At 44.7% G+C, this 72,089-nt stretch overlaps 3 protein-coding genes across 7 annotated transcripts in view; 2 read left to right on the top strand and 1 right to left on the bottom strand.

Annotated features, from left to right (window-relative positions):
• Nucleotides 1–252, bottom strand: part of pmvk (phosphomevalonate kinase) — a 1,964-nt gene extending 1,712 nt beyond the window's left edge. The window contains exon 1 of one of the 2 annotated variants that reach the window (XM_085292994.1): nucleotides 1–252. This exon is cut by the window's left edge and continues 130 nt beyond it. The gene's annotated coding sequence lies outside the window, so the exon portion shown is untranslated. The other variant, XM_085292995.1, reaches the window with a different exon arrangement.
• A 328-nt stretch (nucleotides 253–580) lies between these two features.
• decr1 (2,4-dienoyl CoA reductase 1, mitochondrial) lies at nucleotides 581–13,411 on the top strand. The gene is made up of 10 exons (XM_085292988.1): nucleotides 581–699; nucleotides 11,036–11,235; nucleotides 11,658–11,715; nucleotides 11,794–11,880; nucleotides 11,978–12,125; nucleotides 12,298–12,397; nucleotides 12,510–12,582; nucleotides 12,673–12,816; nucleotides 12,956–13,018; nucleotides 13,119–13,411. The coding sequence occupies exons 1-10, from the start codon at nucleotides 634–636 to the stop codon at nucleotides 13,176–13,178; spliced, it is 999 nt and encodes a 332-aa protein (XP_085149114.1). The 5' UTR covers nucleotides 581–633; the 3' UTR covers nucleotides 13,179–13,411.
• A 13,876-nt stretch (nucleotides 13,412–27,287) lies between these two features.
• On the top strand, nucleotides 27,288–57,981 carry ankrd34a (ankyrin repeat domain 34A). 4 transcript variants are annotated; one of them, XR_014894501.1, is made up of 3 exons: nucleotides 27,288–27,443; nucleotides 42,733–52,083; nucleotides 55,409–57,981. XR_014894501.1 is itself a non-coding variant. In XM_085292984.1 (2 exons), exon 2 carries the CDS (start codon nucleotides 42,817–42,819, stop codon nucleotides 44,413–44,415), a length of 1,599 nt encoding a protein of 532 aa, XP_085149110.1. In that variant the 5' UTR covers nucleotides 27,288–27,443; nucleotides 42,733–42,816; the 3' UTR covers nucleotides 44,416–57,981. The 4 variants fall into 4 exon arrangements, 2 of the variants coding, with proteins under 2 accessions (XP_085149110.1, XP_085149111.1); XR_014894500.1 differs by having other exon boundaries at nucleotides 52,526–57,981; XM_085292984.1 differs by having other exon boundaries at nucleotides 42,733–57,981.
• Nucleotides 57,982–72,089: the final 14,108 nt, after the last annotated feature.

Below are 72,089 nucleotides of genomic sequence, written 5' to 3'. Positions count from 1 at the left end.
CGATCAGCTTCTGTTTATCAGTTCAGATTTCCGGTCGGACCATGACGGACCGGAGCCGTAACTGGCCCAGTAGACGGGAAGGAACAAAACCAAAGTCCTCCGCGAGCGCAGGTCATCAGTCACCGAAGCTTCATCAGATCAATTATCAATACCAAACCGACTGGCCATCGATCTGCGACGCGTCAAGCTGTTTGTGGACAAAACGGAGCTCGGTTTGTGTAACGCAATAGCGATATTACGGTAACACATGATCGTCGTCAAATGTGGACTGAACCACTGTGCAAGAAGGAGGGGGCGTCGTCACTGCTAACGTAAAGAAAGAAAGAGCGAGGCTAAAAAAACAAACTTTGAAAATTGAAATTTAAAAAACAGATTAGAGGTGATTTTAGCTTAAAACTAGAAACTTTATTATTTTAAAACAAAACAAAACCAGGCGATCAATAATAGTCGTCGTCGTCATCAAGAACCAAATCTAATACAACCTTTAACTCAGAAATGGACAAATTCTTATCCAGGTCAGTCCCGAGTGATTCCCGAGCATTAACCGGACTGGGAGCTTTTCCGTTTTGACGTTCCTGCCGCTCCTGCTTTACTTAGTACGACCCATTATGACGCCTTCGTGAGCCGACGAAGATGGCGGCGCGTGTCGTGGGGAGAACAGGGAGGCTCGCGGCAGTCGTAAGGAGCTCCGCTGTGCGCGTGAGGGAAACTTTAATTATGCAGCATTTTGTTGATGCCCTCACTCGGGCGTCTGTGACGTCAGAAAGCGGACTGTTTGAGCGATGATAGAGTAAATACGTTTTTTAGGGTGTTGACCTCTCACCCAGCTATCGCATGTCCACCTGAGGCGCGTGCCTCAGCGCACAGGCAGCTGAGTGGTTGATTAGAAGTTCCCATGAATTCAGCCAGATGTGAGCAGATGTTTCCTGAGCTGTCCTGGCTGATTTCATCCTCTGCACTGACAGTACACTGTATATGTCAGGATATTAGATTATAAGGCAATGTGTATTTTATAGGGCTGAACGATTATGGAAAATAATCTAATTGCGATTTTTTTTGCCCCAATATTGCGATTGCGATGCGATATGCGATTATTTTTTAAGGTCTTTGTCTTCTGTATTATTAAACAAAGACAAGCAATACATCATATAGTATGGCCAATACTATATTACATTAATTTTAAACTGTTCTTTCCTGGAAGACAGACCTCTGTTATGATGACATGAGGTGATGCATGAATTGATGACTGACATTTTTATTTAACTTCTTCAATCACAACAGTATATTTGAACATACACAATAGTTTATTTTTAGCTTACAAACATCTGAGCATAAAGTGCTGACAAGGAACCCTGGTGTAAACATTAAAATGAAAGTCAGTACAATGTGCAGATTGCAGAAATATACATAAACAAAATCAGTGGCTTTACCACACTCAGTTTTTCGACATCTGTGAACTACCGGTACTAGACAGTCATTAAATTAAAAAATAATATTAAATAAATAAAACTAATAAATAAAAAATACACACATCTTACTGATCTCTGCAGTCAGTAACATTACACATAAAGTGCAAACATAATAGCAATTGTATAAACACACACACAAACACGCCTTTAAATTAAAACTGGCTGAACATCTTGATTATCTGCAGTAAGTAACAGCAACACAGCACAAACTAAAGTGCACAATGAGTATGGCTCAGCTAGCCATAATCATCCTAGCTCACAGGTTTTTTGCTAGGAAGACCAGCATATCTACTTTTGCTGGCTTTAAGGATGAGCGAGTGCAGGTCACTATATTCCCTCCAGTGCTGAACAGACGCTCTGAGGGGGCACTTGTGGCTGGCACACACAGATATTTGCGGGCCATCTTGCACAGTCGTGGAAAGTGAATGTTGTGCACCTTCCACCAGGCTAAGGGATCATCCTCTCCGTCAATGACAGGGGTCAACAGGTAACTATTCAACTCTGCCTCCACGACATCTTCAAGTGGCAGAGGCAAAGCTGAAGAGGCCGCACTGGTCCTCAGACGGTCGGGTAGGCCGGATGTAAACGGCCGTGAAATTGGACGGTCTAGCCTTCTGATTAGCGTCACCGCTGTCTCGGTGGAGTTTAATAAACTCGGCCGTCTGCTTCTTGCTATCTAAAATATAACCAGACACTGGCGTAAATTCTCGACTGTCTCATACTTCTGTTTAATAAGTTTTCTGTTTGACGTTTAGTCAGCTGTGTGAAAACCAAGGAGGAACCCACCCGGGGGATTAATAAAGTTTTATTTTATCTAATCTAATAACTTTAATCTCAGCCAAACCGATTTACTCACGAACAAACAAAACACTGAAAAAAGCCCAACAATAACATTTTTAGGTTGTCTAAGTGACTTATTTATATTACGTTTAACCCGAGCAGCGAAACTCCGCGGTGATCTGAACATGATGTGCCGGGAGTTGTGCCGTTCTCGGCCGCATCAGTAACCCTCGAGCTCCCGGCTAGCTGTCGAGCTGGTGGGTAACAGACGCCTCCGAAAACGTCGAAGCACTTTTGCAAATATGCGATATCTTGATAAACCGAGCAGATATTTGATGTTTACACAACTAGTTTCTCGCCTGAAAATATGTTAAAAGTTTATTTTGTGACCCAGAAAGATTAATAAGAGTAATTTTAAAACTTAGTAGCGGCCGCCATTGTTGGAAACTGGAGTTTGGCTGGGCCGCGCTATGAATTCTGGGATATGGTGGGCCACGAAGGACACACCCGACCCATCCTTCAAATTCGGGGAAAAGGAGGACGCATTTGTCGGCTACATTCGGAGGAGTCTACGAATTTGGACAGCCTTCGGCGCGTCGCTGTGACGTAATCGGTCTACAAATGCGGCCTCAGGAGGATGCAGCCCATGAATTTGGACACGACCATAGTATAATCGCAGCCTTTGCGGTTAGAAAATTGCACTTGATCATGTCGCGATATTATCGCAAATGCGATATATCGTTCAGCCCTAGTATTTTATATTTCTCACTAATTTCCCCCTATCTCAGGTACTGTGCTGAAGTGCGGGGGAATACATATGCGAGTAATATAAAACCTGTATACTTGTTACAGAAGAAAGTGGTACGAATGGTTCATAATGTTAAATATAGAGAACATACAAATAATCTGTTTATAAAATCGAATTTGTTGAAATTATAAGATTTAGTGAAATTACAAACATTATTAATCATGTTCAAGGCAAAAAATAATACATTACCTCTGAAGTTACAAAGTTTATTTGTATTGTGTTCAGGAAGTGGGGATTGTAGAAGGAAATTTTATTTGAGGCATCAGTTTGCTAGGACCTCACAAAGGCAAATGTGTCTGACGGTTAGCGGTATAAGAACATGGAATTCTCTTCATGATAATCTTAAGAGTTGTACAAATATACACCGTTTTAAAATGTGTTACACGCTTAAAACGATAACTGGGCTAAATGTGGAAGGAACAGTTCTTCTGTGCCATCAAGTAGAATCAGAATCAGAGAGACTTTATTTATCCCCAAGGGGGCAATTAACATACAACAGAGCAGCATGACGTTGAAGATAAGGACAGGGCATAAACAGGTAATAAGAGTGAGATAATAAATACACAGAATATACAGTATATACACAATTTTACAGTTTTAAAATTAAAGTGACTGAAAGGTCAGTAAATAACTGTAAGTGACTATAAGTGAATGAATTGTCGGTAGTATAAGAAGAGTTTATGTTTCTGGTGTGGGGAATGGTCTTATCAGCTGGAGTTAGTCCTGCAGGAAATGCAGCGGAGGCACCGCCCGGAGGGGAGCCACTGAAATGCGGGGTGAAGAATGTGAGAGGGGTCATTGATGATTTTGGCTGCCTGTCTAAGGACCTGTTGGCTGAAAACCGGTGCAAGAGTAGTATTTTTGTAGTATTTTATATTAGTAGAATTGTATATTGTTGATTATATTCATTTGTTGTTTTGTTTTGCATTGTTAAATATAGATAAATGTTAGAGTGCGCCCACTTGTAAGATTGATTGGAGTTCAGATAGGGGGCAGGTGCTTATAACAATTTATTCCTCTTCCTGCTCCTTTTCACCTATGGGTGCGGTGCTATATTAATATGAATGAGGACTTGTGTGAAGGAAATCAAATACTGCTGAACCATGTGTGAAACAAATAAAATTTAAAAAAAAAAAAAAAAATGAAATGAAAATGCATTAGTTGTGCCGCTTCTTAATGATGGTATCTTAGCTAACAACCCCAACTACCAGGTTCAACTTGTAATTGGCTAAAAATAACTTAACCTACCGGTGAGAGGGACGTTGCTAGCTGGCAGTTGTTGTTTTTTTTTTGTTTTTTTTTGTTTGTTTTTTTTGTGTGTCCCGTTTGGATCTTTAGCCATCAGAATTGTTGTCTTAAGGCCAAGAAAGATGCCAAGCGGATTTATTTTACCAAGTGGATCATCATGGCCTTGCCATATTGGTCCATTTGATTGACCTTTATTATAATTATGAATTTATTTTATTTTTGGTTGCTACAAACGGGACAGACATGACTGGGGGATAGGACAGGGAGAAAGAATGAAAGAAAGAGAGGGAGAGAAAGAAAACCAAAGGGGAGAAGAGACGGTGAGAAGGGGGGGAAGAAAGAAAAAAAATGCCTGGATCACCTGTATGGAGGAAAAAAAACAGAAGAGAAAGCAAACAACAAAGAGCAACATAATAAAAAAACAGCACCATCACAATAAACTAGCTAGCAGTAGATATCAGTAGATACTAAACATTAAACGATATTGTGCAGCACGCAAGATAAACAGCGCACAATGTGCTTTGAGGCAGCAGCCAAGAAAGCTGTAGTCCGCGTCTGTGAACACCCAGGTGTACACCTGTGTGGATCAGCATGCTTGTATTCCAAAGGTTTCTCCATGTAACGATCTGCTAGGAAGTGTGGGGAGCCATAGCCCCGTCCCCCAGGGCATGAAGCAGGTATGGAGGAGCTCCAGGCCCCAGACATCCAGAGGCCCCAGAGTACGAGGACCCGAGGAGGACCACCAAAGGGGGGGAACCGTGCCACCCTCCTGGGAAGAGCTGAGTATAGCCCCAAAGGAGAGGTCACCCAGCAGCTACGGAGCAGAGGCCAGAGGGGGTTGCAGTGGCGTGCCCGCGGGCTCTGCCGGCAGCCAGCTGTGCCAGAGAGGACCAGGCCTCAGGCTGTACCCCACCCCCCGGAAGGGGCCCAGCCGGGCCACAGGCGCCAGGCCCCGCCAATCGGCCACCAGGAGTGAGCCGGTACATACATGAGCCCCCAGCCCCAGACACCAAGAACCACCAACACACCAACGTCTAAGGGCATCAGCAACTGGCAGGGAGTGTGGTGAGCGGAGATAGGCCTCCGTACCTCGGAGAGCTTGAGATGTTCCCAGAGAGGTGAAGTCTAAGACCCAAGCTGACATATAGACACAGACGAACAGGCACACGCAGACATAAAACGTGCATTCCCACCCCCATATACACAACCAAATACTCGGCACTCACCCAACGTGTAGACAGACACAAATAGACACTGCACAAACAGTCGCACTCCCCAAACATACTCTATATCCCAGGTCCAGGTACCCCCGCCCCCAGAGGGGCAAGCCGCACCTAGACCCAGGAGATGTAACCCTTCTCTCTGGGGTGGAGGCAAGCGGACCACCTCCTTATCTGCAGTAGCAGGGAGGCCCCGCATCCCAGACCCCAATCTGACGGCCAGCACCTCCCCCCTGCTCCCCAGCCCTGACGGCTGATAGAACCGGGGTGAGTGAAGAAGCTTCTGATAGGTTAGTAGAGTCCATGTGAGTAAATTGGTGGCACACCTGTGGATGCATATAAGGCAAAACACAGAGCCTGCAGGGCTCGCAAAATCGCTAGCCCGATGACTGAATGTAGTGTAAAGCGCTTTGGGGTCCTTAGGGACTGAGGAAAGCGCTATACAAATGCAGGCCATTTAGTCAAATGGTTGTTTGCCAAAACTCATCAGAACATGTATCCAGTACTTAGTGTTTCCTTTTTAGATGCCATTTGTTTCTTTTCGAATTCATATTTATTAAGTTTTGCAGGCTTGTTTGCTCAACAAGGCTAAATAATTATATAAACGTTTCTGAATCTAAATAGTGGACTTTGGTATAATTAAACAATAAGTGTAGTGCAGGTCTATGATGATTTTTAGTGCTACTATTGTCTAGTTTTGATTCTGGTTCTGTTTTGGTTAAGTCCTAAGTAGTCCTGATTTTGAACTGTTGTAGTCCTGTTTTAATTCCAGATCAGTTCTGGGTCTGGTTGAATTGGGGTTTAGTCCTCGTGTCTTGATACAGCCCTGACTGTGTTCTCAATCAATCAGTATCAAAATACTTTATTGATCCCTGGGGGAAATTATTTTTCGTTACAGTGCTCCATTATAAACAAACATTAACAAAGACAGACAACACACTAACTAAGAATAGCACAATATATACAGGCATATATATATATACATAAAAGTCACTTATTAATAAATAGCTGAAAAAGAACATGTGCAAGAAGGGTGTAGCTGTTGCAGTAACCAGTGTGTTAGGTGGATGCGTTGTACAGTAATCTCAGTCTCTCACTGAACGAGCTCCTGTGACTGACCAGCATGTCATGGAGTGGGTGGGAGGTGTTATCCAACATTGTCTTTATCTTGGACAGCATCCGCCTCTCCGACACCACCTTGAGGGAGTCCAGCTCCATCCCCACAACATTACTGGCCTTACGGATCAGTTTATCCAGTCTGTTGGCATCTGCTGCCCTCAGCCTGCTCCCCCAGCATGCAACAGCATAGAGGATCGCACTGGCCACAACAGACTCATAGAAAATCCTCAGCATTTTCTGGCAGATGTTGAAGGACCTCAGTCGCCTCAAAAAATAGAGACGACTCTGGCCCTTCCTGTAAAGTGCTGTGGTGTTTTTAGCCCAGTCCAGTTTATTGTCAATGTGTACTCCAAGGTATTTATAGTCCTCCACAATGTCAACACTGAACCCCTGGATTGAAACAGGGGTCAAGTGTTTCCTGGTCTTCCTGAAGTCCACGATCAGTTCCTTGGTCTTTGCCACGTTGAGCTGCAGATGATTCTGCTCACACCACGTGACAAAGGAGTCGACCACAGCCCGGTACTCTGTCTCATCATCCCTGCTGATGCATCCAACCACCAGGAGGAAGCTGGAGTTTCCACTCCAGCTTCCTCCTGTAATTGTCCTTAGCCTTTCTGATCTTGTCCTTTAGTAACACCTGGACCTTCCTCACCTCCTCTTTGTTGCCCCCTCTGAAAGCCCTCTTCTTGTTGTTGAGGAGGGCTTTGATGTCCTTAGTCACCCACGGCTTGTTATTTGGGTAACAATGAACAGTCTGAGCTGGAACAATGGAGTCGGTGCAGAAAGTTATGTAGTCTGTGATACACTCAGTAAGCCCATTGATGTCCTCGGCGTGAGGCTCACAGGGTGTTTCCCAGTCGGTCACCTCGAAACAGCCCTGTAGTTCTGCTAAGGCCTCCTCTGACCACCTCCTAACAGTCCTGGTGGTCACAGGTTCCCGCCTCAAAATTGGCACATAGCGGGGGGTGAGGTGAATCAGGTTATGATCTGACCTACCAAGTGGGGGGAGGGAGGAGGAGCTGTATGCATCCTTGACGTTAGCATACAGTAGGTCTAAAATTTTCTCTCCCCTGGTGGGACAGTCCACATATTGTTTGAATGTTGGTGTATTGTCCAGTGATACATGGTTGAAGTCACCCGAGATCACAATAAAGGCACTCGGGTGCTGAGTCTGTAACCGAGCTATGGCAGAGTGGATAGTGTCACATGCAGCTGTGGGGTTAGCAGAGGGGGGAACATAGACAGCCACCAAGATGACGTGAGAGAATTCCCTGGGTAAATAATACGGCCTGAGTCCAACAGCACACAGTTCAGTGTCCGGGCAACAAATCCTTTCTTTGATTGTTATGTTGGCAGGGTTACACCACCGGTTGTTAACTAAAACAGCAAGCCCACCTCCTTTACGCTTACCGCTAGCGATGCTGTCCCTGTCCGCCCGAACAGTGTGGAAGCCTTCCACGGAAGCATTCTCATCGGGAATGTCCTGGTGCAGCCATGATTCGGTGAAACACATCAGGCTACACTCTCGGTATTCCCTCTGACTCCGTACCAGTGCTGAGAGCTCGTCGATTTTATTCGATAACGATCGCACATTTCCCATCACGATAGACGGCAGACACGGTTTATACCTCCTCCTCGCTTCGAGCCTCTGCTGTCTCACCGTCTCTTTCTTCTCTTCTGTCCTTGACCTCTGCATCCCCGATGTGTTTTCCTCCAAATTTCAGCTGGTACTTCTGCGGGCCTGGCCAGCGAGCCGGCCGGCATCAGGGCGATCAGCTGATCTCTGGAGTAAACAGTCCGTGCGTGTAGGAGATGTGCCGCGGTCCCGTTCCATGATAAAAGTAACAGTTCCACGGCCACCAGAAGAACAAAAACTCTCTCAATCCACATGATTGAGTAAAAGATAATAAACGGATGAAAATACAAGTCAGAAAAAAAGAATACGTAAGAAAACAGAGCTAAACTAAGAGAAAAAGCAGGAGCGACTGTAACAGGCTGCACGCTGGTTGGCGCATGCGCACTAAAAGACTGTCTTGCTGCTTAATTAAAAAACTAGTTTAAGGTGCCCTTCATATGTGATATATATTTTTTTCCTATGTGAAGTCATTCTTTTTAGAACAAAACACAGCCTAATAAATCTTTCAGTCATTTCTAACCCCCCCCCCCCCCAGTCTCAAAAATCGAGAGTGTACCTTATGTATGAATTCTGGTTGTGCTTACTGACCTCGAACCGATTTTGGCTGCAGAAATCTGTTAAAAATGTTTTAGTGTAACTTTGGTAAGCAGCACTGCTTGATGGATCGTCAGAGCATTACAGCTGCCGTAGTGAGGAGCTTCGCGGAGTAATCTGCGTCCAAAACTCCGTCGCCTTCAGGTCCCAAAGTCAAAGACACAGAGTTAAAAACGGTCTAAATTCTTTCATCTTTAATTAAATCATCAGCGTTGCTGCTTTACCAGGTGTAACAATTAAGTTTTACATCCAGGCATCCATGAAAACAGAATTCATTAAATTTCACAGAGTTAGAAGTTAACAGGAAGTTAGCTCGCTAGCTTCCACCTAAACATTTCATACCATGTTCTGACTGAGATTTTTGAAACTAATTCAAACGTACAGCTCTGCTGTCACTTCTAACATAAAGACAGAAAACTAAACAGCAGTGGCGTTTGCAGGGTTACTGAAGTTGGACTACCTGCTATATAATGTTGTGCTACGTGATTGCTAGCGACACAGCTATGTTAGCATAACATTAGCACAGTGAAGCTGGAGGATGAAGCCAACTTTTTTCCCACTCGATAAAAGTTAACGTGAGGGATTCTGGTGGTCAGGGACAAATGCAGTCGCATAGCAGGATGCTATACACGGGCCAAACTTCAGTCAGGAGAACAACTGAGATTATTCATCCACAATGCGAGGTTAGTTATTAATATACTGCAACAACATGGGAACAGAGCAGCTGCGAGAGAATTCAACATTAATGAATCGATGTTACGGAAGTGGAGGAAGTGCAGTTTTTGGCTTTCCCCATATTTCAAAAGTGCTTCATCTCTTTGCTATGACTGTCGCCCGCCATAATTTCCAGATGATAATGGTTGCAGCCGTTGCGATGCTTTCGACCAAAACAGGCGCAGCTTGATGACATCATCAACATGCGCTATCACGATAGAGCGATATAGTCAAAATCTCTATCGTTGGCCAAATTTATATCGTTTCTATCGTATATTGTTTATATCGCCCACCCCTTGCTCCAATCCCTCCATATTGTGGCCAGTCACATGCGAGGATCTAAGATAATATACAGAGAGGGTGAGAGATGCGACAGTCAAGTGGAGCGTGCGTCTGTCCTCTCAGTAAATGAGTGAGACAGTAGACAGCGGTGAGGAGGGCTATGCGAGTGCAAAAACACATAAATATGCCCGACACCCGTAAACGAAGCAGCATCTGGCTGCAGTTTAAAGACTTTTTTTTTGTCTTGGTCTTGTCTTTGTCTCAGTTTAGGTGGTCTTGACTACAAGTCTACTCTGTATTAACAAACATGCCATATTGGCCCAGTTTATTTTTCTTATCATTGTTGTGAGGAGACCATAAATAGCATTTGGATTTTCTGTTGTACAGTTCATTTGATGTTATGGATAAAAACCTTTGATCCTTTTTTTGTTTCAAAATAGCTGATAACTATTCGCTGATAGCTGCCAACATCTGCGAACAAATATAATTCTATAAAGTGGTTCTATATAGTGTGTAACTGTTCATATAAAGCGTTATTACATTTATTGCTAATGCAGTCATATGGCACATTGACTTCTGAGGAAATTTTAGATGGCACTCATCATCAGAAAGGTTGCCGACCCCTGCACTATACAACCATCATCAGCTAAAATTCATATGAATCTCTGCTACACTTGATGTAACTGTGTTCTTTACTTTAAACCATCGCAGTGCAGCAAACTAACCTGTTTATCCTGCTCTAACCTGCAGAGGATTTTAAATAACAGTTAGTCCGCCTCAGATTGATTTACAGCAGGTTTCACAATATGAAACAGCCGCACAACTACTGTAACCTGCACATTTTCACTTTATTCTCCAAACGATTATTAACAGGTTTTTCTTAACGTGGCCCTGATACTCCGTAGAGCAATGAGACTGATCAGTTTCATCAGAGTAAATAAGCATGCGATTGGTGGTGGTTAGATGAACTTCCTGTCAGGAGATTAATGAGATCAATAAGCCCCGACTCAGTTACACACTTATTTACTAGAAGGACTCACCTGTCAGGTACATTTTGAGAGTTCAAATTGGAAGAGTCTATCAATAAAGAGGCTAACTGATGCTCAATGTAATCAATCACTACTTTTACCGGATTGATGAAGTGATTAATCGTATGTGTTTGCAGCTCCAGTCGAGGCTCCACGGGTCAACAGGTCTCCGCTCCGGGTCGCAGGCCAACTTTTTTCCGCCCCTTGAAGACGCCATGCTGCCCTCGGGAAGCTTCAATAACCGTATGGCCTTAATCACAGGAGGAGGGACAGGGCTGGGGCGCGCCATGACTGCCACCCTGTCGCAGCTGGGAGCGCAGTGCATCATTGCCAGCAGGTTAGAGGTCACATGACCATAATCTGTTTTAAATCTGATCGTCAGCGCAGGAACTGTCGATTTCATCACGATGTTTGCAGAGATCCTACAGAACCAGCTGGTGAAGGTGAAGAGAGGCCCATTAAAACCGCACCGTTAACTTTAACCTCTCCTCTCTCATTATTAAGAATCGTCACACTGAGGTTTACCTCAGTTATTTTTGATAGCAGGGAAAACCTGTTTTCATACATTAGACCAGAACTCTAGAGAGCCTCTGAGTTCTCCTCTTCAGTAACCTGACTTTATAGATGAGTCGGTGCCTTTTTCATCAGAGCAACATTCGGATCTTCCTCCATCTCCTCTTTAAACCAAGCAGCCACCAGAACTCAAAACCAGCCGCGAGCACTGTCTGAACCCTGATTCCATCTTGGTTTGTGCTTCAGGAAGCTGGACGTCCTGCAGCGGACAGCTGAGGAGATCAGCAGCCAAACTGGAAACAAGGTCAGAACCAGAATCTGGATCCAGTACAGACTCTGTGTAATCTGTCCTGGTCCAAACGAGTTGTCTCTTTGTCCTCAGGTGCATGCGGTGCAGTGTGATGTCAGCGATCCTCAGGCCGTCTCTCAATGTGTTGATCAGATTGAGGCTCTGACTGGACTTCCTGATGTAAGCACACACACACCAAACACTCACCTCTTTCTGGATCTCTGAGGCCCCTCATTGGCTGACCCGTACCCCAAACCTTCCATCCTGATTGGTGCAGGTAATAATCAACAATGCTGCAGGAAACTTTGTCTGTCCGTCAGAACGTCTGTCGCCAAACGCCTGGAAGACCATCACCGACATCGTCCTGAACGGGACAGCGTTTGTCACCTTGGAGCTCGGAAAGAGGCTGATCCAGAACCAGAAAGGTAGAGAAACCTTTTGCTGTCCAGCTGTTGATTGGCTCTTTAGGCATAGAGTGCCACCTTTTTTGGCATTCGAGACTTCTCTCCGAGAATCTGTTCAGATGTCTTTCACTGTCTCGCTCTGATCATGTGTATCAGGTATGTTGCGGTCTGGTTTTTATTGTTGTTTGTTTAGGAGCATCCTTCCTTGCCATCACCACCATATATGCTGAGTCTGGTTCTGGTTTTGTGGTCCCGAGTGCTTCAGCAAAGGCCGGAGTTGAGGCGCTCTACAAGTAGGTTAAATTCCATTTTGATTTCGGAGGTCACTCTGTAAGGTTAGATGACCTTGAACGTCTCACAGCATCACCTGTGGTTAGCATTATTAGTGTTGTGGCTGTGTCTCAGGTCTCTGGCAGCAGAATGGGGGCGCTATGGCCACAGATTCAACATCATCCAGCCTGGACCAATCAGAACAAAGGTGCCACCCACGTGACTGTAGCGGCTGGTGTTTGTTATCTTCAGTTTGTTGTTGTTGTTTAGGTTTTTTGGCTTGTTTGGGGGGTTTCAGGGGGCCTTCAGCCGTTTGGACCCAACTGGAGCCTTCGAGAAGATGATCGACCGCATCCCAACGGGCCGACTCGGCACACCAGCTGAGATCGCAAACCTGGCGGCTTATGTGAGCAGCAACTATGCCTCCTGGATGTCTGGAGCTGTGAGTTTAAAATGACCTGGGGTCAAAGGTCAAACAGTTGTAGGGTTGGATGGTTCATGAGGTGTATTTGCGAGGCGCCACTAATTGGTCAGATTGAACTTCCTGCTGAATGTAACAGGAACTGCATGTTTGTTTTCAGGTGATTCGGTTTGATGGAGGAGAGTATGTGTCACTCGCAGGAGAGTTTAATGAACTGCGCAGTGTGAGTGTCGCATTGTGTCCCTCTGCCAATTTCACACCTGAATATTCAGTGGCTCCACCTATTTACTGTATTAACATTTGTTCAACTCTTTGTGTCTCAGGTGACTCCCGATCAGTGGAAGCTACTGGAGGCGATGATCAGAAAGACCAAAGGATCCTGAAAGCACAGTGACACTCATCATAAGACCACCACAGTCATTCAAATCACTCTCTGCAGTGACGATGTAATTATAAACCTGACAGGAGTTCAGATAAGTGAATGAATGATCAATCAGCTGATCTTCAATAGCCAACCTGTTAGCTTACAGCTGGGGTGAGGCTGTCACATGACTGTTTGCACATACTCAGTGTAAATGCTTTGGACAGTTTGATAATAAAAAAGGTCATCTTCTGAGGTCTGAGTTTCTTTTTTGTTTTTGCGTTTTTACTTTTAACAGTTTTTATTCATGATCAGGAAAAGCAAAAACACATAACAAAGCAGACAAGAGAAAAAACCCCAAAGGAAATCACATGCATTAAAGTCATATACCTGTGCAAATACGCATATCGGGGAAAAACAGAAAAGAAAAGAAAACAGAAAGAAGAGAGAAACAAACAAGAAAGAAACAAAAAAAGACTTCCTATTTACCTGAGGACATCTTAAAAGCAGCCACCCCCCCTCAACAGTTGGGACAGATCATTTGGCAAATAAATAAGCAAAGGGGACCAAACATTGAGAAACAGATCCTCATGTCCTCCTAAAACAGCAGCGGTTCTTTCATGAGGAACAACTTTAAATAATTCCCTGTGCCACAAAGAGGGAGGTTTATCCTTAACCCAGTTAATGAGAATACATTTCCTAGCTTTAGCACCAATAGTTTATCACATAGTTTGCGCTGCAAGTGATTTAATGTTAATTCTTTTGAGGGTAGGCTGAGGAGAAAATATCCGGGGTCCCTTTGGAGCCGATTCTTAAAGATATTACTTAGTTCTTGAGATATGGAGCTCCAAAATCTTTTGATTAATTTGCATTCCCAAAAGTAATAAAAAAAGTGCCAGTTTCTTTTTGACATGTACTACAGAAGGGGGAAATATGAGGTGTGATCTTATGCAAGACATTAGCTATAGCTATGAGCTATGTATAGGCAGTGTAGGATTTTGTATTGGGTTTCTCGCAAACGGTTGCAAGTAAAAGTGGATCTACCTATGTTAATACCGATGTTAAAGACTGTGGAATTTTGGAATTTTTAACAAAATTACAAACCTTGAGAAACCCCAAAAAATGGTCTCTAGGAATATTAAAATTTGACTACAGTTGCTCAAAGTTCATCAGTGTGTTGTTTTGAAACAAGTCGCCAATTACCCTTAATTAATTCATTTTTGTGCTGCTCATCGAACATATACTGCGAGACATTCCTGGAACAAATTCTTTGTTTCTCAGTAAAGGAGTCAAGAATGAAGTGCAGTCTTCTCTACCCAATCTTTTACGCATTTCCCTCCAAACCCTTATTGTATTATAAATAATTGGGTTATTATTAATCTCCGTTTGTAATTTTTTTTTGTCACAGACAACTAAGAGGTTCAAGTGCTAATGCAAAGAGGAGTGGGGACGGGGGACAACCTTGCCTCGTGCCGCTCTGCAGTGGAAATGCTGATTGTACACCATTAGTTATGACACAAGCTTTTGGAAGTTTGTAAATAGTTTTAATCCATCCAATAAAACCCTCGACCTAAGCCAAATCTTTTTAATACATTAAATAAGTATGTCCACTCGATTCTGTCAAATGCCTTTTCGGCATCTAAGGATATAACATATTATAATTTGTCTGATTCGAGTATTGTATAATATTTAATTGTCGTCTAATTGTAGATGAGAAACGATTTTGGATAAAGCCTGTTTGATCAGGGTTTATAAGAAGTGGGAGAATGCCCTCAAGCCTCCTTACTAATAGCTTGGATAGTAATTTAGCATCGACATTGATGAGGCTGATCAGCCTGTATGATGAGGTTTAATTTACACTGATGTCACATGTTAGGGGTTTTCTCCTCACACTAGAGTTTTCCTGATGGAGTGTTCATAGAGTTTAGAAGAACACGCTTCAATTTCACAGCACGTCCTGATGCTTCACACAAACCAACAGAAGCACTGAAAGAGACCAAGAGTCATGGGTCTCTTCATTATCCCCAAGAGGCAATCAGCAGGGACCACAAAGACCAGGACAGACCAGAACACCACTGTAAACCAGGAAAGTTGGGGAATGGCTACGATCACAGCATTGTAAGATGGTGATAGACATACCCTTAGGCCCCCTCCTCGATTCAGAGATGGTCTTTCCCTTTTCACGCAAATGGCCTCCTTGACTCTGCCCTCAAACCAGCGTTCCTCCCTGTCCAGGATGTTACATCCTCATCCTTGAAAGAGTGTCCACTGGCCTGTAGGTGTAAACAGACGGCAGAGTCCTGGCCTGACGAGGTGGCTCTTCTGTGCTGTAGCCAGAGGTTGTTTGGTTCCCCCGATGTATAAATCCTGCCAATCCTCCTGCACTTAACAGCGTACACTATGTTACTTTGTTTGTGTCGGGGGACCCAATCCTTGGGGTGGACCAATTTTTAGCGCAGCGTTTTAGGGTTTAAAAGCCACAGAGACCTGGTGTTTAGAAAAAATGCGTCTCAGCTGCTCCGATACTCCTGACACGTACGGGATCCCTACAGGTTTTCACTTAGTCAGCGGTTGTGTCATGGTCTGGGTGGGTACCAGTGTTTCTCCCTCCGAGCTGGCATTTCCACCCCTGGGAGGAGCCGCTGTGTTCTGCTTATTGCTCGCACCTGTGGGTAATTAAGCCGGGGACTCATAAGGCCAGCGCACACGACCTCTCTTCGCCAGATTCTCAGCTAACCCTAGTTAGCGCAGGCCACCGCTGTGATTTTGTACACAACTTGCAAACTACCTTATCTCATTCTGTATCTCTCTTTCACAGCCATGCACCAAGTTGCCAGACACGAATCTCCACTCAAGAACACCCATCCTGACATCATCTATAATTGACTGAGACAGGACTCTTCCAGACACTAAACCAAGGCACAATGTACATTTCAATTCCTTTAACTTTAAATATGTTTATATTGTCTATCCTGTAAAATAGTCAGATGTCTATTCATATTAATGTACAGAATTCACCTGCTTGCTGCTACTACTGCACATTAACCCAGTGTATATACTACATATATATATATATATATACATATATATATATATATATATATATATATATATATACATATATATATATACATATATATATATATATATATATATATATATTCCAGTATCCAGTATCAGGAGTATGGATACTGGAATGCCTAGAATTGTACAAGATCAATGGGACCCTAAGAGCCTTCATCAGGAACTCAATGGGGATGTGGCGTACAACACTAGAGGCCAACTCCAAGCCCATAGCACAAGTCACCATCAAGTGCGGGATCTACCAAGGAGATGCTCTGTCCCCACTGCTGTTCTGCATAGGCCTGAACCCCCTCAGTGAGATCATTAACAAGACTGGCTACGGATACCGACTACGGAACGGAGCAGTTGTCAGCCACCTCCTGTACATGGATGACATCAAGCTGTATGCCAAGAGTGAACGAGACATCGATTCACTGATCCACACTACCAGGCTATACAGCAATGACATTGGAATGTCGTTCGGACTGGAGAAGTGTAGTCGGATGGTAACAAAGAGAGGGAAGGTAGTCAGAACTGAGGGGATTGAACTACCAGAAGGCAACATTGCAGACATAGAGGACAGTTACAAGTACCTGGGGATCCCGCAGGCAAATGGGAACCATGAAGAGGCCGCTAGAAAAGCTGCAACCACCAAGTACCTGCAGAGGGTCAGGCAAGTCCTGAGGAGTCAGCTGAATGGTAAGAACAAGATCCGGGCCATCAACACGTATGCCCTGCCCGTGATCAGGTACCCTGCTGGGGTAATAGGCTGGCCAAAGGAGGAGATAGAAGCCACTGACATAAAGACAAGAAAGCTCCTTACCATGCATGGAGGGTTTCACCCCAAGTCCAGCACCCTGAGGCTGTACGCTAAGCGGAAGGAAGGGGGCCAGGGACTGGTGAGTGTCAGCACCACAGTCCAGGATGAGACAACGAACATCCAAGAATACATTGGGAAGATGGCCCCAACTGACCGAGTGCTCAGTGAATACCTCAGGCAGCAGAAACCCAAGAAAGAGGAGGGAGACGAGGAACCATCATGGAAGGACAGGCCCCTGCACGGTATGTACCACCGGCAGATAGAGGAGGTGGCTGATATCCAGAAATCCTACCAGTGGCTGGACAAAGCTGGACTGAAAGACAGCACAGAGGCACTAATCATGGCAGCACAAGAACAAGCTCTGAGTACAAGATCCATAGAGGCTGGGGTCTATCACACCAGGCAAGACCCCAGGTGCAGGCTGTGTAAAGATGCCCCAGAGACAATCCAGCACATAACAGCAGGGTGCAAGATGCTAGCAGGCAAGGCATACATGGAACGCCATAACCAAGTGGCCGGCATAGTGTACAGGAACATCTGTGCCGAGTATAACCTGGAAGTCCCGAGGTCAAAATGGGAGACGCCCCCAAGGGTGGTGGAGAATGACCGAGCTAAGATCCTGTGGGACTTCCAGATACAGACGGACAAAATGGTGGTGGCTAACCAACCGGACATAGTGGTGGTAGACAAACAGAAGAAGACGGCCGTAGTGATCGATGTAGCGGTTCCGAATGACAGCAATATCAGGAAGAAGGAACACGAGAAGCTGGAGAAATACCAAGGGCTCAGAGAAGAGCTCGAGAGGATGTGGAGGGTGAAGGTAACGGTGGTCCCCGTGGTAATCGGAGCACTAGGTGCGGTGACTCCCAAGCTAGGCGAGTGGCTCCAGCAGATCCCGGGAACAACATCGGAGATCTCTGTCCAGAAGAGCGCAGTCCTGGGAACAGCTAAGATACTGCAGGACGCTCAAGCTCCCAGGCCTCTGGTAGAGGACCCGAGCTTGAAGGATAAACCGCCCACAGGGGCGTGCTGGGTGTTTTTTTTTATATGTTCTTCCTCTACACCCCTCCCCCCCCCCAATTTTTGCACATGTCGAGGAGCGTGTCAGGCTACATTTCACTGTATGTTATACTTGTATAACTATGCATGTGACAAATGAAGAACCTTGAACCTTGAACCATCCAGACGCTGGACGTCCTGACAGTCTCATGGGTTTCTCGCCCTATGCACCTGCCTACCTCCATGCCTCAACGCCAGGGATTTTGGATTTCAGACCACTCACCCGGACCACTCACCCCTCCACGCCACTACTGACCATCCGCGGCAAGTAAGCAGTGCGACACAAAGGATAGATTGCTTACTTAGCTCAGGCTGCATAAACCCCTTAGGTTTAGGTGTTGCATCTAGTACTTGTTAAACTCACATTTCAGTTTCCTGATTGTGTACACTTGTTGAGAAAACAAACGTTGTCACTGAAACTTTCTACGTGCTGTTCTGCGCCCAGCATTTGCATCCTTTCTCTTTCGAGGCGGCCTTGGCCATGACAGTTTGTCCTTCTCTCCTGGATCGGCTGGAGCTTTCTTTAGGAGCCTTCCCAGCTTTGACAAAAGTCCAGCTGGGATAACCACATTTACTCAGGGCCTTCTTGATGTTCTTCTGCCTCCCTGGCCGCTGTGTCTGTGGGGATGGTGTCCGCTCTGTGCTGTAGCATCCTGATGACGCCCAGTTTATGCTACAGTGGATGATGAGAGTCAAACCTTAAATACTGATCTGTATATGTAGGTTTACGGTACACGTCAGCTTTTAGATGTCCCCCATTACTGATGGAAATCTCATTCTAAGAAGGCTAACCTGCCACTTTTCATATCCTCCCTGGTGAATTTGATGTGTCGGTCCACCAAGTTAATATGATCCGTGAATTGTGGTACGTCCTGAGTCAGTAATCAATAGTCCTTCATCAATTGGTCTGGGAAGGTTCTCAGTCATCCAGGTCCTCGTAGTCTAAGGAGCTTGGAAAGAAAAGCGTCTGGACTTCTTTGAGTTGCTTGAAGACGTTTCACCTCTCATCCGAGAAGCTTCTTCAGTTCTAGGATCAAATGGTGGAGAGTCCCAGATTTAAACCCGGTGGGAGTTTCCCCCCAAAGAGGGACGAAGGACCCCCTGATGATCCTCTAATCACATGACCCAAGGTGTGAAACTGGGTGTGGGTCCCAATCAGCCAGAGTTTCGGGTGAGTTCATTGTGAAACCTGGCCCACCCTATCATGTGATTTCCTGAGGTCAGATGGCCCAGGATGTGAGTGGGCGTTAAGGCGTCTGGGGAGGATCTCAAAACTGGATTATAGATGGCAGAGAGTTGGTGTCGTAAACCCCGCCTCTGTTCAAAGATGGTCGCTCACAGTGGACATAAATGGCTTCTGTGATGGCCAGTGGGTTGGCCTTGTGTTTTGCTTTTTCTGTTACCTGTTTCTTGCAGGTAGGTGAAGCTGACCAATTATAGATGCAGCAGACCTGAGAAGGCCAGTCCCAGTGTATATAAAGACACCTAGACTGAACCAGCGGAGTCTCTCGCTTGCTCTGGCTCTGGCTCGCTCTGTCTGGCATCCATCTTGTTCATTTGGAAGTTTCAGTTATGGCTGTTATGTCCTTTAAATTGTGTTTAAGTTGCTTTACCTTATTTTCATTAAATATGTCTTACAGTCTTTAAAAACCTGTGTGTGGTCTCCCTCTTGATTGTCACTTCCTATGAGCCGGGTTGTGACACTTCTTTCACTCCTCTTTCAAACCATCTGTCCTCTCTGTCCAAAATGTGAACATTGGCATCCTCGAGAGAGTGACCTTTGACCTTTAGATGCAGATGGACTGCTGAGTCTTGTCCTGTGGAGGTGGCTCTTCTGTGTTGTGCCATGCGCTTGTGAAGTGGCTGTTTGGTCTCTCTGATGTAGAGGTCTGGGCATTCCTCGCTGCACTGTACAGCATACACCACATTGTTAAGTTTGTGTTTTGGAGTTTTGTCTTTCGGGTGAACCAGTTTCTGTCTGAGCGTGTTGCTGGTTCTGAAATACACTGGGATGTTGTGCTTGGAGAAAACTCTCCTGAGTTTCTCTGATACACCGGCTACATAGGGGATGACAATGTTGTTGCGTCTAGGGATGGGTATTGATAAGATTTTCACGATTCGATTCCATTTTCGATTCTGTTTATCGATTCTTTTTAAAAAGGAGAACACTAAGGTCGATTAGCTCAGAACTTTGTTTTATATCTTCTCTTTGAACAAGATAGAAATTTAGGAGTAACATGGCCTTACAAACCCAGCAGTGAGATCTTAAGAGATCCAGCCTGCGGCTCTTCAATGGGGTGTCACAGGGTCCCCGGGAAAAAACATTGTAAATGTAAAATAATAAAATAAATATTCTTCTGTAGCAATAATAAAGTATAACATAAATTATTCTGTAGCAATTACACAACAGTAATGTCCCTGCCTACAATTAAACACATTCACTTACTGAAAATCATCTGCTGTGGCAAATGGGTGCAAGCCTTTGACCACAAACTGAGTCTCTGCTCGGTGACGTTCGTCTATCCTGCCTGAAAGGAGACGCTACCGGTAGACTGCAGCGAGAACTGCCAGCATCTGAGCCAGACTCTGTCTGTCTCATCATGGTCACTAAATGCACAGTAATGGCAGGTTTGTAATAAGGCAGATCGCGCTAACATAATATGTTAGTTGATTATTTACCTGCCGCATTAACGGGAGAGGACGTGCAAACGTTACCGCTGCTGCTGGGTTGAGATTCACGAGTCCAGAATTAAAAACACGACATTCATGTAAGGTCATCGCGTGTTTTTTGCATATTCGTAGTGTTTCCTCCCTTAAATGAAATATCTACTTTGCAAGTATTGCAAGTTGCCCTGTTGTCATCCGTTCTCGTAAAGTGTAACCGAGCGTTTGAGCCGCTGTGTTTCCTGCCAGGTAAATGACGCTCTGCAACGTGGTGACGTCATTCGGGGCGACTGGAATCGATAAGGGAATCGTTTGCAAAAATGGCAAACAATTCCAAGGAACTGAAACAGTGGGAACCGGTTCTCAACAAGAACCGGTTTTCCATACCCATCCCTAGTTGCGTCTGTCCTTCTTATCCTCCCTCGCTGGTGTCTGGTCTTCTTTTCTGTGCCTCTTTGCTGACTTTAAGAACGCCCATTTAGGATAGCCGCAGGTTTTGAGTGCTTCCTTTACATGTGTGTGTTCCTTCTTTTCCCCTTCAGGCTTAGAGGGAACATGTTCTGCCCGGTGGTGTAGGGTCCTGATTACTCCAAGTTTGTGTTCCAGAGGGTGATGGGAGTCAAAGAGGAGGTACTGGTCCGTGTGTGTGGGCTTCCGGTAAACTTCGATGTTGAGGTTGCCGTTCTCTTCAATGTGCACAGCGCAGTCCAGGAAAGGCAAACAGTCGTCCTTTGTGTCTTCCCTGGTGAACTTGATGTTTTTATCCACAGCGTTAATGTGCGCAGTGAAGGAATCCACTTCTTGTGTCTTGATTTTGACCCAGGTGTCGTCCACATATCTGTACCAGTGGCTGGGTACTCTTCCTTTGAAAGAGCCAAGAGCCTTCCTTTCCACTTCCTCCATGTAAAGGTTGGCTACAATAGGTGACACGGGGGAGCCCATGGCACAGCCATGTTTTTGTCTGTAAAAGCCTTCATTGTAGTTAAAATATGTAGTGGTGAGGCAGAGGTCTAACAGTGTGCAGGTCTGATCGGGTGTGACATTGGTCCTGTCCTCCAAGGAGCTGTCTTCTTGTCGTTTTCTGACAGTCTCCACGGCCTCCGTGGTGGGTTTGCAAGTGAAGAGAGAGACTATATCAAAGGACACCATGGTTTCATCTGGATCAAGGGTAAGTTTCTGGATCTTGTCGGTGAAGTCGGTGGAGTTCTTGATGTGATGTGGGGTGTTCCTGGACTGCGCTGTGCACATTGAACAGAACGGCAAACTCAACATCGAAGTTTACCGGAAGCCCACACACACGGACCAGTACCTCCTCTTTGACTCCCATCACCCTCTGGAACACAAACTTGGAGTAATCAGGACCCTACACCACCGGGCAGAACATGTTCCCTCTAAGCCTGAAGGGAAAAAGAAGGAACACACACATGTGTTTTGTTTTTTTTTTTTTTTGTTTTGTTTTTTTTTTTGGCCTGTCCCGTTTCGCTCTTTTGCATCAGAATTGTTGTCTAAAGGCAAAGAAAGATGCCCAACGGATTTACTTTACCAAACTGACCATCCCAGCCTTGCCGTAATGGTCCATTTGATTCACCTTTTATTGTTTATTTTATTTTCACTTAATGAATACGGGACAGAGTTGACTGGGGAAAAGAAGGGGAGAAAGAAAGAGGGAAAGAGAAACAGCTGAGAAGAGGGACGGGGGAGAAGGGCAAAAGACAAAAACCAACAGAACGGGCAGAGAAAAAAAAATGCATATATCAATCACCTGGATCACCTGCTGAGAAAGAAAAAAGAAAGCAAGCAGAAGAGAACAAGAGTAATAGAATAAACAACATCACAATGATATATGGGAATATGACAGTAAATACTAAATATTAAACATTATTGTGCAGCACATAAGATCAACAGAACACAGTGTGCTTTGAGGTAGGAGCCAAAAAGGGTGTAGTTTGTGGGTGTGATCACCCGTGTGTACACCTGTGAGCATGGACGCGCTTGTTTTTTGTTTTTTAAAAGGTTCCTCCATGTAATAATCTGCTAGAGGGTGTGGGGGGGCCACAGCCCCGTCCTCCAGGGCGTGAAGCAGGTATGGAGGAGATCAAAACTCCAGACATCCAGAGGCCCCCAGAACACAAGAGACCAAGGAAGACCAACAGAGGGGCAGCCGCGCCACTGTCCCAGAAAGAGCTGAGGAGAGTCCCAGATGAGGGCTCACTCAGCAGCCGTGGAGCAGAAGCCAGGGGGAGTTGCAGTGACGCGCCCGTGAGCTCCGCCGGCAGCCAGCCGTGCCTGAGTGACCGAGCCCCAGGCCGAGAGGCCGGGGGCACCCCACCTCCGAAGTGGCCCGAGCGAGCCCCAGGCTCCAGGCCCCAATAAGCGGCCGCCAAGGAGTGAGCCGGTGTGTACCTGGACGCCCATCCCCGGACACAAAGAACCACCAACGCACCGATGTCTGAGGGGGTCCACCACTGGCAGGGGAAGTGGTGGTAGGGGGAGATAGGCCTCCAAACCTTGGAGGGCCTGAGATGTCCCCAGAGAGGTGGCGCCTGACACCCAACCTGACATATAGACACAGACATACAGGCACACACAGATACAAACATCCATTCCCACCCTCATGCTCTCATATGCACTTACTCCACACTCAACCAACGTGGAGACAGACATAAAGAGACGTTGTACACACGATCACACTCCCCAAGCGTACTCTACGAACCGGGTCTAGGTGCCCCCGCCCCTGGAGGGGGGAACTGCACCCAGACCCAGGTGGTGTTTCCCTTTTCCCTGCGGTGGGGGGAGGCAGACCGCCCCGACTCCGCAGCAGCAGGAAGGCCCCACACTCCAGACCGCAGTCGGACGGCCAACTCCTCCTACTAGCCCCCCCGCTCCAGCAGGTCGCAGAGAACAGGGGTGAGAGAAGACTCCAAACCTCCCTCCACCCGCTCATTGTAGTGTTGATGCATGTGTGTTCTAAGGTGCATTTAAAACCCAGGAGGGCATGGAGCTACCTGCCAGAGAGCAGCAGGTAAGCGCATGGTCCCTCCTGCTAGCCCTCAATGTCTACGTGTATTTAAAATTGAGAGGTGGGCAACGACGCCAGGGGTGAGGTGTACACCCTGATGGTACTTTGGACTCCGTGTATCGTGCCCACCCCCAAGATCCTATATGTATGTGTAATGAGAGTGTGAGTAATGTGAATGTCTAAGTTGTGGGATAAAATTGAGGCAGAGGCAGCCAGAAGGGGACAGGGGGGGGGTAGCCTCCTCTGCACCCTGGTGACATACCCCTACTCCAAGGCCCTGCATGTGTGGGTGGTTGTGGTGGAGCGGGAAGAGGGAGGCAGCTGGAGATGGGGAGGGAAGGAAGGGAGGGGCAAGTGACCCCTCCCTGGGGCCAGCTCCCCCGCTGACCCCAGTAGGTACCCCCATACTCCGCGACCCGCCAGGGAAAGGGGGCCCAGGCCCATCCAGACCGGGCCCAGTGCAGCAGCGCCGCCCGGCCCCACAGAGCCTGGGACAGTCCACCCAACCCCACCACAGAGAAAACTGCACCCACCCCACCATCCACTCATCTTCCAGACTACATAAGACAATAAACACCCAGGCTGAGATCTTCCTCCACCTCTCCTGTATCTCCCCCTCCTGCAGAGGGAGCTCCTGAGGAGAGGAAAGCTCCTGCAAGATGTGACAATCTCCCCCACCAGTTGAAGAGCCCCCCAGGTGGCTCGACGCACCGGCGGCACCCTGCTCCAGGGCTGGGCCCCCATGCACCCACCCGCCCACAACCCCGGCAACACACCAACCAGGACCCAAGCCCCCGAGGCCCGGTCCGGGTCCCAGCCCAGAGACGGAGCGCCCCCAGAACCTCACGCCCATCCCGGACCCACCCAGGGGCAGCCAGGCTACCAGGTCAGTAACCCACGTCCGTCAGCACAGACCCTCCCCTAGCCCCGCTGCACGCAGCCGCGAGGAAACAGTCACCGGAGAGCCAACAGAGCCCCTAACCGGACATGACCGCTACCCCGGAACACACACATGTAAAGGAAGCACTCAAAACGTGCGGCTATCCTAAATGGGCGTTCTTAAAGTCAGCAAAAAGGCACAGAAAAGAAAACCAGACACCAGCGAGGGAGGATAAGAAGGACAGACGCAACAACATTGTCATCCCCTATGTAGCCGGTGTATCAGAGAAACTCAGGAGAGTTTTCTCCAAGCATGACATCCCGGTGCATTTCAGACCCAGCAACACGCTCAGAGAGAAACTGGTTCACCCGAAAGACAAAACGCCAAAACACAGACTTAACTCATTCACTGCCAGCCATTGGCAGTGAATGAGTTAAACCCATTGACTCATTCACTGCCATTGACGGCTATAGACGTCAATGGCAGTGAATGAGTTAACAATGTGGTGTATGCTGTACAGTGCAGCGAGGAATGCTCAGACCTCTACATTGGAAAGACCAAACAGCCACTTCACCAGCGCATGGCACAACACAGAAGAGCCACCTCCACAGGACAAGACTCAGCAGTCCATCTGCATCTTAAGGTCAAAGGTCACTCTTTGAGGATGCCAATGTTCACATTTTGGACAGAGAGGACAGATGGTTTGAAAGAGGAGTGAAAGAAGCTTCTATGTCCACTGTGAGCGACCATCTTTGAACAGAGGCGGGGTTTACGACACCAACTCTCTGCCATCTATAATCCAGTTTTGAGATCCTCCCCAGACGCCTTAACGCCCACTCACATCCTGGACCATCTGACCTCAGGAAATCACATGATAGAGTGGGGCCAGGTTTCACAATGAACTCACCCGAAACTCTGGCTGATTGGGACCCACACCCAGTTTTACACCTTGGCTCAGATGATTAGAGGATCATCAGGGGGTCCTTTTGTCCCTCTGTGGGGGGAAACTCCCACTAGGTTTATATCTGGGACTCTCCACCATTTGACCTTAGAACTGAAGAAGCTTCTCGGATGAGAGGAGAAACGTCTTCAAGCAACTCAAAGAAGTCCAGACGCTTTTCTTTCCAAGCTCCTTAGGCCTTCATCAATTGGCTTTGTTCAATGGTCATAACAATTCGCATATTAATGATCAAGGAACTGAGCTCCCACGCCATTGTTCATTCAGTGGTGCTGGTTTCAGTCATTGTGCAAATGTCCTGTTTATATGGTTGGGGAAACCTGCAGTCAGCTGAGACTGAAGAAGTCACCTGGATGAGTGACAAAACATTTCTCCCAATGAAAACGTCCAGATGAACAGAATCAACCTTTTGGGATTTCCTTACCTGGATGATTGAGCATGCATCAAGACACTGCACAGATTCATTTTCTAACATGCCTTTATTTGATTATTCATTCCCCAAATGCCATATATTTACTCGAGGATTTAAACTGAGCAGCACCTGTCATTATAAACAGGTGAAGCTTGGCTGATGCCGTGATGTCAGTGGAGATGGGAAAATTCTCACAGTGATCATGGATTTGGATACCTCTGTCGTAACCAAGATGCTGTGATGGACCTGGAGGAAACATTTGACACCCTGCAACAGAACTGGTCTGTGACAAACCTGCAATGTTCAGCTGCTCACACCGGAGCAGACACCTGTCCCACAGGCTGATGCGAGTTTGAACATTTGCCCAAAATGCACTTTGTAAAGTTTCCTTCAGCAAATGATCAGAAACAGATCAAACATCAGGTACCCGTCTCTGCTCCTCTGTGTCACTGAGATTCTATGCTAAGACACTTCAGGGTCGTGGAGGGGTGGAGCCTATTCCAGCTGTCATAGGCTGAAAGGTGGAGTACAACTGGACAGGTGGCCAATCTGACACAACGAGATAAACCAACATTCATGGCAATGGCAGGTTTATTATCACCAGTTAACCGGATGAGGAACCTGGAGAACCCTCAAAGAGACAGGAGAACACCCCTGTTTCAGCATCCCTGTGAGGATGAGGATGATGAAGGTTTCTGAATTTGGTGAGGTGAGGAGGTTCCAGCATGTTCAGCAAAAACACATCAGCTGATTCGTTAAAATGCTAGCATTAAACACACGCCGTGTGTGTGTGTGTGTGTGTGTGTCACCGTGGGAACACTTCTGCAGGAATTCAGGACATCAGTTACCATAGAAACTGTTTCCATAATAGCACCACTGTGTGCGTGTGCGTGTGTGTGCGCGCGCGAGCGCTGCAGTATTTTATTTTTATCTTCAGGTAATAAAAAAATAAAAAATGATGATAATAATGAAGATGATGATGAGATGAAGAGTCTCTGACCTGCTTTCTTACAGTTACAAACATCCCATAATAATCGCTGGTCTGCGCTGAAATGTTTTTTTAGCAGCAAAACTCTCCCTCGTGCGAACAGGAAGTGTACGGTTGCCATGGAAACGCCGTGGCCATCTAACAGGTGATTTCTATTAAAATGAAGCAGCGGAACTAAAAACAGAGCTTCAGTCTGATCAGGTTATTGATCAGGGAGAAATGTTTAAAATGTCCGGTTGTGCCGTTAACCATCGGTGGGGGTGGGGGGGTGAATCCGTTGTAAGCCGCTGAGACTGAGGAGGAAGAGGAGGAGGAAGACGCGCAGGAGGAGGAGGAGCGCTCCGTCAGTCCGTCGGTAAACAGCAGCGGTCGGTGACGGACTCAAACGGTCGGTGAGTCGATAAAGAGGCTTCTTTATGCCGGGGTAAGAACACCAAACACACCTTCATCAGTTCCATCATTGCAGCTCTGCTCCATCTTCATCATCGTTATCGCCACCAGCATCGCCGCTCCCGGGACCGGTACCACGCGCGTGCATGTGTGGGTCCGTTTGATCGCTGTGATGCCTCGAGATGTTTGAGGATGATGATGATGAAGCTATAGAAACATCGTTTATCTTCATCTTGGTGCACGCGCGTTGCGATGGGACACGCGCGTGCACGTGTCTCATGCGTGTGTAAATATAGATCCGCGTGCGTCACAGCAGCGCAGTGACGTAGAAACCGAGAGATCCGCATTCCTCCACAGCTCACCTTCATCATCATCATCATCGTTGTCGTCATGAGTCGGAGGTTCCACCTGTGTGCCAGGTGACCGTGGGGACACGTGACGTAATCAGTAATCTATCTAATCTATCAGTGATCAGGGATCGATCTCTAATAGTGTCCTGTAGTACTACATGGTATGCTGCAGTAGAAACACTACCTCACACACAGAGACACACACACACACATACTTGTTTTCATATGTTAGTGAGGACATAATTGACGTAATACTTTCCCTAGCTGCCTGTAACCCTGACACGAAAACCCCGTTTTGAACCTCAGAAATGTCTTCAAACGTTGTCTCCATAAGTGACTGATGGTTCCCACAAGTATAGTAGCATGCCAATTTTTGGTCCCCATAAGGATATGTAAACACTGTAAAAATGCACACACACAGACACACACAAATAACAGCCCGTTTTTGTGTTTTATTTCCTTCAGACTCAGCTTGTCATCTCAATATTTTTTGCCTTATTGCTTCATGAAACAGTTACATGTAACTGCTGCACACACGTTGGCAGAGGTGTGGACTCGAGTCACATGACTTGGACTCGAGTCAGACTCGAGTCATTAATTTTATGACTTTAGACTTGACTTGAAAAAATGTTCTAAGACTTGTGACTTGACTTGGACTTTTACACCAATGACTTGGGACTTGAATTGGACTTGAACCGGTTTACTTGAAAAGACTTGATATTTTACCCCAAATATAAAATTTAACATGCATATTATATAGAGATTGAAAATGTGACGTCATTCACGGGTAGAACCGCAAAGGATTCTGGGAACTCGTGGCAAGCGGTACTAGCGCACGCAGGCTTTCAATTAAAATCAGTCACACAGCGATAAAAAGAAACACAAAAATGTCAAGAAGCTGTTGTATTATTAACTGCAATAGCCGGTCGCATGACAGCCACGGGAAGCCGACGGGTAAAGAGATCGGTTGTTATCGGATTACGTCGTTGAAGAGAAATTGTTCGAGCCATGTTTCCGAAGTAACAAAGACGCGACGGATGGTCTGGATTGCAGCCATTCAAAGGTCAAATATAACGTCCCAGAACCCTCCAGCTCACAGGTTAGTCTGCTCCAAGCATTTACACGAAGGTCAGTGTTTTTTAGTAGTTAATGCGTCATTTTCATAACATAATTAGTGATATAGGTTACAAGCAAGTCTGGCGCTGAACAGAAATTGTCGCGCTATGCTCCTTTATTTATTGTGCATAAATAGTGAATTGTCCTGACACAATATTGCGTTTCGCTTCTGTTATTATGGTACATTGACAAAAACACATACTTTTATTCACAGGATAAAACAGGTTTTTTGTATCACTAATTGCCCAGTACGATTACAGCATACAGTATTATTGTCACTGCTACATTTCTGTGATGGGTACCAGAAATTATTTCCACTGCTAATTAATTACCGTTGAGCTCAAAGGTCCTATTAATAAACGGTTAACGAATGTGTATTTATGACGACAATTTGTGAGACTGGTAAACTTATGATACGTACGATGGTCTTTCGTTCTACACGGTGCATTTCAAGGTCCTGCACCCATCCGTCGGTAAACTGTACCTGGGCTTGTTGCAGTGACCTGAAGTTACTAAACTTCATGAGTGTATGCACTCACTCCAAGAACCGTATGATTATAAATATGCATATAAATATGCTACAATGAGATAGCTGACTTCATCTAACTAGCAAATGTTGTCCAGGCTACGTTGGTGATGCAGTTTTTTTTCATGTGTATGATATTTTTGTCATGCGATTTTAAAGCCGGTCCTACAACCGCATCCAAGAATAACATGCAGCTTATCTCAGAACTGTCGGTGAAAATTATTCTTGGAGCTAGGTTTAATTGAGCTGCATTTTAAAGAGGTGCAATTTCACAATTTGTGTATATTTTCTACATTCACTTTTGTCATGTGTTGAGAAAAACACAGATTTAAAATTACATGGTCTAATATTTACATTTAGCATATAACTGCAACATTATTTTTTCGTTGTTTTTTTTTTAAAGACTCGAAAGGACTTGAAATTCAAAGTTTCAGACTTGTGACTTGACTCGGACTTTTACACCAGTGACTTGAGACTCGACTCTGACTTGCCTGACATTACTTGAGACTTGACTTGAGACTTGAGGATAAAGACTTGAGACTTACTTGAGACTTGCAAAACAATGACTTGGTCCCACCTCTGCACGTTGGTCTATCCGACCTTCATCAGGTCGCAGGCATATATGCAGTACACATACTGTCACTTGGTGTTCGTTCTCTCTGCAGTAGAGTATCACTTCCTGTTCCTGTTCCAACACAGTGGTGTTTTTCCGTAGTATATCTGTGTAGCAATTTAATACAAAACTTATAGTAACTTCTTATTTCGTAGTGTAATCTTCATGTGCGTCCTCTGAAACACACTCTTGGTGTATTTACTCATTAATTTATATTCAGTGTTGGGAAGGTTACTTTTAAAATGTATTCCACTACAGAGTACAAAATGTATTTTGTAACTTATTCCGTTACGTTACTCAATGACAGTAGTGTATTCTGAATACTTTGGATTACTTAATATATTATCATGCTTTTTACAACTACATGAATGTCCTATTGCTGTGTGATTTATTACTATTACTGAAGGTTACCCTCCACACCAACCAGATGTTTAAATCTTAATATAAATGAGTAACAGTAGGTGGACATTAGGTAAGGCTGCACTTTTTGCAGCGATCTCGTGCAGAAAACTATTCGGCGCGTATATAAAACAGGTCCGCGGCTCCGAACCGTAGTAAAGGGACCTCTGACTAATACGTCGGGTTCATGTCGGGCTCGTAGCTGAAAACTAGCTTTACTTTTGTCTGGGTCAACTTTGCTAGCGAGATATACAGAGGGTGCATAGCTGAACATATGAAACAGGAAAAGACCGCTGTGTAATCCCTTTATTTCAACAAAGTAACTGTATTCTGAATACCACCTTTTTAAACGGTAACTGTAATGGAATACAATTACCGTATTTCCCGGACTACAAAGCGCACCTGAATATTAGCCGCACAAGCTAAAATCAGGGGAAAATCCTGTTTTGTACATACATTAGCCGCACCTGACCAAAAGCCGCAGGTATTTCAATGTTGACTTATCATATGTAAGAGAATATGCACAAAGGGAATTGTCAGGAAAGAGATGGCTGTTTGGAGACACACTCCTTTTATTAATATTTTGAAAAACAAGTTATGGGTACATATTTGCACATGTAGTACATAACAATAACCTACAGCACACCAGAAAAATAGATTCGGACTACCTTTTAGGCTCAGGTGCAGTGACACGGCTTTAACAAGAAGAAAAGTCAGTCATTCACCATCTTTCTCTTCTTCCTGCGCACTAAAACCACCAAAGTCCTCTCCTCCAGTGTCGGAAACGAACAGGCTCAGGATGGCTTCGTCATCCACTCTCAGCTTCTCTCCTTCGTTGTCACTTTCAAAACAAAAGAAATCCTCGTTGTCAGTGTCGAACACCCTCAGAAGGGCCGTGGCGGTGTCCTCCTCTCCATCATGCAGCAGTCCAGCCCTTAGAAATCTGTTGGTGATCGTGGATGTTTTCACACTTTTCCACGCTGTCAGAATCCACCGGTGGAGTTGAGCATAACTTGCTTTTCGCAAGTTTATCGCCGCTGGTCATCCACGACTCCCGCTGAACGCGTAGCGCTACTTTGAAGTTTGTTTTTCGCGCTACTTGTATGGCACTATGTTGCCTGGCGGATGGACATGTGACCAACATACCACTCTTGAACCCCGATCCTTCCGCCAGGCAACGTAGTGCCGTACAACAGCGGAACAAACAAAACAAATCGTCTTACGATATCACAAAAATCATGGACAATCCATAGAAAAGCCGCACCTGACTAAAAGCCGCAGGGTTCAAAGCTCGTGCAAAAAGTAGCGGCTTATAGCCCAACAATTACGGTACTCATATTTGTATTTTAAATGCGGAACAGTGTTACATGTATTCCATTACTCCCCAACACTGTTTATATTCACTTACGGTTGCTTTAGGGTTTCACTAGCTTAGCTTAGCTTAGCTCGTAGCCAACTCGTTAGCAGCATGGCCTCTTCACCTGTCCCTCCTGCACTTTCCTGCTCATTGTGTCAGATGTTTAGTTACTCCTTGGCCTCCTTTAGCAGTAATGATACTTGTAATAAATGTAGCCTATTTACAGCTCTGGAGGCCAGGATTACTGAAATGGAGACTCGGCTTAGAACCCTTGAAAAATCTGTAGCTAGCAAGGCCCCTGTAGCCGGTGCAGCCGAAGATAGCGTAGGCCCCACTAGCTGTCCCCTGGGAGACTGCCCCGGGCAACCGGGGAAACAGGACGGCTGAGTGACGGTGAGGAGTAAGCATAGTCTTAAATAAATAAATAATTTTTTATTTATATAGCACCTTTCGAGATAGAATCACAAAGTGCTGCACATAAGATTACAAGTCATAAAAAGATTTAAAAAGAGAAAATAAAACAGGCAAAAAATTAACCAAAAGTAGTTTTAAAAAGGTGAGTTTTGAGTTGTTTTTTAAAAACAGCTGCTGAGTCCACAGTTCTTAATGTTGGGGGAGAGAGTTCCACAGTCTCGGGGCCACAGCGGCAAAAGCTCTGTCACCCTTAGTCCTCCTCTTAGTGTTTTTAAAGCAAGTAAGCCCTGATCAGATGACCTCAAAGACCTGCTAGGGACATAGGGCTGTAGCAGATCAAAGATGTAGGCTGGTGCCAGTCCGTGCACAGCTCTGTAGGTCAAGACCAGGATCTTAAAATTGACTCTAAATTTAACAGGAAGCCAGTGTAACTGAGATAACAACGGTGTCACATGTGAGTACTTGGAGGATTTTGTCAAAAGCCTAGCTGCAGTGTTTTGCACAACCTGCAGACGATCCAGAGAACCTTTGCTTAGACACATAAACAGTGGATTACAATAATCCAAGCGTGACGAAATAAATGCATGTATAGCAATCTCCAGTTCAGAGCGAGATAAAACCGGGCTTAGCTTAACCACATTTCTTAAACGATAAAAACAAGACCGAACCAGAGATTTCACATGCCCATCCAATGTGAGACTCGAGTCAAATTCCTGATAGAGGATTTAACACAGAGTGAGAGAGGACCGAGGGCTTTCACTATCTGCGATAGAAACCTATCAGGGGCGCATACGAGGACTTCGGTTTTCACCTCGTTGAGTTGGAGAAAATTTGCAGCCATCCAACGTTTGATCGAATCTAAGCAATCATTCAGATGCTAAAGCTTAGATAAATCCTCGGGCATAAAAGAAACGTACAACTGAATGTCATCAGCGTAACAGTGATAAGAAATGTCCTCAAAAGAGCCCATTATATTCTGGAGGGGGAGAAGATGTATTAAAAACAATAAAGCCCCCAAAACTGACCCCTGAGGGACACCATAAGTAAGGGAGGTAGAGGATGACCTAAAATCGGAGACTACCACAGAAAAGGATCGGTGATGGAGATAAGAGGAGAACCACTCTAATGCAGTTCCAGATACACCAACCCAATTTTTCAGCCTTTCAATGAGGATGTGATGGTCAACTGTGTCGAAAGCCGATGTGAGGTCCAACACGAGTAGAACAGAGCATTTTCCTGCATCATTATTCATCAAGATATCGCTTGAGACCCTAAGAAGAGCTGTCTCCGTGGAGTGAAATCGACGAAAACCGGACTGAAACTTATCGTAAATGCCATGTTTATCTAGAGCTGCCATAAGTTGCTTAGCCACAACCTTTTCTAGAAGCTTAGCGATTAACGGTAACTTAGAGATAGGTCTGTAGCTGCTCCAAAGAGAGGGGTCTAGCTGAGGTTTTTTTTAAAAGTGGGAGAATTGCAGCGTTTTTTAAAATAAACCGGAACTATACCAGACGCCAGTGAAGAGTTGATTAAAGTGAGCACACATGGGCCAATAAACTGGAAGACATTTTGAAAAATGATGCAGGTACAATGTCAAGTGAACAGGAGGATGCTTTCACTGAATTCACTAATTTTACCAGCTCAGATAGTGAAACAGGAGAGAAAGTATCCAAGATAATGGGCCGAGATGGGGTAGAGATTGAGATAACAGGTGCTGAGCTCTTAAACAGAAGCCCCAGGTACACCACCAACCTGTTCATGTGTCTAACCGTTTTTCCCCACTCGGCGACACACCCGCCGGTGGTCAAACTCTGGTAATTGGTGATTCTGTTCTCAGACATGTGAAGCTAGAGACACCAGCAACCATAGTCAATTGTCTTCCAGGGGCCAGAGCAGGCGACATTGAAGGAAATTTAAAACTGCTGGCTAAGGGTAAACGTAGTAGTTAAACTGTTACTTGAAAAACCATCTCTAGGCCCAGCAGTTTTAGCTAATTATAGGCCAATCTCCAACTTTCCTTTCATATCAAACATTCTTGAAAGAGTAGTTGCTAACAGATCATCTGCAGAGGAATGGTTTATTTGAAGAGTTTCAGTCAGGTTTCAGAGCTCATCACAGCACAGACACAGCTTTACTGCAGGTACTGTGCTGCAGTGGTTTGTATCATATCTATCTAATAGACTCCAGTTTGTGCATGTAAATAGAGAGTCCTCTTCACACACTGAGGTTAATTATGGAGTTCCACAGGGTTCAGTGCTAGGACCAATTCTGTTTACATTATACATGCTTCCCTTAGGCAGCATCATTAGAAGACATAGCATACATTTACACTGCTATGCAGATGACACCCAGCTCTATCTGTCCATGAAGCCAGATAACACACACCAATGAGTTAAACTGCAGGAATGTCTTAAAGACATAAAGACCTGGATGGCCGCTAACTTTCTGCTTCTTAATTCAGATCAAACTGAGGTTATTGTACTCGGCCCTGAAAAGCTTAGAAATATGGTATCTAATAATAATAATAATAATACATTTTATTTGAAAACGCCTTTCAAAACACTCAAGGTCACTGTACATAGTAGAATAAAAGCAAGCAGTTTACAGAATCATAAAAGCATAAGACATAAACTAATAAAAGAGCAGAGTGGAGAGGTTATGTGGGTAAACTATTTGTACAAGTGGGTTTTGAGTTTGGACTTAAAGAGAGAGAAGGAAGAGATGTTTCTTAAATCAGGAGGTCGGGAATTCCAGAGTCGTGGAGCAGAGCAGCTGAAAGCCCTGCTCCCCATGGTTGCAAGACGGGGGGAAGGGACGGAGAGTGAAAGGGAAGAAGAAGATCTGAGGCAATGAGATGGGGCGGCGATCTTAACCAGGTCAGAGAGATATGGAGGAGAGAGATGATGAATAGTCTTAAATGTGTACAAGAGTATTTTGAAATTGATGCGATATTTGACCGGGAGCCAATGAAGCTGCTGCAAGGCAGGAGTGATGTGGTGGACAGAAGGGGTCCTGGTGATGATACGGGCAGCAGAGTTCTGGACGCGTTGGAGCTTGTTGGTGGATTTTTGAGTAAGACCAAAGAGAAGTGAATCACAATAATCAATCCGGGAAGTAACAAGGCTGTGGACAAGAATGGCAGTGGCATGTGGGGTGAGAAAAGGACGGAGACGATTAATGTTGCGCAATTGGAAAATATGCAGACCGAGTAACATTATTAATGTGTGAATTGAAAGATAAAGCACTGTCGAGGATGACACCCAAACTTATGGTAAAGAAATATGGTATTTAACCAGATTCTTACTCTTGATGGCATTACCTTGGCCTCCAGTAACACTGTGAGGAACCTTGGAGTCATTTTTGACCAGGATATGTTCTTCAATGCCTTGATAAAATAGCACAGGATGAAACCTGTTTTTTTTTTTTTTTAAATTAGTTTGAGCCATCACAGCAAACACAAACAAAGAGTGTTAGAAGTGTTCCTCTGGTGTTCGACATATGTTGAACGTACTTACAGACTTCAGGTGGTTCTTAGCCTTAGCCTAGTGGTCCTGATCCATAAACATGCATTCAGTTTGCGGTCAATTTTTCAGACTTTGGGCATAAACATAACAAGAACAACTCATCATGAACAAAACACTCTCCTTAGGATTCACCATCATCTTCCTCACCTGTAAGTGTAAGTGCTGCTCTTAGCTGGCTCAAAGCTAAAGAAATACACACACACACACACACACACACACACACACACACACACACCGACTCTGCATTCACCAATGAGCTGAATCGGTTCTACGCCCGTTTCGAGGTTAGCCAGGCGGCTAATGCTATCTACCGCCTGACTACCGAGGACCGTGATGTCATCAGCGAGAGACCGGTGACCAGCATCGCGGAGCATGACGTCCGAGCGGCACTGAGGAGAGTGAACACAAGGAAAGCGGCGGGGCCAGACGGCATCACCGGCCGTCTGCTGCGCTGCTGTGCTGACCAGCTAGCAGGTGTGTTCACTTACATCTTCAACGAGTCCCTGGCGAAGTCTGTGGTCCCCACATGCTTCAAAAGATCCACCATCATCCCTGTGCCCAAGAACAGCAAACCCTCATCCCTGAACGATTACCGGCCAGTTGCACTGACCTCGGTAGTAATGAAGGTGTTTGAGAGGCTGCTGAAGAACATCATCTCCTCCTCCATCCCAGACACCACAGATCCGCTGCAGTTTGCCTACAGATCCAACAGATCCACAGAGGATGCCATCGCCCACGTCCTACACACCACTCTCAGCCACGTGGACAAGAAACAGGGTAACTATGTGCGAATGCTGTTTGTTGATTACAGTTCAGCGTTTAACACAATAGTGCCCTGCAGACTGTTCACAAAGCTGAGGGATCTGGGACTTAACAGCCGTCTGTGTGCATGGGTGTTGGACTTCCTCACTGGCAGAACTCAGGTGGTGAGGGTGGGAAGGTGCTTCTCCAACAGCATCACCATCAACACAGGAGCACCTCAGGGATGTGTCCTCTCGCCACTGCTCTACTCCCTCTACACTTCAGACTGTGTGGCCACCCATGGCTCCAACACCATTGTGAAGTTTGCTGACGACACAGTGGTGTTGGGTGCCATCTCCACCAACGATGAGGCGGCCTACATGGATGAAGTGAAGAATCTGGCATCGTGGTGCCAGGACAACCACCTCCAGCTGAACGTCAGCAAGACCAAGGAGCTGGTGGTGGACTTCAGAAGGGGTCAGCACAGAGACTACAAGCCCATTATCATCAATGGAGCTCCAGTGGAGAGGGTGCAGTCCTTCAAGTATCTTGGTGTCCACATCTCCTCAGACCTGACATGGGCTGCCCACATTCAGGTCCAGACCAAAAAGGCTAGGCAGCGCCTGTATCACCTACGACAACTGAGGAAGTTCAGGGTCTCTCCAAAGATCCTCAGGATTTTCTATACAGGCGCTGTGGAGAGCATCCTCACACAGAACATGACATCGTGGTTCGGGAACAGCTGTGTGAAGGACCAAAAAGCCCTCCAGAGAGTGATCCGTACAGCAGAACGCTGCTGCAGGATTGCTCTCCCCCCGCTTCAGGACACCTACACCAGGAGATGCCGGACTAGAGCAGATACTGAAGGACCCGTCCCATCCTGGCAACAAACTGTTCCAACTTCTGCAATCTGGTAGAAGGTTCCGCATCTTCTGGGCAAGGACAGAGAGACTCAAGAGGAGCTTCTATCCCCAAGCCATCCGTGCCCTAAACACACACCCGCCCTCTCACATCATCTATAATTGACTGAGACAGGACTCTTCCAGACACTAAACCAAGGCACAATGTACATTTCAATTCCTTTAATTTTAAATATGTTTATATTGTCTATCCTGTAAGATAGTCAGATGTCTATTCATATTAATGTACAGAATTCACCTGCTTGCTGCTACTACTGCACATTCACCCAGTGTATATACTATATGTGTGTGTGTGTGTGTGTATATATATATATATATATATATATATATATATATATATATATATTCTTCCTCTACACCCCCCCCCCCCCCCCCCCCCCCACACACACACACACACAATTTTTGCACATGTCGAGGAGCGTGTCAGGCTACATTTCACTGTGTGTTATACTTGTATAACTATGCATGTGACAAATAATAATAAAGAACCTTGAAGAACCACACACACACTCACTCACTCACTCACTCACTCACTCACTCACACACACACACACACACACACACACACACACACACACACACACACACACACACTCACTTCTGGCTGTGAGAGCAGATAGACTCAGCTGAACTCTGGACCTGTTTGTTCAGACTGAAGCACATCATTAAACCTCCACACCTGGCAACAAGTGTCAGCTGGCGCTCAATGAGCTAACAGAGATCTCCCGCCATCATTGACCAGCTGCATTACTCCTTTCTTAAACGCCAGTTCAGCTCACTGAGCCACTGATCCAGCCCTAACTATCTGCTTTAGCAAAAAGGAAAGTTTGAAGCCTAATCTTGAAAGTAGAGATAGTGTCTGTCTCCTGAATCCAAACTGGAAGCTGGTTCCACAGAAGAGGGGCCTGAAAACTGAAGACTCTGCCTCCCATTCTACTTTTAAATACTCTAGGAACAACAAGTAGGCCTGCAGAGCGAGAGCGAAGTGCTCTAATAGGGTGATATGGTACTACAAGGTCATTAAGATAAGATGGGGCCTGATTCAGATCTACCTCCCTCTGAGGTTAGACTGTAAGGACTCTCTGCAGCCGTTATTCTCCTGACTGTCTGACATTAAGACTTGGATGGCTCTTAACTTTCTACATCTAAATAAAAGTAAAAATGAAGTCATTGTGTTTGGGCTTCCTAAAGACCCCAACCTTTCCTTTGATTTTATGGGACCCCTAACTTCCGAATGTACTTCCTCCATTAAGAGCCTTGGTGTTACTTTTGACAGTGCTTTTAAATTTGATAAACAAATCAGCTCCGTAGTCAAGGGATCTTTTTATCATCTACGGATTTTAGCTAAAGTGAAGTCCTACCTGTGCAGGAACGATCTAGAAAGGGTGGTCCATGCTTTTATCACTTCACGGCTGGACTACTGTAACTCCCTTTATGCTGGTTTAGATCGTTCCTGCCTGCATCGCCTCCAACTGGTGCAGAACGCTGCTGCTCGCATGCTGACCGGTTCCAAAAAGAGAGACCACATCACTCCGGTCCTCTGCTCTCTCCACTGGCTCCCAGTTGCTTTTAGGATTGATTTTAAAATTTTACTGTTTGTTTTTAAGGTTCTTAACGGTACTGCACCTCCTTACCTGGCAGAGCTTCTTAGCATTTACCGCCCCAGGAGATCTCTGAGGTCAGCAGACCTGATGCTTTTAGATGTTCCCAGGTACAGATTAAAGACTAGGGGAGAGAGGCCTTTTGCTGTGGCTGCACCCAGACTGTGGAACAGTTTACCTCCTCACATCAGATTCTCCACAAGCCTAGGAACTTTTAAAACTGCTCTTAAAACTCACCTCTTCTCATTGGCTTTTAGCAAGGTTTAACTTATTGTTTTAACTTATTGTTTTATCAGTGAGGTGTTTTTATGTACTTGTGTTTTATTGTATTTTATATTTGTATTTTATTGTACAGCACTTTGGTCAGCCTCGGTTGTTTTTAAATGTGCTTTATAAATAAACTTGACTTGACTTGACTGATTATTTAAGACCTTGTATGTGAGGAGCAGGATTTTGAATTCTGGATTTAACAGGAAGCCAATGAAGGGAAGCCAATACAGGAGAAATCTCTCTTTCTAGTCCCTGTCAGGACTCTTGCTGCAGCATTTTGGATCAGCTGAAGGCTTTTCAGGGAGTTTTTTGGACTTCCTGATAATAATGAATTACAGTCGTCCAGCCTGGAAGTAATAAATGCATGAACTAGTTTTTTCAGCGTCACTCTGAGACAGGATATTTCTAACTTTAGAGATGTTGCACAAATGGAAGAAAGCAGTCTTACATAGTTGTTTAATATGAGCGTTGAAGGACATGTCCTGGTCAAACATGACTCCAAGGTTCCTCACAGTGTTACTGGAGGCCAAGGTAATGCCATCCAGAGTAAGAATCTGGTTAGATACCATATTTCTAAGCTTTTCAGGGCCGAGTACAATAACCTCAGTTTGATCTGAATTAAGAAGCAGAAAGTTAGCGGCCATCCAGGTCTTTATGTCTTTAAGACATTCCTGCAGTTTAACTCATTGGTGTGTGTTATCTGGCTTCATGGACAGATAGAGCTGGGTGTCATCTGCATAGCAGTGTAAATGTATGCTATGTCTTCTAATGATGCTGCCTAAGGGAAGCATGTATAATGTAAACAGAATTGGTCCTAGCACTGAACCCTGTGGAACTCCATAATTGACCTCAGTGTGTGAAGAGGACTCTCCATTTACATGCACAAACTGGAGTCTATTCAATTCAATTACATTTTATTTATATAGCACCAAATGACAACAAAAGTCGCCTCAAGGTGCTTCATAGATACAGAGAAAAACCCAACAGTCATATGACCCCCTATGAGCAAGCACTTTGGCGACAGTGGGAAGGAAAAACTCAGTGCATCATGGGAATCCCCGGCAGCCTACGTCTATTGCAGCATAACTAAGGGAGGATTCAGGGTCACCTGGTCCAGCCCTAACTATATGCTTTAGCAAAAAGGAAAGTTTGAAGCCTAATCTTGAAAGTAGAGATAGTGTCTGTCTCCTGAATCCAAACTGGAAGCTGGTTCCACAGAAGAGGGGCCTGAAAACTGAAGGCTCTGCCTCCCATTCTACTTTTAAATACTCTAGGAACAACAAGTAGGCCTGCAGAGCGAGAGCGAAGTGCTCTAATAGGGTGATATGGTACTACAAGGTCATTGAGATAAGATGGGGCCTGATTATTTAAGACCTTGTATGTCTATTAGATAGATATGATACAAACCACTGCAGCACAGTACCTGTAATACCTACAGCATGTTCTAATCGCTCTAATAGGATATTATGGTCGACAGTATCGAACGCTGCACTGAGGTCTAGCAGGACAAGCACAGAGATGAGTCCACTGTCAGAGGCCATAAGAAGATCATTTGTAACCTTCACTACAGGGAGTGCAGAATTATTAGGCAAGTTGTATTTTTGAGAAATAATCTTATTATTGAACAACAACCATGTTCTCAGTGAACCCAAAAAACTCATTAATATCAAAGCTGAATGTTTTTGGAAGTAGTTTTTAGTTTGTTTTTAGTTTTAGCTATTTTAGGGGGATATCTGTGTGTGCAGGTGACTATTACTGTGCATAATTATTAGGCAACTTAACAAAAAACAATTATATACCCATTTCAATGATTTATTTTTACCAGTGAAACCAATATAACATCTCCACATTCACAAATATACATTTCTGACATTCAAAAACAAATCAGCGACCAATATAGCCACCTTTCTTTGCAAGGACACTCAAAAGCCTGCCATCCATGGATTCTGTCAGTGTTTTGATCTGTTCACCATCAACATTGCAGCAGCAACCACAGCCTCCCAGACACTGTTCAGAGAGGTGTACTGTTTTCCCTCCTTGTAAATCTCACATTTGATGATGGACCACAGGTTCTCAATGGGGTTCAGATCAGGTGAACAAGGAGGCCATGTCATTAGTTTTTCTTCTTTTATACCCTTTCTTGCAGCCACGCTGTGGAGTACTTGGACGCGTGTGATGGAGCATTGTCCTGCATGAAAATCATGTTTTTCTTGAAGGATGCAGACTTCTTCCTGTACCACTGCTTGAAGAAGGTGTCTTCCAGAAACTGGCAGTAGGACTGGGAGTTGAGCTTGACTCCATCCTCAACCCGAAAAGGCCCCACAAGCTCATCTTTGATGATACCAGCCCAAACCAGTACTCCACCTCCACCTTGCTGGCGTCTGAGTGGGACTGGAGCTCTCTGCCCTTTACCAATCCAGCCACGGGCCCATCCATCTGGCCCATCAAGACTCACTCTCATGTCATCAGTCCATAAAACCTTAGAAAAACCAGTCTTGAGATATTTCTTGGCCCAGTCTTGACGTTTCAGCTTGTGTGTCTTGTTCAGTGGTGGTCGTCTTTCAGCCTTTCTTACCTTGGCCATGTCTCTGAGTATTGCACACCTTGTGCTTTTGGGCACTCCAGTGATGTTGCAGCTCTGAAATATGGCCAAACTGGTGGCAAGTGGCATCCTGGCAGCTGCACGCTTGACTTTTCTCAGTTCATGGGCAGTTATTTTGCACCTTGGTTTTTCCACACGCTTCTTGCGACCCTGTTGACTATTTTGAATGAAACGCTTGATTGTTCGATGATCACGCTTCAGAAGCTTTGCAGTTTTGAGACTGCTGCATCCCTCTGCAAGATATCTCACTATTTTTGACTTTTCTGAGCCTGTCAAGTCCTTCTTTTGACCCATTTTGCCAAAGGAAAGGACGTTGCCTAATAATTATGCACACCTGATATAGGGTGTTGATGTCATTAGACCACACCCCTTCTCATTACAGAGATGCACCTCACCTAATATGCTTAATTGGTAGTAGGCTTTCGAGCCTATACAGCTTGGAATAAGACAACATGCATGAAGAGGATGATGTGGACAAAATACTAATTTGCCTAATAATTCTGCACTCCCTGTAAAGCTGTTTCTGTGCTGTGATGAGCTCTGAAACCTACTACTGCCAGCTTCAAGGCAGAGATAGGTTGAACATATTTAAGATTGAAGTATTGATTAATGGTAGGAATTCTTTGAGCAGTCTTGTAGGAAAGAAGGGTCTATAAGTCACATTGATGATTTGGAGAATACAATAAGATAGTCTTTTATTGTCATTGTACATGTACAACAGAATTGATGAGAATAGGATGAGGAAGTTATTACTGACGTCAACTCAGAGAGAGTTTCAATAAATATCAGTGGTTAAAAACTCCATAGAATTGAAATAGTATCTTTGGTTCCATCATGTTAGCATGTTTTTTTTATTCAGGTGGACTCACCTCAATGTACTTTTTCTGCAGGTCATGTAACTTATCAAGGAGGATGGAGATTCAGCATTAAGCCAGCATCCTGTGGGCAGGAGGTCTGAGGAGAGGCAAGGGATCATGGGCGATGGAGGACCCCTGCAGACTGAGGGGAATGCCCTCCTCAAAGCTGTCTTCCAGGGGAAGTTGAGGCTGACCCGCCTGCTGCTCGAGGGTGGCGCTTACATCAATGAGGGCAATGAGCGTGGCGAGACGCCCATCTCTGCTGCCTGCTTAGCAAGCTACGATGACCCACAGACCCGGCAGAGGATGGTGAGGTATCTGTTGGAGAAAGGAGCTGACCCGAACATCCCCGATAAGAGTGGCCGGACAGCGCTGATGCATGCCTGTGCAGAGCAGGCAGGAAAGGAGGTGGTGTCACTGCTGCTGGAGAACGGAGCCGATCCCAGCCTCAAAGACTACTCTGGTTCCTCTGCTCTTGTCCACGCCATCAACAAAGGGGACCGTGACACCCTGCAGGTTCTGCTGGACTCCTGCAAGGCCAAGGGCAAGGAGGTGATCATCATCACCACCGACACATCTCCGTCAGGCACCAAGAAGACCAAACAGTACCTCAACTCCCCACCATCCCCAGGCATTGTGGACAAACTGTCTCCTGCCTGTATGTCACCCTCTGAGGTGGAGATTGGCACCTCCTCCCCTGCAGGAGACAAAGATGAGGAAGGGATCTTCAGCTTCAAACTCACCTCAGCATTACCTTTACCTTCAGCTCGACCTCCAGGTGAGAAGAGGCCACCTCCCCGTAAACTGCTTAAGCGTCTGAACTCAGAACCGTGGGGCCTGGTGGCACCTTCAGTTCTCAGTGGGGTTCCCCAGGACCGGGTGGATGGAGGTCTGGAGGAGGAGGAGGGCAACAGCAACCTGAACAAGACGATCACAGAGATGAACGGACTGACTGTCACAGAGCCGGTGAGGCCACTATTGTCACGGCGTCACAGCATTGAGACGCACGACCCCACATCCCCTAAACTCATTGACCGATCCTGCTCTGAGGACTGCGCAGGGCTGTCTGGTCCATCGTGGGCTGACAAAGTGCAGCAGCACCAGATCCTCTACCGCAGGAACACAGCTCCAGAATCCCAGGAGAACGCTGCTGGACCTGGGACAGTTGTGGCCCGAGCCCTAGCTCACCCCAAGCTCACACGGATGGAGCACTATGAGTCAGATACCCACCTTTGTCCAGAGTCCATTCCTGGATCACCGGACTCTGGGAGGATTTCGGTAGAACGGAGGAGGTACAACGCTTCCCCCTTGTCCCTGGTCACCAGTTCTTCCAGGGAGTCTCTGGAAAACATCCCCAACTCAGTTTCTCCCATCACTATGCGACGGCGTGGCCCAGGGCTCCTGGAGCGCCGGGGCTCTGGGACCCTGCTGCTGGACCACATCTCCCACACCAGGCCCGGCTTCTTGCCTCCGCTTAACATCAACCCGCAGAGACCCATCCCTGACATCCGGGCCAATGGGAAACCCACCTCCCCCATCAACTCCGGACACAAGATCCTGGTTCCAGTAGCCCCAGCCTCACCCAAACGGGGCCCAGACTTCAAGATGAAGAAGAAGCTGATGAGGAGACACTCAATGCAGACAGAGCAGATGAAGCAGCTTTCGACCTTCCAGGAGATTCTGGCGGAAAAAGTCATTGAGTCCAACGGGGATTGATGAATGAAGACAAGGGAGCAAAGCAAAGGGTAGCTGCAGAGACTTATCAGGGGTTGATTTACTGTGAAGCATCTCCATTAGATCATCACAGATGAACTCAAATTAATACCATGGTGTGGTCTTTAAGGAGAGCTGCACCAACAAGGACTCAATTCACCTGAGAAGAGTTTAGGTTTAATACAGGTTTTGTCTGTTCCTGGTGTGAAACTGTGAGGTCAGTATGAGTTTAATCCAACCAACATTAAAGATCATTGCAACATGCAGTTAGACTCTATCACCTTACCGATTACCTTTCATATATAACATCACATCTTCAGGAATCAGATTATTCTGAGAATATGATGACGTGTGCATGTCTGTGCAGGTTCATGCAGGTGATAGCAGTATTAAGTTGATTAGACTTCTTTTTTAGGTTATTGAAAAAGCGTTTCTGATGAGACTCAAGTATATAGAGAGTTCCTAGACGTGTACGTCCACACGCAGAGACGTGTTCATAGACGTGTACGTCCACACGCAGACGTGTACGTCCACATGCAGAGACGTGTTCGTCCACACGCAGAGACGTGTTCGTCCACACGCAGAGACGTGTTCATGGACGTGTACGTCCACACGCAGATCATGTGCAAGATCATGGGCTCTGAAAATAACAAGTAGAAAATATCAAATTGTACTGCTTTCAAAATTCGAATAAAATAAATATTAAATCCAAGAAACTAAATAACGATCAACATGTGAGACCTTATTTTCTTACGAAGCTGTTTACAAACCTGTATTAAATTAAGTAATGGTGCTTTATGTGGCTGTTCAGTGACATTGCGTGACGCTTGTCAGCAGTGTCTTCACAGGTAGTCCTAATTTGTTTTAACATATTAGTACGAAAGCTGCATTTTAAATCAAACTACGTATTCTTGATCACAAATACTGTTCTGGCATCTTTAAGAAACCAAAGTGCTTGAAAATCACTTTAAATACAGTGAGTTATGAGGATATACTTACCTTGTTTGTGCAGAGGCCCGGCTCCCCCTGATCAGCATGGCCACTGTGCTGACATACAAGGGGGAATTCTTAAAACATCTAAAATTTAAATTAAATTCAGAAGGAAGATTATTTACACCATCTGCATGCCTTCAGTTCCTAATAAACCATATGACATATGTAACTGACACAGCGATCACCTGCTTTTCATACGGTGCATGTGCATTACAACTTGTAGGTTACAGTGGGTCCTCAAAAGCATAAAATGTTAATGTTGAGTATTTTTGAACTAGAAAACGTTGATATTTATTCTTTATGAGTCAAACATCATGCAGAAGTACTTGAAATTTTCCATGCAAAGTAAATGCTGGTATCACCGCAGTCAGCCACGCATTTGACTAAAGTCCTGGAGCAGTCGGTGGGTTGGTTCTGGCCTAGTGGGCCATAATTTGATATACAGTGTTTAATGTCTTCCAGTGACAGTCACGATTACTTCTTTATAGTGTGGCAAACAGATGAACAGCTTCCTGTTGCATCGTTTTGCCACAGACAAACTGCAGTACCTCTGGATGACCAGTAGGAGATCCACAATATTGGTGTAAAATTCTTACATCCAAGGAAAGCTCGATGAAGAACTCCAACCCAAGATCAGTTTAATGAATAAAAGAAAGGATAACTGAAATTACCCAATACTAGAGCTCTTTAACATATTTGCTCATACACGTGGTAATTCGTTTCACCGTTGTAGCTCCCTCAGAGATTTCCAGCAGGTTGAAGTTGAAACTTGTGGGTGAAGCTCTCCTTACCTTCATTTAATTGTCTGAATGTTTAGCCACAGAAAGCTCCTCAGATTCCTCCGAATTTCTCATCCTCTCCTCCACTCAGACCTGAACTGGCCTAAAGAGAAATAATCAGACTCCTTTGATGTTTACAGATGCACAATTTGCACTGAGGTCATTTCCATTTTCCTCCTGCTACCAGATGAAGACACAAACGTCCTGCTGCAAACTAACTTGTTTTCATTCATAAAGCTGACATATTTATTTATACGCTCCTGTTTGATTGATAACGTGTAAAACTACCTACTGCGCTGTATGTACTGTAATGATCTATAGTCAATATAATAGTTGGTATATCTGTGGAAACCCATCTTTATTTTACCCGTTTCCTGTGTCTGTACTTTCAGAGATGATATTTTGATTGAACTTGTGTTGAGAAACATTGGTTTATTGTTTATGATACTCCAAAGAAACCAGTTCACACTGTAAGTACTGAAAAACAAATCTGTAATGTTATACACTACACCTGTTTCAGCACGAGGGGACCCTGTTAAAGGAGCAGCTTGGGCAGAAAAAGTCAGTTCACTCATTTTATTCTGAGATGTTAGCAGGTTTTAAATCAGAAGCACCTTTATTAATAAACAGGTGGAAAAATCGTTGGAAACTGGGGCGTGTCCTCATCTCACAGCTGAACCTATGACCCCCTCAGTTCACTTTTATTTATATATAATCCTGTGAAAAAACCAAGCCCACTGTTACTAGTTCTATAGGCATCAACATGGTGTTACCCGAGGGAGGCACCCATTGCAGTAGGATGAGCCGTAGGTATGCAGTCAGTCCACAAGGCTAATCCTAATACAAAAACAACTGTTCTAAACAGGTAACAGGAGCACACAAGACAATTGTAGGTGGGAGACAGACAAGCGCTGAGGGGAATATATTAAAAACGAACACATTAAACGGCAATCCACACTTGACGATGTGTCATAGAAACTCTTCAATGCCCGTCACCGCGGTAAGATAATATAACCTTTATTAGTCCCACGCGTGGACAGTGCAAAGTTACATAGAAAAATTAGAAAAAAATAAAGACTGGAATAAAATATCAATAAGATACTGTACACAACTGTACACAATAGAATAGAATAAAATACTATATACACAATTGAATAAAATAGCATTTGTATTCTATTTTATTCTATGTACATGTAAAAGCGGCGAGAAAAAGGATCAGCTTCCACGTGGCGCCTTCGCTGTCTGCGGTGCTAAAACACAATCCGTACATTAATGGGTGCTGATACGATGAGATAATTAACAAATAGACCAAATAAACAGCCACAACCATCAGAACAGTTCTCAGCTCTTCACTGTCAAATTAAATCAGCCTCAGAACACATGGCAGCAGACACAGACATCCAAGGACGTCGGCCCAGCAGCCATTGGCTATCTGTAAATTAAAACGGGACATTACTTACACTGAGCAGGTTACCTCAGAAGGAATATCCCTCCCACTTTGCCTCATGTCTGTTTTTCAGTTAACTGCCCCCGGCAAGTTTCCACACAGTTTCTTGCTACTGGGGTACAAATAACTTTAAACCTCTGCCAAAACTCAAGCAGAACGTTATCTGGGGACTACCTCACTAACAGAAGGCCACACCAAGCTGTTGTAGAAAAGCTAAAAAGGCCAAATAGCGCTGCTTAGACCCAGTATTCACACAACTCCAGGTTCACACAAGAGATCAACAAATTACCTGCACCTGTGCTTATAAAAGGGAAAAACCCAGCTCTGCCTGCCAGGGCAGTTTCCAGACTCAGGTCTCGCCTGTCGCAAGGGTAAGAAGCAGCCACCTATATAAAAGTAGAAATGTTGTCAGCATTCAAGAATGTGTTATCAGTGCTCAGGATGAAAGACATCAGCAATATTCTTGGTGCTGTCCATCAATCTGGGAGGAGCGATGAGATCATTTCCACACAATGTGAAAGTCCGTCATTCTACAGTGAGAAGGATTGTTCATAGGCGGATGTTGGTGTGGCTGCAGTCAATTTGTGCAAATATCAAAGCCCTCCATCTCACACTCTACAGGCCTCAGTTAGCATCTTAAACACTGAAGTTAATGACAGCACAAATAGAAATAGACCAAAGAAGTATGGCTGCTTTAAAAGAGAAGAGGAGAAAACATGACTTAGGTTTGTAAAGCCGCAGCAGACTTCAGCAACAGACGAGAGTAAAGTGCACAGCAGCAAACGGCTCGCTGTGAGCGCCGTGCAGGAGTGATGACGATCCGAGTGGACCGTGAACTCCCTGTACATCAGAGTATTCCAAAGTCAGAGTGAGGCCATGTGTCCCGCAGCTGAAGCTCAGACCAATCGGCAGGACGCTGAAGCGAGCGCAGACGGAGCTGCTGCAGCGGTCCAGAGTGCAGAGCTCAGAGAGCTGTGCATAAACGAATGGAGCAAACTTCAGCAACGCTGTGAAGAAGAGTGGAGCCAAACTCCTCAGTTAAGTATCTGAGGCTGTGACCACGGGACTGTAACAACATGATTGTTGGGCTTCATTTCTGTATCTAACGGTAGTTTTAAGATGAACTAGTAAATAACAATTAGCTAATGTCACGCATGAGACGAGTGTCATTACACTTTGGTAATGTAAATATAATATGGCTAATATATCTATTATTATATTAATTAAGATTTATTACAGCAGTGAGCTTGAACTCTGTGTCAAATACTGAGCTTCAGTAAAGATTCAAGTTGCAGTTATTTATATTTCCTATCACCATAAATCTTCAAAGACAAGCATCTGTTACATGGTATATACAGATGTATTATATATAAGAGACAAATATTGTTCATTTAATTTGTTGGCATTATTTAATTTGGCTCATTGCTTACATATATGTATAAAAAGCAAATGTACGAGCTGTGATAACTGTTTCTGATAGAATGAAGAGTAGACTGATATATGAAATATTCCTTTATTGGGTGAGAAAATCAGACCATGTCATAACTGCTGTAAGTCACACAGAATAGATATCAGAGCCTTAAACAAGTTGACTTCTGCTAAATGGGTCAAACTGGGCAGAAAGTCTACAAACACATAACATCCTTATAGAATATGATGTAACACTATAGATCAACTTAGCTCAGAATATATAAAGCATATAAACAATTACAGCAATATGATGCAACACACACAGCAGCTACTGATCCAAAATACTCAAAGCTTCATAGAACTGGAACAAACATTTACTTTTAGCTCCATTCTGCTGCTGATACAGACTTTAGGTTTCTGAACATTAAACTTGTTGCTGCCTTTCATAGTGTGTAACTTGAAGGCCCTGAGTACTCTGAGTACTTTCTCCCACACTGGAAACACTGGGATGATAACATTATTTGAACATTACCTAATAAGACTGATTCAGCACAGACAGTTATGTTAAACTTTCCTAGCAGTCCTTCACAAACAGGGAACAGTCTGTCTATTCTCTCCATCTGTCAGCTGCTGCTGGCTCTTCCTCCTCCTCTTCCTCACACACTGCTGAGTTTGTCCTGGTGGATCATCAGGGGTGCAAAGCCTCACAGATGATGTGCAGCAGTGTGTCCCTCAGTCTGTCCTCACTCTGGACACTTGCAGTTGTCACACATGGAAATCAAACGTGTGATAAGCTGCAGGATTCAAACACAAGTGTAACTTATAAACACATGTTCATACTTTTATTCCACAATCAGAGAGAAAGAAACAGAGAGAGAGTGCAGGACAGACAGACAGGTGACAGTCTCAGGTGTACACACTGCTACACAACAGCACAGAGAAGCAGGATTTAGTGTTTGTGTTATTACGAGTGTAAACAAGAAGAGTTCCAGATGGTGCAGTGGACACATGTGTGACTGCTGTGATTAAAGCATCTTTCTTTCAGCTTAACGAGTGAACCGTCAGCTCGTTCAAACACACGTTAAAGTCCGTTTGGCTCGACACCACCGAACAGAGGCAGCAATATAACATAGCTAACATTAACAGTGCAGTGGATCCTGCTTGTGCCGTGATGTTCAGGACTGCAAACCGAGCAGCATCACTGACTTTCAGCTTGTTGTGTTTGTGGATATATGACTGACTTTAATTATCCATGAAATCATCAGAGTCTCTGTGAGATTAAGCTCAGCTATTAAACGGCGCATATTTAAAGGCTTTAAAACCAAGTTAGTACAAACGTCACTAATGTCACATAACTGTGCCGACATGTGGCCAACAGTCATGTTTTAATGTTCTTCGTTATTAAACATTCGCACATAAATAAATTGTTATGATATTTTGATACCATAGTAGCATTTACAGGATATTGTTTTATACAGGAAAACTGTTACTCAATAAGGCCCAACTACTAGTTGTTTTTCTCTTTCTCTGTGACCCAAGAATTAATGTGTAGGACTCACAAGCTGGTACCCCAAGGTCGAAAACACCACAGAGATGAGACCACTTCCTTACTCCCATCCTCCCTTTTTCTTTATCTCCTGGAAAAGGCTCGTTAAAGGCTAGGTGGTTTGTTTCAGAATTCACTAATGAAAGAACTCTGTATTCTATGTCTAGGAGTGTATTTTGCTGGGATGATCATAAATTGTAGCTGAACTGATAAACTACACACAGGATACTTCTTTGCTCACAAGGCAGGAAGACGTTTCCTTATTTGGTCTGTACCGGTTTGAACTGGGAAAGCTGACACACGAACCTTTTTTTCATCTATATAAACTGCTGTGTATCAAATAAACCTTTGAGTCGATTGGGAAGGCAACCTAAAGCAGTCTGTTTTCTTGTTCTCCCAAGCTGCTCCCGAGCTCGTACTAACACGCTGAATGGCATACCTGAGTGTTACTTTAAATAATTAGGAATCTTAGAAGGAAAGGACAAAACTCTGCTTATCGCTCACGCCACGGAGGAAACCCGGGATGGCAATTTCCTTCAATTTTGGTGTCAGAAGTGGGATTACTGACAGAAGGTAAATATGCGTCTTTCATATTTATATAGAGACCTATTATACCTCTCTCAGTGATCGATCCATAAAAAAAACGGGATATGCTGACGAAGTTTCACTTAGTGATCCAGAGAGATACACTGACTGACTTCCTCAGTCCCCGAATAAAGTAAATTAACCCTTGTGTGGTGTTGGTGGACACAGGAAGTTGCCTGTTGTCTTGAATATTTTAATTTTGTTTAAGTTGCTCACTCAGAAAGAGTGACACAGGAAGTTGCCTGTTGTCTTAAATACTTCTCGTTAAGTGAGAAGTTGCTCACCAAAGAGTGACACAGGAAGTTGCCTGTTGTCTTAAATACTTCTCGTTAAGTGAGAAGTTGCTCACCAAAGAGTGACACAGGGAGAAGTTGAACGGGTCTCACAGACCCGATTACCATACAAGGGTTAAAAGCAGTAAATTAAAAGCAGAAAGACACAGGAAGTTGCCTGTTGTTTTACGAGAAGTTGCTCGTTAAGCGAGAAGTTGCTCGCTAAGTGAGAGTTGCTCACACAAACAAAAATTGCTAGCAATAAATTTAAAGTGACCTCAGCTGTGCCGCAGCGAAAATACTAACCTAAATCCTCCTAGCGTGTAAACCCCTCTGGAAATCACTGAACATGGGTCAGAATTATTCAAAGACCACAGACAGGTCCGATAAAAAATCTAAAGTACCTGTAAAACCAAAAATTAATAAAATACAAAATAAAGTCTCAAATAACGGCTCAGTATAACTCCCATTTCCGGTTACGTGTAACCTACGTCCGCGAATCGGTGAAGACGTCCATGATCACGTATCCAGAACATGCGGGAGTGCTTATGTGACTGACTTTGTTTACAACTTAAGAAGTTCAATGCATTCTAATTTATTTCCGGAGCCTTATCCCGAACGATTATCGCCAGAAAACAGGTCAGTAGAAATGTTGAATATCATTTGTGATAAGAAAAGTAGTCTGCTTAAAAAGTCCTGTAGAAAATATATGATAGAATACCGCGACGTGATGCATCAAATGTTACCGCTATGGACAAAAGGAGGGTAAATAATGACAAAGTCGCCGATTTCTTTAAGAATCTAAAGAAATTCCTGCTAACAATGTCCAGAGACAAAAGTGACTTAAATGCAGTAACTATGTGTAAACAGAAGCCTGATGAATCTATCCTAGTATTCATAAAACGCTTTATGCACTGTTGGACAAGCTAGAGGTGCAAATTTAGCTCAGTTTTCCAGCAGCCGCAGACACCCAGAGCAAAAATGAATTTGTGTATTTAATTTAACATAAAGGGTGAAATGTTTGCTGACACTGATAACAGCTTATGTTTTCTCTGCCCTATGTACCGACATGATGGAGAAGGAACATCCTCTGTGTCAGCTGGACCCTCAGCAGAGAATGAACTCAACATCCTTTTTGTCCGGTACTCTATGTCACACACTGTGCCAAAAAAAAACGTGTACAGACGCCACTAACAGGTAATCCCATGACTGGGAGCCACACTTTTGTTTCTCTCACACTGTTCAACAACATGATAACTGCTCACACAAGTGAAGGTCAAACAGTGATTTTGTTACATAACTCAGACATAGGTTACGAAAAATGTCGTCACATAGATCTAACCTACCCTATCGACTGTACTATTTCTGCAGTTACATTGCCAGCTGAATACCAGAATATGACATTATGGTCAAAAAGTGAGAATGATATATGATTTATTGACTTTATCACGTACACCTATTAAAACACAACGAGCCAGTATATGTCAAGCAACATCCCATTTCTGCCGAAAAAGCCGCAGCTCTAGATGTCATCATAGTAGATTTATTGACTACAGGAGCAATAAAGCCCACACTCCTGTCAATCCTGTGCCAAAGCCTAACAAACCTGGCGTATGGCGTTTCATACAAGACTTAAGGCAAATTAATGCAGTCAACATTCCTCTGCCACCTCTCGTTTCAGATGTTCACAGCATATTGACATGCATTGCATACACACTTTACCGTGGTGGATTTATGCTCCGCTCCTTTTTAAGACACACAGCCGTTATTTGCATTCACACATAGAAATAAGCAGTACACTTGGACTCGTTTGCCCCAAGGCATGATAGACAGCTCTGCTGCTTTCTCAATGGTGCTTCACTCCTCCAGGGCTGCACCCTGATCCACATGTGGATGACCTCCTCCTCTGTGCTGAAAGTGAAAAACTGTGTCAAACTGCTACACACATGCTTCTCCAGCACCTCAAAAAGACTGGCCACAAAGCATCTGCAAAGAAAATGCAGTACTGTCAGACTTCTGTTCAATATTTGGGATTCACACTGTCTCACGGAAAACGTTCCATGACTGCAGACAGGGTCAAAGCTGTGACCTCTGTCCCTCGTCCCACTACACAGAAGGAAATGTTGTCCTTCCTGGGCATGGTGAACTATTGCAGACAGTGGATACCAGACTGTTCTTTTCATGACCACATTCTGCGTGACTGTTGTAAAAAAGACAAGCCTCCTCGAATACTGTGATCCACAGAAATGACTGTCTCTTTCAATGCATTAAAGGGAGTGCTGACCTCCGCCACTCAAAGGTGCTGCCTGAATTGTTCAGGAATGCCGGCCTGCCTGAGGGCAGTAGCAGCTTGCTCTATCATGATAAGGGACTGCGAGAAGCTCACACTCTCACATGACACTATTCTACACACCAATCACCAGGTCACGACCATTCTAGCAAACATAACTACACAACATATGCAAATCTCACTATAAAAGCGAGCAGCACACCTGATTCGCCAGCACATTTATTGATCCTATGCTGTGTTCTTCTGACCGACAGGATGGCTCAGACAGGCTTGACGATCATGACTGCATGACACGTATACAGGAATCCACAGCACCACGTCCAGATTTAGAGCAAACACCGATCTCAGACTCAGCCACGGTTTATGTGGACGGGTCCTGTTCAAGGCCGAATGACAACTCATTTCTTTGTGGCTATTCAGTGGTGACATTGCCTGACATCATACTAGAGGCTCACTCATTACCATTTCACTCAGCACAAAAAGCAGAGCTCATGGCTTTAATACGCGCCTGTGAGCTACATTTGGATAAGCATGTGACGATTTACACAGACAGCCGCTATGCATTTGGCGTTGTGCATGACTTTGGCACATTGTGGAGACAAAGAGGATTTAGATCTGCTGATGGAAAATAAATTGCTAAATTCTGATTTTGTTCAAAGACTTTTTCAGGCTATACAGCTGCCATCGGCCGTTGCAGTTGTAAAAACGAAAGGACACAGTACAGCTGACACAGACGAAGCAACAGGTAATGCCTTAGCAGACGTGACAGCCAAGGCTGCAGCTGCATCACAGCTCCCACCTCCACAGGAAGTATTATCTGTGCCCCTACAGCTGCCACTTGTTACACTCCCAGACTATTTAGACACAAATGTTGATTTAAAATTCATACAAGAGCAAGCCTCTGCATGTGATTACACCTATTGGGAGAATAATGACTGTACCTTAGATGACAGAGATGGCCTATACAAAATCTTAAGGGTTTGATTGCCCTCCCATATTCCCTGATGCCAGTCCTTGCCCGACATTTTCACTGTGTGAGTCATGTCGGACAAAGAGGGGTAATAGGGGCAATAAAATCAAGATTTGTAATTGAGAAAACATCACATGCAGTAAAAAGCATATTAGCAACCTGTCTAACATGTGCGCGAACTAATGTAGGTAGCTCAAAAGCAAAACATCAGCATTTACCACAACCAGATTTTCCATTTCATACATTACAAATTGATTTTACACATATGCCAGCGCAAGGAAGCATCAAGTACTTACTGGTAATAGTGGATCAATTTAGTAAATGAGTAGAAGCTTATCCAACCTCAAAAGAAACTGCAGAAGTAGTCTGTCAAAAGTTGAGCAATGAAATAATACCCAGATTCGGAATACCTCACCAGATTAACAGTGATAGAGGATCTTCATTCACATTAGAAGTAATTCAAAAGTGTGCTAAAACTTTAATGACCTGGGTCAAATTACTTCCTCAAGTCCTCTGTGAGATTAGAATGACTCCATCTGCAGTAACCAAATTATCTCCATTTGAAATAAGATTATTTCCAACACCATGGTCAGCTTCAAGAGGGGCACCGCTAGTAGAAGGTGATGTATATTGCATTGTCCACTGATGTTCACAACCTGGTAGAAAAACTGAATAATAACTATCAGAAAGTTTGTCTCTCTCAGCCTTTCCCCTCCACAGTTCCACCAGTGGAGACAAGGAGACGCATGTTGGAGAAGCCACTAAAACCAAGGACTCTCTGGGAGGCCGCGCGTGTTCCAGCCCCAGACTGTACTGGCAGTGACGAAGAACCAGCATCCTCACAGACGGACAACCTCAGTGGATTCATGCCAGCAGGGTTAAGACCAGCCCAATCTGACCATCTCAGGCGTCGGATCAAGCAGACGACATCTCCGGCGAGCCAGCGCCCGGATCCAGAGCAAATAAACACACGGGTAGATGACATCTCAGGCGAGCCAGCGCCCGGATCCAATGTACACACACACAATCACTGATTAACACACAACGCCTGAAAGAACAACAACAAGGTACTCAAACATCCAGCAGGAACAGAAAGCCAAAAGTACCACATGATGTCTAACCTGATAAAGCTAGACTCATTTCATCCTGATAATGGAGAAAATGAAATGCCCATTGTCATCATACGACGCTTATTCAATGTCTCTCGAACCTGGGACCAGGCCAGGAGACGACTGAAGAACTGTTTTTCTTATATATTGTCTTATATATTTAGGTTATTTATCATATCTATCGCATTAACCTTAGGATTTCTCTTTGCTATTTTGTATTGTAAACTGCAACCATGTTCACATTTCTGCAGGTCATATTTTGCTGACTATACCTCATGCTCCATTTTGCAAGACACCTACTTAATGCACTCCTCACGCTCCCTAAAATCAGTAAATAGCAACATAGACGCCACTAATAAACCATCTTATGCGCCCTCTAGAACAGGAGCTAACGCCTGGTATGAAAATGCCAGAACAGCCGCTCGTGATTTAGGAAACAGTAACTGTTATGTCTGTTCAAAGGCTAATCCAGAACAGGTAATAGTAGGATACCCCATATCCGGTTTCCCCCTCACTGAGGGACTAGAGAAAATCGGCGGAGATAATGCTCTCTTTAAAGACACTTTACAGTTGACTCTGAGCCCTCTCGACTGCCTACTTAGACACACACACACACCAACTAACCCTGAGACTCCATTAGGCGAATTATTGAAGTTATCTGATGACACCGCAGGGACCTGTGCCCCAATGAAACGCCCTAAGAATAGGTTAAAACCCTCACTGCCCTTAGGACAGATCCCTCTCCATTTTAATACTAGTATGATATGCCTGCGCAGACTAAAGTTAACTGGCCCAGACACACACATAGATTATACAAAGGATAACTATACATTCTTCTCTGACTCCCCAGGTGCACGCTGTAATGAGACATGGCTAGCTGTCTCTGTGGCTGAAGTTGTATCATATCTGGAGGAACACACACACAGTTCAAGTTCGAGCAGAGAATCGATCATTGTTCCCCCAGAGGGTGTCTTAGATGATACTGACTGGGGGGAGTTAGTTAAATCACACATGGTCACGCGCCTGACCAGACCAATCCCACATGCTTATTGGATGTGCAATAATACTCTTAGATTAGCTTTACCTGTTAATTGGACCGGTACCTGTGGTTTAGTAACCGTTGATATATGCTGTACTTTCATTCCCAATAACACCGCTCCTAACGGTTCATTCACACAAGCTATGAATAAACTTGAAGCATTGCAGATAGAACTAATTGCCAATACAGGTCACGGTCAGTGGCTACATAAGTGGCTACAGGACACGTTTGGAAGATGGAAGGAACTAATTGTAGCCTTTGTAACCGTTGCAGCATGTTTTTGATGATTATTGTCTGTTGTGTGGTACCCTGTGTACGTTCAATGATAACCCGTATAGCTACTAGTACAGCTACTTCAATGTATTTGCAATTGGCACAAATTGACCCAGATTATGTGTCAGATGTCATCGATGATGATCCTGATGTATGTATTGAGCATTAGATTGTGAATTACTCGATTGTTCAAGAAGAGGATGACGTTTTCTTCTTTTTCTTTTCTTCTTTTTAAGATTTTGATATTAAGCTCACTCGAAGGACTAGTTACATTTATGATTTGTTTCACATTTATGATTTATCTTTATATTATGTTATTACATTCTGTCTTTATACTATGTTATCATTACATGATAAAAGGGGAGAACTGTTATGATATTTTGATACCATAGTAGCATTTACAGGATATTGTTTTATACAGGAAAACTGTTACTCAATAAGGCCCAACTACTAGTTGTTTTTCTCTTTCTCTGTGACCCAAGAATTAATGTGTAGGACTCACAAGCTGGTACCCCAAGGTCGAAAACACCACAGAGATGAGACCACTTCCTTACTCCCATCCTCCCTTTTTCTTTATCTCCTGGAAAAGGCTCGTTAAAGGCTAGGTGGTTTGTTTCAGAATTCACTAATGAAAGAACTCTGTATTCTATGTCTAGGAGTGTATTTTGCTGGGATGATCATAAATTGTAGCTGAACTGATAAACTACACACAGGATACTTCTTTGCTCACAAGGCAGGAAGACGTTTCCTTATTTGGTCTGTACCGGTTTGAACTGGGAAAGCTGACACACGAACCTTTTTTTCATCTATATAAACTGCTGTGTATCAAATAAACCTTTGAGTCGATTGGGAAGGCAACCTAAAGCAGTCTGTTTTCTTGTTCTCCCAAGCTGCTCCCGAGCTCGTACTAACACGCTGAATGGCATACCTGAGTGTTACTTTAAATAATTAGGAATCTTAGAAGGAAAGGACAAAACTCTGCTTATCGCTCACGCCACGGAGGAAACCCGGGATGGCAATTTCCTTCATAAATAACATTCAGTACTTACATTTAAAAGTTCACTTTTCAGCTGCTCCGCTTCACCCATCTGCGATTTTTTCACAAAAAACTATCCACACCCACCGCCGCGCTATGAATTGTGGGATAGGTTGGGCCACGAAGGCTACACCGGACTCAGCCTTCAAATCTGGGGAAATTAAGGATGCATTTGGAGGACTCTTTGAGGACAGCCTTCGTTGCGTCGTTGTGACGTAATCAGTCTACAAATGTGCACTACAAAGCATGCGGTCGCTGGATTGGGACACAGCCATCGTCTCACATTGCAGAGTCACGGTGTTAAATCACAGGTTCTCTTCTGGTGTTTATCTCCTGTTAGGGTTAGGTCTCCTTTTGCATTTAGCGTTTTGGCCAATCAATAAGAGTTCTCTAAAGCTTTGTGTCGTAAATTGAACATTTATCAGGCTTCGGGGATTTTAGAGTTTTGCACTTTGATTCTGGGCTGAAGGTGGTTGATTAGTTTGGTACATTTTAACATTTTATGACTGCAATTTAAAAGAAATCTGCAGATTATTTAAAATTAGATTTATTTAAATATATTTAAAATAGATTATTGATCACTGGGCCTTGATACAGGCTATACGGTAATACGTTTACTTTCATAACCAGTTTCCCAGATGTGGATTAAAGCTAGTGCTAATTGAAAAGCCATTTTAACCTGTAGCTTCACGTAAAAAACATTTTTGGTCCAAGACTGGACTTAATACATGTCTGAGCCTTAATGTTTAACTTTCAACAAGTCTGCTCTGATTGGTCCAGCACTAAGCAGGGTCAGATTCAAGAAGTAATGTCGCAATAAAAAAGGCTGAACTTTTACTCCCAGAGATGAGCTGTAAAAATCAATTTTAATCACCAAGTTTTGATTTTGTGAAAATAGTGTCTTTAGGATGGGCTGCCAAAGAAGCATGAATTGAATGAGTGAAGTCCTTTACAACACGTTACAGTGGTGGTTCTCCAATGTTTTACATCATTCCCCACATGGCAGGAAGAAATATTTTCACGCCCCATCTAAAGAAAATTAAAGCCATAAACTCAGTCACAATGAATCCTTCAGTCATTTTTGTTTTAAACAACTTTCATTTCAGATAACTATTTGTAACGTTTGTCCCTCGACTGCTTCAATCGTCTGAAGCACTTCTTCTAAAAAGCAACAAGTTGAACAGGATGTGAACCAAACATGGAAATAAGTCCAGAAACTTTTGAACGGAGATGAAAAATATATAATTTAGTGAGAGTTTAATACTTTTCACTCTTAGTGGCTGCAGTCAGCCTGTTTTTGACTGCAGAGCGGTGGTGTGGCGTGGTCTGTGATGCAGCTGCGGGGGAGGCGGCTGTCACAGGCTGGGTCTCCGACCCAGCACTCTGAGTTTTCTTTGTATTTTTTGATATGTTATTAGTTTGTGTTATTTCCTATTTGCCTTTAGTTTAGGCAGTTATTGTTCCTGGGTTTTCTATGTTTTGGGGTTTTCTATTTATTTCATCACGTATTAGGTCTGTTAAGTTGTGTTGTCATTTCCTGTTTTATTCTGACAATGTCATGTGTTCTTTGTTCATTGTATTTAGCTTTCCTCTCCTGGTCCTGTCATTAGGTTTATGTCTGTCAGCTGTTTTCCCCCATGTGTCGTCTGTCATCAGTCCTTGAATGCAACACAAGGAACATAACTTGACAGTCTGGGCAGCACAGTGCATAACCATGAGAGCAATTGTTCCTTGGAGATATACAGGGATATAAATATGTAAAAAATCTCAAAACATATAAATATTTGAGGACAAAAATTTTGCATTTTTCTAGTTCTTGAAGTGTGCTTTGACTCTTTGGCTGCCAAAATATACACAAGAAAAGAAGAAGAAGAGATGATCGCCGAGACTCAGTCATTAGAATGAGAAGCAAAAACCAATTCCACCTGTGGGTGGATTCCCTTCATCGTCCAGGGGGGAAGTTAGAAAAGGTTTCATTTTATCACAGCAAAGGCATGTGATTCACAACCACGCTGCTGCTCTGCTGTCGATCTCTCAGCTGACTTTAATGACAGAGGACGTCTGTCCTCAGAGGCTTTTGGATCGCCTCGGAAAATAATCTCTGTTGGAAATTAAAGTTCAGAAAGATAATGTCCAGAAGACAAGCTAAATGTGAATACAGACTCGTGTTACCGGTTAGTTCAAACTTCCTCTCAGCACAAAGTGTAAGGATGTGGTTCAGTAGATGTGGAGATAACATCTTTGGCATCAGGACAACTTCATCAGGGACAATTTAAACAGGACTAGAAGTTGGAGGTCAGCTGATTGTTAATGACTTGGCGGGAACATCTGACTTTCAAGCATAAATGTTTCAAATGTTAAAGTGTTTCTTTCATCATCTCTTTGGCATCACTTGTTCTTACAAAGGCTGAATGAGCCAAAGGCTCTGAATGTTTCCTCTGAGACTTTATGTCTTCCTGCAGGTGATTCAGATCATGGTTGCTCTGACTGTCATGGTCTTTGGGGTCCTGAGGGCAACATGGTCCAAAGGTGTGGTCTCTGATTGCATGGTGTACATCTGGAGACCAGTGATGGTGAGTCAGCTGACACTTCTTCCCCTTCATATCGTTTCCCTAATTAATCACTGCTCTCTCTTTTAGTTCATCATAGCTGGGTGTATGACGATCTATGATGGGACTTCACAGAGACCTAAGGTCAGTAACTCATCTCTGTGACGTGACCTTAGCTGTACTTCAGCTGATCCTTGGCTAAAGTGGCCATAAAAGAAGGCTTCCTCAAAGATCAGAGTGGTGTCTGCAGGTTCCTTTGAATGTGTGCTATGCATATGTTTTCGTGTATTAAACACATTACTTGCTAATTGTCTGTGAGAGCCAATGAGAGAGTTGCCTCATAGAACTGATGAATATTTTCAGGTGTTCCAGGTGTACTAATAGCAAGGTGTGGTTTTCTATGCACAGTAAGAGTGCTGTGGTTCTAAATGTTGCTGCTGGTGTGACTTAACTTGTCACAGCGACGGTCTTCTTCCTGGATGCATCTCAAGCATTTACCAACAGCGACCCTGGGGAGTCAGACCTGGACATAGTGAGCTTTTTTCTTTCATATTAAATTAAATGAGAATGTGTATTTAGAGCACAGGTGAATGCGGACTGGCTGTAACAGCTGTGACCTAGCTGCAGAGGTCTGTGGAGCAGAGATTATAGGTGTTTGACCAACATGCTGAAGAGAAGAGAAACTGTTTCAAATTTTTAGTTAGGGCAAGGGAACATCAGCAGCCTGTTTTTCTTTCTTTCAGTCCAGCCAGGCAATTTCAGGATTTTCAGCCATTCTCTGCTTGATCCAGCAGATGTTGTGTGGCTGTTCTGCAGGAGTAGGCAAACCTGGAGGTTGCTGTGATCCCACACGTCAGGTGAGTCTATCTACTGAGTTTTCCTCAGATCATTTATTAGCTACAGTTGACTAAACATAATGGAATTCAGTTCTATTCAGTTTTATTTATGTAATCCAAAATGATGACAACAGTTGCCTCAAGGTGCTTTATATTGTACAAAACGATGCTACGATAATACAAAGAAACCTCAGTAATCAGACTCTATAAGCAAGCACTTTGGTGACAGGGGGAAGAAAAAATTCCCTTTTAACAGGAAGAAACCTCCGCAGAAGGAATTTCTCCCTCCCATTCTACTTTTAAATACTCTAGGAACAACAAGTAGGCCTGCAGTGCGAGAGCGAAGTGCTCTAATAGTCCCTCTTTCTAGTCCCTGTCAGGACTCTTGCTGCAGCATTTTGGATCAGCTGAAGGCTTTTCAGGGAGTTTTTTGGACTTCCTGATAATAATGAATTACAGTCGTCCAGCCTGGAAGTAATAAATGCATGAACTAGTTTTTCAGCGTCACTCTGAGACAGGATATTTCTAATTTTAGGAGATGTTGCACAAATGGAAGAAAGCAGTCTTACATATTTGTTTAATATGTGCGTTGAAGGACATGTCCTGGTCAAAAATGACTCCAAGGTTCCTCACAGTGTTACTGGAGGCCAAGGTAATGCCATCCAGAGTAAGAATCTGGTTAGATACCATATTTCTAAGCTTTTCAGGGCCGAGTACAATAACCTCAGTTTGATCTGCTCAACCCCATCACACCCCCTCAAACAGATGCCACTACCGTCCAATCACATTCAGCATTCTGACTTTTATTTGTGCTTCAAAGTTTCCCTTAAACAGACTGATCATTTTGCCTGTTACTGATTATCATCGATTATGTTATTAATTGCTTCTCATCCTTCCCTTCACTTTTCTGATTTGATGTCAGCTTGTTGTAACTGTTAAATAAAACAGTGTCATCTTTATTAATAATTAGAGAGCTTCGAATAATGACAACACAGCAGAAATGATACACGTGTAATACCTGGAGATGACCACCCGATGGCGCTGTGTGGTCAGTAACATCATCACAGGTGAGACAGAGTTTTTTAAACCTCACTTCTTGAGATGTGTGAGGCCGAAAGCAGCTCCTCACACTGTCTCTGTGTGCAATAAAAAGGAGATTTTGGACATGTTTTCCTGATGTGGCATCTTTAATGGGCCAATTCTCCAAAGGCAGGTTTTCAATATTTGCTGTCAGAGATGATTAAGTGACCTAAAAACTTACCTCATAACTTGTAAATCATAATAAAGGACTTTGTATCATGGTTATATTACATCTTTGGAAAGATCAGACAGCAGGTTCAATCCTCTGAGGGAAAACTAAAGGATTACTCATCGAAACAGCAGGATATGCGGACTTCCTGTTATACAGGAATGACATCATGAACCTGCTGTTAGTGTAAAGTTACATGAAATAAAGTTTGTGTTAAACTCAGGATAAAACAAGCCACACAGGACATTTTCACGATAAAGCAGAAAGTTTCAGATGAACTCAGAGATGACGAGGGTACCTGTAGAGAGCATCCTGAATCGTCTCAAACAGCATGTTCAAGATTCGTGTTTGAACCACACAGCAGATACACATGGTGGTACATACGGGTGTGCCATAGCTGGATTCAGACAGCTTACCTGTGGATGAGGAGTCCTGCTCAGGGTCCTGGATTTGTCTGAATTGTTTCCAAAATAAACTTCCCTTACAGGAAGGTGAGAGGGGATCATCTTGTAGAGGTAGAAAGGTAGAGATCATAGAATAAATAAAAAAGCAACAGATCAGCTGTAAGCAAAATATTCAATAAAGATTTTATGATCAGAATGTGAGTACACGCAAGCCAAAGAATCCAAAATGTTTACGAAGAGTCCCAGAAATCTTCTGTATGTATCCAGTCAATGTGAAGGAAAATATAAGAAGATAGAATTAAAATCTTCTGATAAATAAATAATTTATTGTTCCCTTTGCAGAAAACATGGCTGTGGATTTACTTCCCCTCGATTTAAAGATGAAACACAACAGCGGTTCTGTTTGAGTTGTTCTTCAGTGATGCTTGGGTTCACCACTTTCAGTCTCCTCCTGACCTCATGTTCCTGAAGGGAGATGGAGGGGGAAGTGTGGGAGGAAGGTGGAGGTGGGTGGCAGGGAGTATGAGGGAGGGGTAGACTCAAACCAAGCAAACAAGGTGTTGAGCACCTCTGCCAGGTTGAGGCTGCTGGGGCTGGGGGGCGCATTAATAGTTTTTTGAGGGCTTGGATGCCTCCCCAGACCTAGCTGCTGCTGGTACAATTAATTAATTAATTTGCCATTACTTAAAAAGCCATCTCTAGACCCAGTGGTCTTAGCTAATTATTCTCAGGTTTGGGTTGTGTGTAAGCAGGAGAGGACCTAAACGCACGATTCAAGACAGACGGGGATAAACTCAAAAGGAACGGCTTTATTAACAGGAACACAGGGAGCGATACAACACTGTACTGGGAGAAACTAAAAGCTAAGGCACAGGGGAGACACAAGGAAACACACACAACCACGAGGGACGACACGACACGGAACAGAGGGGACGCTGACATAAATACACAGAAGGTAACGAGGGAAGTGGAAGCACACGGGAAACACAGCTGAGGACAATTACACATGACAGAGCGGGGAGGACACGAAACTGAAAATGCTGATGCCAAGACACGGACCTTAAACATCACACAGAAGGTACACAGAGACAGCCGAGACAGGCAGAGAGAGAGAACATGATGGGAAGAGGAAAACACAGGACACAAGGAGTGGAAGCAAAGCACAGTAACTCAAATCACTATATACACAGTCACACAGAGGGAGACACAGAGGAAAACACAGGACACAAGGAGTGGAAGCAAAGCACAGTAACTCAAATCACTATATACACAGTCACACAGAGGGAGACACAGAGGAAAACACAGGACACAAGGAGTGGAAGCAAAGCACAGTAACTCAAATCACTATATACACAGTCACACAGAGGGAGACACAGAGGAAAACACAGGGGCAAATCTAATAAACAATACCGAACAGAAAACCTAGGGATCTTAAGAATACAAATGAACTTAATACACAATGTCAAAACATCAGGTCAGAAGTCCTGGGACCATGATAATCATAGGCCAATCTCCAACCTTCTGTCATGGTCTACGGTGGGTGGCTGGAGTTTCCATTAGGCTCCTGAACTGACCTGGGATCCGCCCCTGGGCAGGGCCAACTCCAGCTCCTGCACACCTGGAGCCTATTGCAGGCAATCAAGCCAGAGGGATTTAAACCACACATCAATGTTCACTCACTGCCAGTTCGTCATCAACCCATGTTGGTAACAGGTCTTGTGCTTCAAATTCTCGCTGTGATTCATCTTACTAACAAAGACTCTTTTGTACTACAGTTGCTGTACCCACCCAGGCTCACTCCACCTCCGGACTCGGGATACCTAGTGCTCATTCTGGAAATCCCTCTGTGCCTCACCTGCCTGCCCTCCTGCCATCACACTCCATCTGGAGCCCCGGATCTCAGGTCAGCCTTTCCACGCCACTCAGCCTCCCCTGGATCTTCATCACCCCCCTCTCAAACACTCCAGGTCCCTAACTGCAAGTAAGAATTGCTGCTCTTATACTGGCCACTTCTGAGCTGCCTTCACTACCTGCCTAACTCCTATATCCTCTTCCCTCAGTGTGACTGTTCCCCACTCAGCTCCGTTCCGCTTCTCAGGCCTCGTTCCCTCGCCCTAGCCACGTTCCCCTGGGCACGCCACACCAAGACTCCACGTCTCGTCATTTTCTGTCTTTGCCACGTTTCCTTTTTTTCCCCTTTGCACTTAACTGTAATAAACTGTTAAATCATCTACTGTCTCCGCTCTGGGTTTCTGCACCTGAGTCCTATTCAGTACCGGCCATCCGCCGCCGTGACACCTTCCTTTCATATCAAACATCCTTGAAAGAGTAGTTGTCAAACAGCTAACAGATCATCTGCAGAGGTTTATTTGAAGAGTTTCAGTCAGGTTTCAGAGCTCAGCACAGCACAGAAACAGCTTTAGTGAAGGTTACAAATGATCTTCTTATGGCCTCTGACAGTGGACTCATCTCTGTGCTTGTCCTGCTAGACCTCAGTGCAGCGTTCGATACTGTCGACCATAATATCCTATTAGAGCGATTAGAACATGCTGTAGGTATTACAGGTACTGCGCTGCAGTGGTTTGTATCATATCTATCTAATAGACTCCAGTTTGTGCATGTAAATGGAGAGTCCTCTTCACACACTGAGGTTAATTATGGAGTTCCACAGGGTTCAGTGCTAGGACCAATTCTGTTTACATTATACATGCTTCCCTTAGGCAGCATCATTAGAAGACATAGCATACATTTACACTGCTATGCAGATGCGCCCTCTCAATCTCAAATCTCCATTTGAAGTTTCAGCGATCCTGGGATCAGCTCCTGGGAATTGGCAGTAAAGGAATTACCTAAGTTGTTGGATCCTCTCATTTCCATGTGTAGCAGGATGGATGATCACATGCACGAGTATGGTAAATGGACCTCTGATCCTCGGACCGCCAGCAGGGGGATTTACACCTGCGGCAGGAGACACTTCCACAGAGCGGCGCTTGGAGGGAAGCGAGTTGGCAGATGGGGATGAGCAGCCCATGCAAGTCAGCCGTGCACAGCTTTCCCTGTTGGATCGGAGAAGACTGCTAGCGGGTGAGTGTTTCTATCGTGGGCAGAAGGGGCACTGTGTGTACACTTGACTCCTCCTGGGTGAAAGATCACGCCCATTGGTAAGTGTGGGGTTGCTGGCAGGCACGATTCGAGAAACTTCCCTACCATGACTCACCTGTTTAGCTAAGTTAATGCAGAGCGGAGTAAAACTTTATTGATCAGGTGTTAGCTCAAAGTCTTGGTCAAAGTTAAGCTTCCTGACAGCCTGATGGATGAAGCTGTCCTTCAGTCTGCTGGTCCTGGCCTGGAGACTCCGCAGTCTCCTCCCTGACGGCAGCAGCTTGAAGAAGCTTTGCATTGGGTGCGTGGGATCAGCCGCTATGCAAAGGGCTTTTTTAGTGAGACGGGTGCTGTAAATGTCCTGGAGGGAGGGGAGAGAGACACCAATGATCCTCTCTGCAGCTCTCACTATGCGTTGGAGCAGGGGTGCTCACACTTTTTCCGCATGTGAGCTACTTATAAAATGACCAAGTCAAAATGATCTACCCACTACAAAAATCCAAAACATATACTTATTTATAAATATATTGAGGATTCTTTATATCTACAATGTATATACATGCATAACCGCAATATCCAATATTTCACAACACAATTAACTATGTAAATTTTTTGTCATTACCTGAGTTTACTCTGATGACTTGCACTGAATTGAATCAGCCAGGGATGCATAGTCCGGACAGTAGCTGCTGACGGCCAGGTTTAAGAGAAAAAACCGAGAGCTAAAAATTGGAGTTAACTCGCTGACTAGCTTGTCAGTTTTACTACACTTCGCGCCGCTGTTTGCGCATGCGCAGCGACCTAAGCGTCAGAAAAAATCTGCTGTCATCTGACTGGCTTCCCTGTATCAATCAAGTGACGGGATGGATGATAGGCTGGCATCTATTTTTTTAATGCCATGCGATCTACCAATACTACCTTTGCGATCGACTGGTCGATCGCGATCGACGTATTGAGCACCCCTGCGTTGGAGGGTTCTATGACAGGACGCATTGCAGGCTCCAAACCACACAGTGATGCAGCTCGACAGGATGCTCTCGATGGTGCCTCTGTAGAAAGTGTACATGATGGGGGCTGGTGCTCCTGCTCTTCTTAGTTTGCGGAGAAAGAAGAGACGCTGCTGTGATTTCTTGGCCAGTGCTGTGGTGTTGTACGTCCAGGAGAGATCCTCTGTGATGTACACACCCAAGAACTTGGTGCTGCTCACTCTCTCCACAGACGCTCCGTCAATGGTCAGAGGAGCATGTTGGGTGTGCATTCTCCTGAAGTCCACAACAATCTCCTTCGTCTTCTCCACATTCAATATGTGCATGCACTCTGGTCCCGGTCATGTTGCCCCAAACCTTTCATCAGCTGTAAAACAGCCTGTTTCAGTTTAAGAGTTGTTTTCATGCCCAGCTTGAATCATTCTTCACCACGACGGCCTCCTACAGCGGTCGCATCACTGCAGCTGTGGTCCCAATACATCTGTTGATCTCTCGTTCCCCTCTTTGCTCACTCGTGAACAAGACTGTCCTCCACGTGGGGCAGTAACTCATCCCTGATGCAAAGTAGGTACTCCACCCTTTTCTGGGTGAGGACCATGGCCACAGATTTGAAGGTGGTGATTCTCACTCCCGCCACTCAACACTCAGCTGTGACCTGCTCCAGTGACCACTGGAGGCCACCACCTGATGGCTGACCAAGCCCGACAGGCTTCATGGTAATTACTATCACGACAGGCACCAACAACCTTACTGCCGCAGCTCCTTGCAGCAGCCTCAATGATGTCCATTCTTAGCCGCCCTCAGAATGCTGTTGGGTGTGCTAGGTCTGTCCGTCATGCTCCCTGCCACCTGATCCAACTCACCACCAGGTGATGATTAGCTGAAAACTCAGCTATCAACTGAGGTGATTATCTCTCATCCTCATGCATAAATCAGGCACTCTCCCCACCAGAGAGGTGATATTCAACGTCAGTCTCAATAGCTCTGAGCACCACACAATAATGCAATGAAAGCATATTTTTTAAAAAGGGCGACAAAAACCTTTCATTCCTATGAGCTGCAGAATAATTTGGGCACAAAACTAATTTCACTGTTCAAAAACTTGCAGCTTTCACTACAGACTGTGCAGACAGTGTTGGCAGTCTAAACTAAGTCTGTGTGATATAATCATGAGTTACACAGCATGTTTGTAGAATTAACTGGAGTCATCAGCAACAGCAGAGAGCAGCCCCACCTTAAGTCTAATAAGAGAGGACAGGAAAAGAACATTTTTAACAAAACAAATACTATTGTTATTATTATTTAAAATGTAATTAAACAGAAATGTCCGTTAAATATAAAAGCATTTTGCTTATGTTGTTAAAGAAAGGCTAGATATGATATTAATAGATGCCACGGATGTTCAAAAACTGCCATAAAGCATTAAAATAAATACAGGGATTAAGTATATACAGTTCATATGTTATAAAGGTTCATATGGATTAAAAACAAGCCCCATCCCCTAATGACCACTGCTACACTACGGTCAGGGATGCTACAAGGCACAATCTCGCCCTCCTTTTGGCAAATCCGATCACGCTGCCATCTTCCTCATGCCAAAATACAAACAAAGGCTGAAACAGGAAGTTCCGGTTCAGAGGAAGGTCGCGCGCTGGACGGACCAATCGGTGGCCGCGTTACAGGACGCACTCGATGACGCAGACTGGGGCATGTTCAGAAACAGCTCCGACAATGACGTCAACGAGTTTACGGAAGCGGTTGTGGGATTCATCGGGAAACTAGCGGATGATACCGTGGAGACAAAGACTATCACAACGTTTCCCAACCAGAAGCCGTGGGTGGATAAAACCATCCGCGATGCTCTGAGATCCCGCACCGCTGCCTACAACACGGGACTCACGACGGGGGACATGGACCCGTACAAAGCCGCGTCATATAACGTGCGGAGGGCGGTGAAAGAGGCGAAGCAGCGCTACGGGAGGAAACTAGAGTCACAACTCCAACAGAGTGACTCTAGGAGCCTGTGGCGGGGACTAAGGACAATAACGGACTATAAAGCACCAACAACCGGTATGACGAACGCGGCCGTGACTCTGGCAGACGAGCTGAACACTTTCTATGCTCGCTTCGAGGCTGCAGCTAAGGACTCCACGATGCTAGTGCTAGCGGCGCTAACGGCTGCAGACAGGAAGATACTGCCAGCACCGGAAACGTGCTCGTCATCTCCGAGCATGAAGTAAGGAGAGCCTTCAAGAGAGTGAACACCAGGAAAGCAGCAGGACCAGACGGCATCCCAGGTCGTATCCTCAGAGACTGCGCATACCAGCTAGCTCCTGTGTTCACTGAGATATTCAACATCTCTCTATCTCAGTCGGTGATCCCCACATGCTTCAAAGAGTCCATCATTGTTCCTGTCCCGAAGAAACCCCACCCTGCTTCTCTCAATGACTATCGCCCTGTAGCCCTCACCTCAGTAGTGATGAAGTGCTTTGAACGCCTGGTCAGAGACTTCATCATTTCTTCACTACCAGACACACTGGACCCACTACAGTTCGCTTACCGTCCAAATCGTTCCACAGACGATGCCATCTCTCATCTCCTCCACACATCACTCACTCACTTGGACACTAGAAGGGGGAATTATGTTAAAATGCTCTTCATAGACTACAGCTCTGCATTTAACACCATAATTCCCTCCACACTCACCACCAAGCTGGAGCATCTGGGACTCAGCTCATCTATGTGTCAGTGGATCTCCAACTTGCTAACTGGCAGACCACAGGCAGTAAGGATGGGCGGACATGTCTCAGCCTCCACCACTCTCAGCACTGGAGCCCCCCAGGGGTGTGTTCTGAGCCCCCTGCTGTACTCTCTGTACACATATGACTGTGTGGCCACTACCAGCTCCACCACCATCATCAAGTTTGCTGACGACACCGTCGTGGTGGGCCTGATCTCTGATAACAACGAGACGGCCTACCTGAAGGAGATTAGGAATCTGGAGAACTGGTGCCAGAGGAACAACCTCCTTCTAAACGTCAGTAAGACAAAGGAGCTGATAGTGGACTTCAGCACTAAGCAGGAGAGGAACTACCAGACCCCCGTCATCAACGAGTGCCCAGTGGAGAGAGTGGACAGCTTCAAATACCTCGGAGTTCACATCACGCAGGACCTGTCATGGTCCTGTCACATCAACACCGTGGTGAAAAAGGCCCGACAGCGTCTCTACCACCTCAGACGCTTGAGAGACTTCCAACTGCCCTCCAAGGTGCTCAGGAACTTTTACTCGTGCACCATAGAGAGCATCCTGACGGGAAACATCTTAACCTGGTTCGGGAACAGCACCATGCAGGACAGACGAGCTCTACAGAGGGTTGTGCGGTCAGCTGAGCGCACCATCCGCTCCGAGCTCCCTGACCTGCACTCAATCTACAGCAGGCGGTGCCGGACCAAGGCCAGGAAGATGGTGAAGGACCTCAGCCATCCCAACAACAGACTGTTCTCTCTGCTGAGGTCAGGAAAGCGATTCCGCTCCCTGAAGACCAACACAGAGAGACTGAGGAGGAGCTTCTTCCCGCAGGCGATACGGTCTCTCAATCACACCACCACACAGTACTGACCCACACATATGGTTCTTACACACACACTGGACTTTCTGGACATTGTTTACACTAATTCGATTAGATGCGTGGTCATCTAATTGAATCACTTCATCACTAAATCACTTTAAGCATATTTGCACTGCAAGAGACACTTAAATGTGGATTGCACAACACTCAAGGTCAAGGTAACTTTATTTATACCCAAAGGCAAGGTAAATTTGCTTTACAGAAAAATGACAGCATTTGGCATCCCTTTAAAAACACACATACCTAGTAAATATATAAACCTCACTGTGGCACATATATAGTAGTTTTGATATTTCGAATCAAAAACAGTTCTTATTTAATTCAGTGACAGCAACGGGGACAAAGCTATTTTTATAACGCTTTGTCCTGCATCTTGGAAATAGAAACCTCCGTCCTGAGGGAAGAAGCTGAAATTCACCCCTTAGAGGATGGGAACCATTTTTAAGGATTGATAAAGCCATCCTCTGTACCTGCTTAGAGTACAGGGAGGCTAAACAAGACTGTGGCTCACCTATCAGACGACTGGACCATCTCACTATCTGATTTAGAGAGTTTTTCTCTGTGACAGAGGTCTGACCAAACCATGCCACCAAACAAAAGGATAAAACAGACTCAATAAAAGAACGATAAAACAAAGTTAAAATTTTTTGGTCAATGTGGAAGTGAACAAGTTTCCTAAGACAATAGAGGTGCTGGTGACCCTTTTTACAAACTGATTTGCAATTTTGATCAAAGTTCAGTTTTTCATTTATTATGGTCCCAAGATATTTACATGATTGTACTTGCTCTATTTTCTGACCTTTAATTAAAGTGACTTTGTTGTTTCCTAAAATCAATCACCATATCTTTTGTCTTAGATATGTTCAGCTGGAGATGAGACTCCTCACACCACTGAACAAAGTCATCAATGACTGGACCGTGGTTAATTTCACCCTCTTTCAGTAAGCTGACAATAACAGAGTCATCTGCATATTTAATAATGACCCTGTTTTCATGTCTGCCCTGACACATGTTTGTATAGAGAATGAATAATAAGGGAGATAAGACGCACCCTCGAGGAGAACCTGTGGAGGAGAACACTGGGTCAGACAGAACCCCATTTATTCTCACTCTTTGTGATCTGTCAGTTAAAAAATCTAAAATCCAGCCCACCAGGTTTTTCCTGATTTCAAA

This window comes from Mchenga conophoros, linkage group LG11 (genome assembly GCF_057382185.1).
Source record: "Mchenga conophoros isolate Kocher_MC1m ecotype Shallow Benthic linkage group LG11, M_conophoros_male_GT1.1, whole genome shotgun sequence".
NCBI lineage: Eukaryota > Metazoa > Chordata > Actinopteri > Cichliformes > Cichlidae > Mchenga > Mchenga conophoros.
The sequence above is the reverse complement of the archived record's forward strand: the minus strand, read 5'-3'. Positions and strand labels throughout refer to the sequence as shown.

Bases quoted from the DNA above. Each gene is read 5' to 3' on its own strand.
- decr1 (XM_085292988.1), top strand. From the start codon at position 634: ATGGCGGCGCGTGTCGTGGGGAGAACAGGGAGGCTCGCGGCAGTCGTA. The intron at 11,716-11,793 runs GTCAGAACCAGA...CTTTGTCCTCAG, and splicing joins GCAGCCAAACTGGAAACAAG to GTGCATGCGGTGCAGTGTGA. The intron at 12,817-12,955 runs GTGAGTTTAAAA...GTTTGTTTTCAG, and splicing joins CCTCCTGGATGTCTGGAGCT to GTGATTCGGTTTGATGGAGG.
- ankrd34a (XM_085292984.1), top strand. From the start codon at position 42,817: ATGGGCGATGGAGGACCCCTGCAGACTGAGGGGAATGCCCTCCTCAAA.